The sequence below is a fragment of the Hibiscus syriacus genome, unplaced genomic scaffold, assembly GCF_006381635.1.
Source record: "Hibiscus syriacus cultivar Baekdansim isolate YM2019G1 unplaced genomic scaffold, ASM638163v2 tig00112253_pilon, whole genome shotgun sequence".
NCBI classification, from domain to species: Eukaryota; Viridiplantae; Streptophyta; class Magnoliopsida; order Malvales; family Malvaceae; genus Hibiscus; species Hibiscus syriacus.
This window is the reverse complement of record NW_024063283.1, coordinates 992,582-1,064,670: the sequence shown is the minus strand read 5'-3', so window position 1 is coordinate 1,064,670 and position 72,089 is coordinate 992,582. Positions and strand designations below refer to the sequence as shown.

The 72,089-nt window shown below is 34.3% G+C and overlaps 4 protein-coding genes and 1 pseudogene across 10 annotated transcripts; 3 read left to right on the top strand and 2 right to left on the bottom strand.

Moving 5' to 3' along the window:
- The first annotated feature begins 24,009 nt into the window (after positions 1-24,009).
- On the top strand, positions 24,010-28,087 carry LOC120176733 (derlin-1-like). The gene is made up of 7 exons (XM_039183091.1): positions 24,010-24,174; positions 25,540-25,675; positions 26,073-26,146; positions 26,284-26,374; positions 26,837-26,965; positions 27,081-27,241; positions 27,676-28,087. Exons 1-7 carry the CDS (start codon positions 24,158-24,160, stop codon positions 27,797-27,799), a joined length of 732 nt encoding a protein of 243 aa, XP_039039022.1. The 5' UTR covers positions 24,010-24,157; the 3' UTR covers positions 27,800-28,087.
- Positions 28,088-28,785: 698 nt separating this feature from the next.
- Positions 28,786-32,264, top strand: LOC120176732 (annotated as a pseudogene).
- A 2,984-nt stretch (positions 32,265-35,248) lies between these two features.
- LOC120176717 (profilin-1-like) lies at positions 35,249-36,858 on the top strand. The gene is made up of 3 exons (XM_039183083.1): positions 35,249-35,420; positions 36,064-36,201; positions 36,575-36,858. The coding sequence occupies exons 1-3, from the start codon at positions 35,298-35,300 to the stop codon at positions 36,707-36,709; spliced, it is 396 nt and encodes a 131-aa protein (XP_039039014.1). The 5' UTR covers positions 35,249-35,297; the 3' UTR covers positions 36,710-36,858.
- An 812-nt stretch (positions 36,859-37,670) lies between these two features.
- Positions 37,671-48,979, bottom strand: LOC120176766 (arginine--tRNA ligase, chloroplastic/mitochondrial-like). Of its 7 annotated transcripts, none has more exons than XM_039183110.1 (19): positions 48,847-48,851; positions 48,513-48,570; positions 48,280-48,354; positions 48,050-48,189; positions 47,812-47,887; positions 47,607-47,708; positions 47,239-47,454; positions 46,857-46,937; positions 46,369-46,452; positions 46,151-46,255; positions 45,628-45,806; positions 39,545-39,629; positions 39,106-39,292; positions 38,878-38,947; positions 38,703-38,772; positions 38,396-38,485; positions 38,216-38,284; positions 38,041-38,145; positions 37,671-37,871 (listed from the first exon to the last, which is right to left on the bottom strand). In XM_039183110.1, the coding sequence occupies exons 2-19, from the start codon at positions 48,567-48,569 to the stop codon at positions 37,761-37,763; spliced, it is 1,902 nt and encodes a 633-aa protein (XP_039039041.1). In that variant the 5' UTR covers position 48,570; positions 48,847-48,851; the 3' UTR covers positions 37,671-37,760. The 7 variants fall into 7 exon arrangements, with proteins under 7 accessions (XP_039039041.1, XP_039039042.1, XP_039039037.1 ...); XM_039183111.1 differs by having other exon boundaries at positions 48,050-48,184; positions 48,281-48,354; XM_039183106.1 differs by lacking the exon at positions 48,513-48,570 and having other exon boundaries at positions 48,280-48,350; positions 48,847-48,979.
- A 7,218-nt stretch (positions 48,980-56,197) lies between these two features.
- On the bottom strand, positions 56,198-57,233 carry LOC120176743. The gene is made up of 4 exons (XM_039183095.1): positions 57,030-57,233; positions 56,801-56,959; positions 56,684-56,726; positions 56,198-56,640 (listed from the first exon to the last, which is right to left on the bottom strand). The coding sequence occupies exons 1-4, from the start codon at positions 57,231-57,233 to the stop codon at positions 56,198-56,200; spliced, it is 849 nt and encodes a 282-aa protein (XP_039039026.1).
- Positions 57,234-72,089: the final 14,856 nt, after the last annotated feature.

The following is a 72,089-nucleotide window of genomic DNA, read 5'->3' as shown; positions in this document are numbered from 1 at the left end:
ATGTTTGATTACATTTTGGAAGTGCTGCCAATCGCTGAAAAAACAACTGAAGTAAAACAAAATTTCTTATTAAGAAGAAAAAGAAAAGAATTTACCTTACTGAAATAAATTGAGTAGAGTTTATCACTTTATTAAGACTGATACACCTCAAATACAATATGATGGACTTAAAATGTCACATTGTGTACTTGAAGTAATCGTTGATATTTTTCCTTTCATTTTAAATCATAATATTGATATATGATATATCAAAATACTACATTCATAATAATTATAAAATATTTTTGTAAAACCAACTATTTTTTCTAAACCTTAAAAATCCAATTTCTCTAATTGGTATGCCGCTCATCTCTTTTCTTTTTTATCTTTGTTGATCGGTGGCGGCACCACCCTTAATGTTGGTGGCAGGCTGCCGATATTTTTTATTGTCTTTTTCTTTCTTATATCTTTATTTTCTTTTTTTCAATAGATTTGTATGTGTTGCACGCTTTTATTTGCTTTTATGACACGTTTTCTTATGCTTTTTGGCATGTTTTTCGGTTCTTTGGCCTTTTTTTCATTTATCTTTTTTCTAAGGGTTGATTTAAGATCGTCACGACAAATCAAGATGACACTTATCTGATATCTTGTTGATCTTCCCTACTTTGGACCATCGAATTGGTTTTGGATACCTGATTTGAATTCGTGGATAGTTTTTCATATCACTCTAGTCTGATTTACAGTTTGTCGGCGGTCTTTCAATAGTTTGATCCCCTTTTGTGGTCTGTTTGTCGATGCGATCAGTCTGTTTGTATCTATCTTTGTTTTAGTTTCTTGGTTAGATTTAATCTTTCCTTGTAGGGTCCTCATGTAATTTTAAGTTGCTAATTTTATTTCAATGATTATAAAAATGTTATAATTATGTACTTAATTTACGATTGTGATTGTAAATCTTTATTATAATTTGAGATATTTCATATTTTTGAATAAAATTAATTCTATAAAAAAATAATTTTGTAAAAAATGAAGTTTCTTGATTGTTTGATGTTAATAAAAATAATATACTAATAGAGTTTACAAATTAAATACGTAATTAAGGTCTTTGAATACACATACTCTATAAAGTAATTATTATTATACTTTAACGAAAGACGCTGGAAATCTCGTTGTGATCATGCTACAATCTACTAATTTGCAACGTTGAACTTTATAAAATTCAGTGATACACTTTTTGCTTATTATACTACTTGCAATTTGTAAATGTAAACATATTAGGTAATATAAGCATAAATGAAAAGGTCTAAGCATGCAATGTCATCAATCCGTATCGTGCTAACCATTATGAATCTATGTGTCGAAACGATTTTTTTCTCAAAAGTTAGATTTTAAAATCACACCAATTTTTAATTATCTTTTTATGATTAGTTTTTAATATAAAAAATATGTGATTTAAAAAACCTCTCGTTTCGAAAATTTTGGTATTCCTTTTAAAATAAAAAATATATGGTTCGAGGAGTCGCCATCAATCTTTGATTAGGGTGTGATTGGGCACACATCTTTGATTAGGGTGTGATTGGACACCCATCTTTGATTAGGGTGTGATTGGACACCCATCTTTGATTAGGGTGTGATTGGACACCCAAAAACATTTTGTCATTTTAAGTAAAAATTCATTTGCAAACAAACATACAAAATACGTTAACATGAAAGGAAAAAATGGGAAACATTATGATGGCACACATGACAAAATTAAATCCTTTAATAAAGGGTTGCTGCAAGCATGCATATTAAAAAAACGAATATGTATATATATTATAAACATGGAAAGAAAAACATTGAGCAACATTACGGGGTTAACACATATATACATATATTTAATTCCTTAGTAAGGCTATGCAAAGCATTCATACCATATTTCGTTTGCAAAAGGATATGTATATTTTTCATACAGAAAAACACGGAAACCTGACATATATTCATGCCTATATATAACACGCGTTCATGAAAGAATATATATTGCCACCTAATATATAAAAAAACTAAATCCTCACAACCTATGCACCATGCGAACCAAGAGTAAAATTCACATTCCATGAAAACATATGGCACACGTTTGGGTCTAAACATACCTCAATAAATTTGAGTATCAAATATTACAAGCGCTTCTTCAAACCTTGAATAAGTCTTGAACTTCGACGATGATGAGCTGCGATTCCGGTGATGATTAATGACGAAGAACAGAAAAGAAAATTTCAGCGGTAATGAATCAATCGAAATTTCATTCTCTTTTTCTCCCTTTTACCTTTCCTTCGCCTCCTGTTTTTTTTTTATTTCCAGGAATGACTATTTATCCTCTTCAAAGAGGATCTTCTTTCCCTTATTAAGAGATTTGAAAATCTCTCCTCATAAAAGAGAGATTATTTTCCTTCTTAGATTGATTTGGATCTACTGTACTTTAGGAAATAATAATATTCTTTTCAAAAGATTATTATTCTTGCCATAAAGATCATATTCTCTTCATCGATCGGTATATGAAAACATAATCAGCATGTGACTGGTCGCGGGGCTTGTAAAAGGGTTGAAGGATGTAATGGGCTCGAATGAAATTCTGGACAAAATGAGTGCCTACTGCTGCCCCTCTTTGCTCATTGTCGTGCAACGAGAAAATAGCAAAGATAAAGAGATGGTCAAATTTGTCCGGCCATGAAAAATTCAAAAGATTAATCCGCTCCATTATAACTTCAGAATAAGTGAGACTTGAAAAATATTCGAAGGATGGGTCTGTTTCCTCTTCTTTCAGGGAGTATAGGACTCGAACAATCTTCAAAAAATGCATCTGTTCCCTTTTCTTTAAGGGAGTATAGGGGACTCGAACAATCTTCAGTAAATGTGTCCGCTCCTTCGTCTTTCAAAGAGTATAGGACTTGAACGATCTTCATAAAACGGGTCCGCTCCTTATTTTTCAAGGAGTATATGACTCGAACAATTTTCGGTAAATGTGTCCTCTCCCTCTTCTTTCAGGGAGTATAGGACTCGAACAATCTTTGACAAACGTGTCCGCTCCTTCTTCTTTCAAGGAGTATAGGACTCGAGCAATCTTCGGCAAACGGGTCTGCTCCTTCTTTTTCAAGGAGTATAGGGCTCGAACAATCTTCGAAAAATGGGTCCTCTCCTTCTTCTTTCAAAGAGTATAGGACTCGAACAATCTTTGAAAAATGGGTATGTTCCCTCTTCTTTGAGGGAGTATAGAACTTGAAAAATCTTCAGAAAACGGACCCGCTCCCTCTTCTTTCAGGGAGTATAGGACTTGAATAATCTTCAAAAACCATGTTTTCTCCACTATTCATTTAGAGAAGATCAGACTCGAGATTGATTTGCTTCAGTACTCTTCTGTGAAGGCTTACGATTGACTTGCTTCGAAGGTTGAACCTGAAAATCAAACATTAACAATCATTATTGTATGTTTAAAAATTTAAAACAATATTATACTCGAAAGTTTAGAATTAGAGAGAATTTCTGAAAATCTATCTCTATTGTGGGAACTTGTCTCGCAGACACTAGATATATGAATCCGCTTTGGCTCAATTTTCATCTAAATATTCCTCTTTTCAAGATTTTGAAAATGGTTATCCCCATCTTAATGTTCGACTATCTTTAATTTTCAGCTATCTTTGGGAAACCTGTATATATTTAAGCCATCGTGCATTTATGAATGTCATGGTCCTATTGATGCCTAAAATGTATGTAATTATGCAATCTTAGTGCATTTCCTTTTCGAAAGAACAACATCTTCTCTTGATCTCATTGGAACTTAGTTTCATCTTTGGCATAGAACATTTGACCAGTTCACCCCAGTTAACAATCTCGATCCCATATCTTTCGGTTGAACCGGATCTTGCTTCATTTATTTCTTGAAACCCGCCAGTACCCATGACCATCTTATTGATTAGTAACAATCTTTTGATTCATCTCTTAATGGCTGAGACTTTCTATGTATTCCAAGCTTTTAACTTCCCATAACCATACAGACTTACATGTTAAAACCATTGTCAGCTTCAGAATACCCTGCATTTTCCAAAACCTTTTGCATAATAATACACAATGATCTCATGTACTTCAATTTAAGCTATATGTTTTTACTTCTCAAAGCAAGATGCTTGCAAAAAAATGAAATTAACAAAAAAACTCCTTTTAATTTATATAAATGCAGATAATTTTTAGGTAAATACATGGCAAACTTTTAACTGGAAAAAGTAAAATAACAAGAGAGTATGCATCTTCAGATATCAATAATGTACATGCTTTTGAACTGGCACATCGTTAGAATGACTCAAGTGTAGCTTCTGTCAAAAGGATCTCTAAAATGTGACGATGCATAAGGGTGTGAAGCTCTTTCTAAATTACCAAATCTCCAAATGTTGGATGGCATAAACCAGTATTGAATCTCATGTGCATTCAATTTCTCTCCAGGTTGTTTCAATCGAGACTCATTAATCTTTAGTCCCAACCATGATCACTAACTAACATTGTTACTACCCATATCAATAGCTCTTTTTACTTCCAAAATTAATTTATTAACCTCCACCATGCACGAATTCTAAATTTAAACAAAACTCAAGTTGTCATTTATGGGTTTTCAACTTGAGACCTCCTTTAGTTTCAAGACGCCCTTTTCAGATTTTCATCTTGAATCCCCCTTTTATTCTTTTATTCTTTTTCTTTTTTCTCTTTTTTCATTTCTCCTTCAAGCAAAATATCTCTTAACCTAGTCGAAATTCACTGGATAGGGTAATTTCGATCCATCCATCTCAGTTAGGACTAGAGCTCCCCTAGAAAAGGCTTTCTTGACAACATAAGGTTCTTCCCAGTTGGGCTTCCATTTTCCTCGAAAATATTTTTAAATGGGTAAGATTCTTCTAAGCACCAGATCTCTCGAAGTCAAACTTTCTTATCATGTGCTCGTATCATACATTTCTGGTACATCTGACCATGACTAATAACTTTCAATCTCTTTTCTTCAATTAAATTCAATTGGTCATATCTGGCTTGTACACATTCTACCTCATTTAGCTTTACCTCTGAAAAAATCCGAAGTAAGGGTTTCCACCTCAATAGGTAAAACAACTTCCATCACATATACTAAAGAAAACAGAGTTGCCCCAGTCGACGTTCGTACTGAAGTTCGATATGCAAGTAGAGCAAATGATAACTTCTCATGCCAGTCCTTGTAAGTCTCAGTCATTTTCTCTATGAGCCTTTTGATCTTCTTATTAGCCTCCTCCACTGCCCCATCCATATTTGGGCGATAAGTGGTGGAATTATGATGTTTTATTTTGAATTACTCACAGACTGAGTCCATCATCTTATTGTTTCAATTCAACGCATTGTTGGAGATAATCCTCTCTAGTAAATCATATATAAAAATGATATTATTCTTTAAGAATTTACATACTGTTGATTGGGTAACATTAGCATAGGAATCTGCTTTCACCCATTTGGTGAAGTAATCTATAACTACCAGAATGAAGCGATGGCAATTTGAACCTTTGGCCGAAATTTGTCCAATAACATCCATGCCCCACATTGAGAATGGCCATGGAGCTGTCATCACATGCAGTGGATGAGGAGGGGTATGTATTCTATCTTCATAAATCTGACATTTATGACATTTTTGGGCATAATTGATACAGTCAGTTTCCATAGTTGACCAATAATACCCAAATCTCATAATTTTCCTAGCCATTACATGCCTATTGGCATGGGTACCACATATTCCTTCATACACTTATTCAAGAATTATTTTGGCTTCTTTAGTGTCCACACACCTTAATAGGACATGATCCTGGCTTTTCTTGTATATGGTATCACCATCGAGCACATACCCTGTTGTCATTCTTCTAATGGTTCTCTTGTCGTTCTCGGTTGCCTGCTCGGGATAACTCTGGTATTTGATGTATTGCATGATATCATAATACCAAGGTTTTATATCTTCTTCTTCAATGTTAAAGTAGTGGGTTGGGTACTCATAAACCTTCATTTCAATGGGCACCATATTCGAGTGTTCGTTCATCTTAAATGTTGCTGCCAAAGTGGCCAAGGCATCTTCCATTTGATTATCTTCTCTGTGGAGGTAATTGAAAGTTACTTCTTCAAATTCTTCAATAAGTTCCATAACCATCTTATGGTATTCTACAAGCTTATGATATTTTGTTTTCCATTCTCCTCTGAGTTGGTAAATTACCAGAGCTGAATCCTCTTATACCTTGAGCATTTTCACTTTACGTTCAACGGTAGCTCTAAGACCCAGAGCACAAGCTTCATATTCAGCTATATTGTTTGACAATCAAAATTGAGTCGACTAGTAAAAGGATAAAGCTTTCCATCTGGTGAGACCAAAATTACCCCAATTTCATGTCCCATGGCATTTGAATCACCATCAAAGTTCAACTTCCAATATTTACTAGTGGATGTAACTTCTTCTTCCGCTGAAATAGAAATTAAATCCTCATCTGAGAAATCAAAGCTCAATGGCTCATATTCTTCAGAAGCCCTACTTGCGATGAATTCTGCTATAATGCTCCCTTTAATTGTTTTCTGACTTACATATTGAATATCAAATTCTGACAACAAAATCTGCCAACGAGCTAATCTTCCAAACAATGCGGGTACACCCATTAGATACTTCAAAGGATCAAGCCTGGATATAAGCCAAGTAGTATGATACAACATATAATGCCTAAGCCTTCTAGTAGTCCATATTAAAGAACAACACAATTTTTTAATTCGTGAGTATCTGGTCTCACATTTAGTGAACTTCTTACTGAGATAATAAATAGCCCTCTCCTTCTTCTCAGTTTGGTCATGTTACCCCAGTACACACCCCATTAAATTTTCACAAACTGACAAATAAAGAATTAAGGGTTTGCTTGGGAGGAGTGGCACTAGGATTGGAGTATTCAACAAATATCGCTTAACTTATTCAAAAGCTCCTTGACAATCTTTTCTCCATTCTCTTGAATTATTCTTTCGAATAAGGCAAAATATGAGATCACATTTTGTAGTCAACTGCGATATAAATCGAGCTATATAATTAAATCTCCCCAAATATCCTCGAAAATCTTTTTGCATTCGTGGGGATGGAAAATATTGAATGACTTTTACTTTATCGGGATCTATTTCAATTCATTTTCAACTTACTACAAATCCCAAAAGCTTCCCAGATGATACCCCAAAAGTACACTTATTTGGGTTGAGTTTTAGCTGGCATTTTCTTAGTCTTTGAAAAAGCTTTCTTAAATTCTCAATGTGTTATTTCTCTGTCTTGGCTTTGACAATCATATCATCGATATAAACTTCTATTTCTTTATGCATCATGCCATGAAACAATGTTATCATAGCCCTTTGATACGCCACCCCTACATTCTTCAATCCAAACGACATTACTTTATAACAAAATGTTCCCCACATTGTGACAAACGCCATTTTTTCCATATCTTCAGGGTTTTGATTGTAGCCAGAGAAGCCATCCATAAATGAGAACAAAGAATTTTCAGCAGTATTATCCAGTAAAGTGCTTACATGTGGGAAAGAAAAATTATCCTTTGGACTGGCTCTATTGAGATATCTGTAGTCGACACACATTCAAACTTTCCCATCATTATTTGGTACTGGGACAAATAAAACCCTAGAGCAAACAAGTCAAGCTTCTTTCTTTTGTCTGGATGACGATCATTTACTTCCATCAGAGCAATCTAAGAGATGCACTCATTGTCTCCTTTCTTCTTGATGTTTCTAACAACTCATTATTCGTTCATTCTAGTCATCAGGAGTAATTTCTTCTTGAACGAATGAGTGATTGGTAATTTGGTGTATATTCTGTCCATTTGAGACCTCGGACAACGGATCAAAGCTCGATACTCCTCTATGGTGGGTTTCAGGTCCACTCTTCCAAAAGTAAAGTAGTTGTAAGCAGGATTCCAGAATTGCTTTAAGGCTCTAAACAGGTTTCAGTCAATTGGAACATCCAGGAGATAAAAGATATCACCATACAACTGATAAAATAACTGTTTATTGACTGCTTCCAATCTTCCCCAAACTTCTTTTAGCTCGCTCAGATCATTCTGACGTACATTGATGTGAGTGTAACCAAACAACTCTGAAACGTATCCTAGCATTAAACTATATCCATTAGTCAGCTAGGACTGCTCAGACCATCTCAGAACATCAGCGTTGTCTTCAACCTCTTTCTGAACCTTTCGTTCCATATTACTAGACTTTTATATGGACATCGATCCCAAATCAACACCATGAAATGGATAGTGCAATGTAAAAAAAAAAAAGAAATAGAGAAAATACAAAAGATAATTAGTCAGTAAACATAAAGAAATTAATCAAGGATAATAATTTGTTAATAAATCCTACCCTCACATGCTGGCTACCCAATCATGTTTTATCATATCCTACCCAAACATGATATCTACCCCCATGCTTTGTTTGAACATAAAAACCTAACCTCATGTTATCTAGTTCGCATACTTATTCGAGAAAATTAAACCTAACCGCATGATCTCTAGTTTGCATACATTTATTTGAAAAGTGAAATTAAATGACTAAAAAAGTTTTTCCTTGTGTACCCCCTCACGGGTTCATAGGTTCTCGAATTGTCCTTGCTGGTGCCCCATTGGGCTACCGAACCCTCAATCCTGACCCATCATAGGCTTTTAGAGATCGAGTTCAATTCGAGGAAACACACCTTTTTATGTCCATGCGGAGGTGAATACCATCACGAGGACCATAAGGCGTGAGCTCCAGGAGTGATCCACTATCCCATGCGGAGGTGAAAATCACACGAGGGAGTAGTTTCCGACTCCTACTTAAATAGGAAAGAGCGGGGTTTTAACTCAGGTTATGATAATGCAATTGTGCAGTGTGTGAGGAAAAGCGAAAAACACACAATCAAAAACATTGAAATCAATTCTCAATTCCTTTTAAACAGATCAGTAAACTATTTAGTGGTTAATCAAATTACAAATCAAAATGCAAACCGAACTTATTTAAAACCAAACAAGGGATCAAAAACCAAATTAGAACGAATTTATAACTTTTGCTTGCAAAGACAATTAACTAACCGACTATCGGCCTGACTCTATAAAAAAAGTCCCCAGCAGAGTCACCAAGCTGTCGAAACGATTTTTTTCTCAAAACTGAGATTTTAAAAACCATACCAGATTTTAATTATCTTTTTATGATTATTTTTTAATTAAAAATATGTGATTTAAAAAACTTTTCGTTTCGAAAAATTTGGGATTCCTTTTAAAATAAAAAATATATGATTCGAGGAGTCGCCACCAATCTTTGATTAGGGTGTGATTGTGCACCAAAAAATATTTTGTCATTTTAAGTAAAAATTAATTTTAATTAAAACAAAAAAAAATTGAGGCTTGTTTTACCAAAATTCGAGTTCGGGAGTCGGTTACACATGGGGAAGGATTAGCACCCCACAGCGCCCTAAATCGGTACCTAGTCGATTAATTAATGTCTTTGCAATGAAATTTACAAATTCAAATTTAATTTGACTTTTGATCCCATTACACAACAAATATGTAAATTTTATAATGAATTAGAATATTCAAAAGCACCAAAATAGATTTAATCAAAATTACCAAGCCTTTTTAGAAAGATAAAGAATATTCGATTATTTAAAATATCGAGACCAGATCTTATATAAGTTCTAACAATCTTTTCTCGAAAAATTTAAATAACCGAATATTTCTTTTTCTTTCGTTCCCAAATTTTAAGGTGACGAATCATTTTTTAAGTTTCACTGTTGGGATACACTCTTAATTTAAAATCGTCAAAAGCGGCTCTCTAATGAGTTAAGACAAGCCACCCAAAACAATTTTAAATTAAAAGGGTATTACCCTTAATCCAATTATGTAAATATAGATCGACTTATGCACATGAGGATACCATACATAGCGAATAAATATATGACTAAACTTATATGCAAACAAACATACAAAAGAAATGAATCTGTATGTATACTAAGTTATAACCAATTATTAAAACAAAAAAAAACTTTATTAATAAATACATATATATTACGTTAACATGAAAGGAAAAAATGGGAAACATTATGATGGCACACATGACAAAATTAAATCCTTTAATAAAGGGTTGCTGCAAGCATGCATATTAAAAAAACGAATATGTATATATATTATAAACATGGAAAGAAAAACATTGAGCAACATTACGGGGTTAACACATATATACATATATTTAATTCCTTAGTAAGGCTATGCAAAGCATTCATACCATATTTCGTTTGCAAAAGGATATGTATATTTTTCATACAGAAAAACACGGAAACCTGACATATATTCATGCCTATATATAACACGCGTTCATGAAAGAATATATATTGCCACCTAATATATAAAAAAACTAAATCCTCACAACCTATGCACCATGCGAACCAAGAGTAAAATTCACATTCCATGAAAACATATGGCACACGTTTGGGTCTAAACATACCTCAATAAATTTGAGTATCAAATATTACAAGCGCTTCTTCAAACCTTGAATAAGTCTTGAACTTCGACGATGATGAGCTGCGATTCCGGTGATGATTAATGACGAAGAACAGAAAAGAAAATTTCAGCGGTAATGAATCAATCGAAATTTCATTCTCTTTTTCTCCCTTTTACCTTTCCTTCGCCTCCTGTTTTTTTTTTATTTCCAGGAATGACTATTTATCCTCTTAAAAGAGGATCTTCTTTCCCTTATTAAGAGATTTGAAAATCTCTCCTCATAAAAGAGAGATTATTTTCCTTCTTAGATTGATTTGGATCTACTGTACTTTAGGAAATAATATTATTCTTTTCAAAAGATTATTATTCTTGCCATAAAGATCATATTCTCTTCATCGATCGGTATATGGAAACATAATCAGCATGTGACTGGTCCCGGGGCTTGTAAAAGGGTTGAAGGATGTAATGGGCTCGAATGAAATTCTAGACAAAATGAGCTTCTACACTATGTTCTGCATGATAGAGCTCTCACTCATGTATCAGTTTCACTTAGCCTCGGTTATCATTCAATTCACATAAATTAACACATAAATAAAGCATAATAATAAATTAGTCTGTAACGTTTTACTAGATAATTACTTTGGCTCCTATTATTTTTTGAAACACTATGGCTCCCAATATTTTATTTTGGAGGGAAAACCCTATGATTAGATGAAATTTGTTAATTGAGTGATGATCAACGTTTGTTATTGACTAGACATGCCCACATGGATTGGAATGATGATGTGGCATCACACATGAACATGCCACATCAAAATCTAGTCCACGTGGACCTACATAGTTTGTAGAGAGCGTTGACTGTTAGTAAACTAACGATTTCCATCTAACTAGGGAATTTTACCCCCTCAAAATGAAATATTAGGGGCTAAAATGTTTGGAAAAAAATAGGGGGCCAAAGCGACCATTCTGTCAAACGTTAGAAGCTAATTTTTCATAATGCCTATAAGCAAGCAATATTGACATCTTTCGGAACTGTCCTTAAGTATGAATCGAATATCAACTTTGTGAAAGTTTTATCTCTAAAGTTACCATCAACTTTTTAGATTAAGTTGGATACAAAAAAATTAGTCTTTTTGAAACGGGTCTACATCTTACAAAAGATTTACTTTGAATGGTTCGAAAGTTGATTACGTGTGAGAGGGATTAACTGTAACACCCTAATCCAGTAAAATGTAACATGAGACCACCAAAGTGGCTAACCCAAAATATTTCTTTAAAAATTGACTATAAAACATTTGATAAAAATCCATCCAATGTAAAATAAAATAAAACATAGTAAATAAGTTTACAAATACGGGGAGCTCCCATAATATCCAAATAAAATAATATAATATTAGGCCAGAAATGCCTTGTTTTAGGCACGAAAAATGCTAATAAGTTATGATTTTTTATTGAAATTTCTCAAGTCCTTGGATAAGTTCTAATTCTATTAAAACTAATCCACACATGGTGAATTCCAAATCATTGTAGCAATTAATACATAAATCTTAAATAATTTTCAACCAACAATATATTTCAAATTATTTTTTACCCTACATTATTGTGCTAATTTTACACTCCTTACCCTCCTAAATATAAGTAATCCACTCACTAAAATTAGCCTCCCATTAATTGCATTATTAACATTCGGGTTTTTTTGAAATATATAATATATAGTTTTTGGAAACTTACTTTTAAAAAACGTATAATATATAGTTTTTAAAACTATTTTTGAAAACATATAGCATATAGTTTTTAAGATAATTTTGAAAAAAATAATATATAGTTTTTAAAAAATAGTTTTGAAAACATATAATATATAGTTTTTAAACGGTTTTGAAAACATATAGTATATAGTTTTTTAAAATAATTTTGAAAACATATAATATAATTTTTAAAATAATTTTGAAAACATATAATACCGTTTTTAAAATAATTTTGAAAACATATAATATAGTTTTTAAAATAATTTTGAAAATGTATATAGTTTTTAAAATAATTTTGAAAACGTAAATAGTTTTTAAAATAGTTTTGAAAACGTAAATAGTTTTTAAAATAGTTTTGAAAACGTATAGTATATAGTTTTTAAACCGGTTTTGAAAGCATATATAATATAGTTTTTAAAAATAGTTTTTGAAAACGGTTTCTGAAAATATTAATATATTATATAGTTTTTGGGAAATATAATATTTTTCTTTTTTATTTCATTTTGTTAATTATATTATTTTATATATTAGGTTATATTATTATTATTTATTTATTTATCAAATTTTAATAGGTCCAATCCAACCAAAAGTGCAGACCAACCGAGCCAGCAGGCCTGGCGCAGCAAACCAGCCCGATTAAAGGGCCTGACCCAGCCCAAAAAAACAAACTATTGTTTCGTATTAAGGAAGGGTGTCACATGGGAGCGCACATGGAGGCCACGCGCCACCACAGTTCGAAAAATTGCCCGTGATTTTCGTAAGGTCGGTGTAATAACCTACACGAACGGCACTCGACCGAACGTTTAACGAAAGAATCGGACAGAGATCTCGCCCATTTCAGAGCTACAACGGTCGGGTTCCAGGCTATAAAAAACCTCCGACCAAGCCATCAAAGAAAATATCAAACCAAAAAATAGCAACATAGAAACAGACAACAAGATACCAAAAAAACCATCGAGCACAACATCTAGCAAAAAATACCAAGACAACCAATAAAAAAAAAGAGCAATATACAACAAATATACGAAAATCCAAGCAAAAAAGAGCGAAAAAAATTCGAAAGCAAAAGCTTACAGTTTTGTTTCGTCGAAGGTCATCGGAGAGTGTAGAAGCATCGTTGGAAGAACAATCGCCGAGAAAGTGAAGAAACCTCATCAGAAAAAGGTAAAACAAAAAACCCGAAACTTTGTGTTTAGATCTACGTCACAGGAGTTGTTTTTAGGGTGTTTGGGCCTCAGATTTTGCTTCACGGGGTTGAGAGGAAGCTTATTGGTAAGTTTGAATTTTTCGGCCACCGGTGGCGATGGCCAGAGCGGTCACCGACTAGTGGTCGGTTTTCTGTCAACTATAGGAGAGAGGGGAGAGAGTTTATAAGAGATGGAGATTGTTATTTTTGAGAAATGAGGTTGAAATGATTTTTTTTGGTTTTATGGACTATTTATATGGAGGGCCTTTTTGTAATTAGCAAATACTTAAATAATTTTCATAATCCCTCTAACTTTGATTTGTAATTCATTTTGGTCACCTGTTATAAATTGGCCCATGAATTTTGAATTATTTCGATTTTATCCATGATTATACTTCTTATATTTTGCAATTTAGTCCCCTAACCTTTTGTTTTTCTCTTGCAACTCATTTCTAGAATTAATTTGATACATGTATTTTAATTCGTTTCAATTTGATTGTTGAAAACATTTTGATGTTTCGATATAACAAATAAAGTTTTATTGGATTTTAAAATTTTATAATCATTTTTTAAAAGTATATTCGATTAAATTATTCGAATAGCAAAATATTACTCCAAGTTTTTCAAATGTTAATTTCAATCCTTACTTAAGTGTAAAATTGTGTTTTAATCTTAAAATATTTTTTAAACAATTTTACAAAGTAATTCGAGCCTTAATCAAGTCAAAAATAAATTTTAAATAGGGAGGTACCGATACCCCTAATAGGGTATACCGATACCCCTATGCCAATTTTGGTTCTAAGAAAAACAGATTGCCCAATGGGTATCGATACCCCTAATAGGGTACCGATACCCCTATGCAAATCTTGGCTCCGAGAAAAACAGAATGTCCTATGGGTACGGATACCCCTAGTCATTTAACGGTCGAAATATTTGAATTTTACACTGCAGGTACCGATACCCATTGAAGAGGTACTGATACCCCACGCTCCCAGCAGCCTTTTTCAAGAGGGTTATCACACTACAACGGCTCTAACATCACCCAAATGATTCACAACGGCTAAAATTAATCCAATATGTATTTAAACAAGTTCTAAAGCCATTGATCAGAGAGAATTCATTGAGAAACAAGAGAGAAAGCATTAAACATCAAGTTTGTTCATTTCAAGCCAATTTTCCTTCAATATTCATTTTGCTTTCAAGAACATATATTGTGCTCATTTGTAATAATCTTTGAGTGTTCTTTTCTTATTCTAGAATTGTGCAAACATATTGCCTTGTGAGGTTTTTCTGAAAGTTTGTAAAATTTGTATTGTTCTCTTTGGGAGAGAGTGTTCTCAAGAATTTGAGATATAATTCTTGAGGGATTTGTAAGGTTACTCTTTGTCCTCAAAACAAAGACAAATTAGTGAATTTGTGGAAAATCCTTAGTGTGGATAGCTAAGGTAGTGGACGTAGACTTTTGTTGAGAAAGTCGAACCACTCTAAATCATTGTGCAAGTATTTTTCTATTTTCTGCAATAACTTCCACAAAAATTTTTATTGTCAATTCACCCCCTATTGGCTATTTCGTCGATCAATTAACTTAATAATTGGTATCAAAAGTCTTACTCATTTGAAGGTTTAATCACCTCTTGAGTCGATTCGGAAAGAGTTATATCAATATTCAAGTCATCAATGGCCTCCACTTCAAAGTACGACTTTGGTCTTGATTCAATGCCCATCAATAAGCCTTCTTTCTTCAATGGAGCTAATTATGCTTATTGGAAGAATAGAATGAGGTACTTCATTCAAGCAAGTGACATGGGAGCATGGAATATCATAGAAGACGGATACATCATACCTTCCACTCATTCAAGATTGTGGAGTGAAGGAGAGACAAGAATGTTCCAGCTCAACTCAAAGGCTATCCATATTATTTTTTGTGCTCTTGGACCAGATGAATATGGGGGAGTTTCATCTTGTATAATCGCCAATGAGATATGGGATAAACTACAAGTCACTCATGAAGGTACAGATGAGGTAAAAGAATCTAAAATTAGTCTTCTAACTCATAACTATAAAAATTTCAGAATGAAACAAGGTGAAGATATCAAAGCTATGACGAATATATTTTCAACGATTGTCAATGGTCTCAAGGCATATGAAGAGATCATTCCAAACGAGAAGCTTGTAAAGAAGTCAGTTTACTTTCGTCCGAAAGCTTGGAAATCAAAGAAGACGGCGATCATCGAGGCTAAGAACTTAAAATCTTTAACTCTTGAAGAGTTAATTAGTTCTCTCCTCATGCATGAAATGATGCTTCAAGATGAGGTAGACCTCAAAATGACAGATGGGACAAAGAAGGAAACAGAGAAGAAGAAAAAAGTTGGAGTTGATCTCAAATCCATAAAAGATGAGAGTGATTTTGATGAAGATAACGATGTCATGGCATTATTTCCCAAACGGTTCAGAAAATTGATAAAGCCCAACCAAGGAAGAAAATTCAAACGAAATGAAGGCTTCAAAACTGAATCGAATGAGAAAGACCCAGTCATTTGCTACTAATGCAAAAAGCCTGGGCATGTCAAATATGATTGCCCATAATTGAAGAAAAAGGGTCAATCAAAGAAAAAGCACAAGGCTCACGTGGCTACATGGAGCGATGATGAGTAATCCGATGTAGAGGAACAAGAAGTAGAAAAATTATGCTTAATGGCTATCGGGGAAGCTCTCAGGTAACCTCTAACACATCTAACTTTGAGGATTATTCTTTTGATGAGTTAGTAGATGAATATACTGGGTTGGCTTCAGATTATGAGAAATTATTTTTAAAATACAAAAATGATATTTCGAAATTGAAAAGCGAAAATAATCTAATATTCAAGACCAACGTTGATCTTGAAAGTAAAATTAAGGATTTGCAAATCAAACTAGATGAGTTTGAAAAGAAAAATACCGACTTGCATAATTTACTTTCAAGAGTAAATGATCATCATCAAAAGAAAATTGATGATCTTAAAGCTTCTTTTGATAAAGTTGGAACAAAACGTTTTGAAAATGGAGAAAGTTCAAAATCCAACTTTGTTAGAAAAAGTTTAAAAACTACAATCATAAAGGTCCCCAAAGAACCTATAATGGTAAAATCATTAGGAGAATATGGGTTCCTGAAGAACTCATTACTACTAAAGATAAGGATATCCTACACAAATGGATACCTAAGGGGACTAGGATTTTAGAGACTAATGAATATGGACCCAAAAGAGTTTGGGTACCAAAATTAAAAAATCAATCTATATTTGTACAAAAATGAGCATTGCTACAAGGTACGGGAAACAAATTCAAATTCATGGTACCTTGATAGTGGATGCTCAAGACATATGACCGGAGACAAGAGTCGGTTCATCAAGCTCAACGACAAAAATGGAGGAGATGTGACTTTTGGTGATAATTCAAAAGGTCACATTGAAGGTATAGGTACAATAAGTAATACCTCTTCCATACAAATTAAAAATGATTTATACGTGAATGGGTTAAAGCATAATCTATTGAGTATTAGTCAATTATGTGATAAGGGATACAATGTCATATTTGAAACTACTGGTTGTAAAGTAACTGACATTGCATCTAATCGGATTATGCTTGTTGGTCATATAATAGAAAAAATTTACATGGTGCATTTAGATTCTATAAATATGACTAATTTATGCCTAGTTGCTAAGGATGAGCATGATAGTTGGTTATGGCATAGGAGACTAGGACATACTAGCATGAGTGTTTTACCGAGGAAGGATTCTTGTGTTGATGATGACGTAGGTATTGTAAAATCAAATGACGTTAGACATGACGTTGGAGAACCATCATCAAAGGAAGAAACAAAAAATGAAGAAACTCACGATGTTCTCGAGAATCCAACCATTGAAGAAAGGGAAGTCTATTACCCAAGAGAATACAACTATGTCAAGGATGGTGAGATTATAGGTGATCCATCAAAAAGGGTAACAACTCGATCTTATCTTAGAAATATATGTAATTATATTGCATTTATTTCATGCATAGAGCCTAAGAATATCAAATAAGCATTAGAAGATGAAAATTGGATTATGGCTATGTAAGAAGAATTAAATCAATTTGAGAGAAGTAAAGTATGGATATTAGTTGAAAGGCCTAGTAATAAATCTACTGTAGGTAATAGATGGGTATTTAGGAATAAGCTTGATAGAAGTCATAATATAGTGAGGAACAAGGCTAGACTTGTTGCTCAAGACTATACTCAAGAAGAAGACATAGATTATGATGAAACATACACTCCCGTAGCTAGGATGGAAGCAATAAGAATGTTATTAGCATTTACATGTTGCAATGAATTTAAATTATATCAAATGGATGTTAAAAGTGCATTTTTAAATGATTTTATAAAAGAAGTAGTGTATGTGGAACAACCTCCAGGTTTTGAAGATTCAAAATTTCCAGATCATGTTTTTAAATTGACAAAAGCGCTTTATGGTTTAAAACAAGCTCCTAGAGCTTGGTATGAAAGATTGTCAAACTTTTTAATTGAAAAAGGTTTTTCAAAAGAGAATGTTAACACTACATTGTTTTTAAAGCATAAAGGTAAAGATTTATTAGTAGTTCAAATTTATGTTGATGATATAATATTTGGTTCTACTAATGATGTTCTTTGCCAAGAATTTTCTAACCTAATGCAAAGTGAATTCGAGATGAGCATGATGGGGGAGCTCTCATTTTTCTTGGGACTCCAAATCAAGCAAAGAAAAGATGGCATCTTCATCAATCAAACAAAATACATCAAGGATATGCTCAAGAAATTTGGATTGGAAAATGGGAAACCTTATGCCACTCCAATGAGCTCATCTACAAAGCTTGACAAAGATGAATGAGGTAAATGTGTGGATGTTAAATTATATAGGACAATGATTGGCTCTTTGCTTTATCTAACTACAAGTATACCGGACATTATGTTTAGTGTTTGCTTATGTGCTAGATTTCAACCATGCCCTAAGGAATCACATCTACTAGCCGTTAAGAGAATCTTTAGATACCTTAAGGACACTCCTAGTTTAGGACTTTGGTATCTTAGAGACTCTAGCTTTAGCTTGATACCTTCTCTGATGCCGATTATGGAGGATGCAAAATAGATAGGAAAAGCACCTCTGATACTTTCTAATTCCTATGAAATATGTTGATTTCATGGTTTTCAAAGAAACAAAATTATGTTGCATTATCTACCACTGAAGCGGAATACATTTCAGTCGGTAGCTGTTGTGTACAAGTTTTGTGGATGAAACAACAAGTTTTAGATTATGGAATTGAAGTTAGTACTATACCTATCAAGTGTGACAATACTAGTGCTATTTGTCTCACTAAAATCCCATCCAACACTCTAGAACTAAGCATATTGAAATTAGACATCATTTCATTAGAGATCATGTCACAAAAAGAGATATAGTTCTAGAATATGTTGATACTTTGCATCAATTAGCGGATATTTTTACAAAACCTTTAGATAAAGAAAGATTTTGGACACTTAGGAGAGAATTAGGTTTGACCAACCTACCTTGACTTAGTGTTTAAAATAATTTTATCACTTTTAATTAGTTATGAGAAATGCTTATAAAAATAATATTTTTGATTACATTCTTTTCTAATAGTTAGGGGGAGTTTATGATCCTTAGTGAAAATTAATAATATGGTCAAATAAAATTTAAGGATAGATATGATTGATTGAACATAGTTAATTTTCATAATATGAGTTTCCAATACCACTAGAGCTCATTAATTTAGCTTTCTAAGTGTTTAAATGCAGATTTTTTACATTTTTGTGCACCAGGTATCGATACCCTTTAACGTGTATCGATACCCCATTTGAATGTGTATCGATACCCCCATAAAGGTACCAATACCCCCTGTCAGGACTGGGTTCTTAAATTCCTAAATTATCATTTTTTTTTAAAACCCTCTCATCTTCAACTCTCTCGTTGTTCCTTCTCTAAAAACTCCAAATCTCCATTCTTATTCATTTTCAACGATTCAAATCGGAATTAGTCTAGTTTTCAACATATATTCCTTCTACAATCATCAAACTGGTGCAAACAACGTCAAAATCCACTCAATCGTCATATTTCAAGGTATCTATCCTATTCTGATTTCTTGAACCATGTCTCATAAACACCCTAGGTTATCATCTAGTGGTTCAAACTGACCTCAAAATCCACCTCCAAATCCACCTCCTTTTCAACCACCAAAATCCTAATCCCGATGATCCCGAAATGACAATTCGGAACTCGTGCTTTAACGAACCTGGCCGTAGGGATAATCTTTACCATAGGTTTGTCTATCTCTTCGAGTCTTATAAAATTCGGGAAGAACGTATTCCTTCTCTTCGAGCTATGGTAGAGATGAACTTTAGATATCTTCCTACCCTACAAGCTTGGAAATTTGATACACTTTTTCAACTCGAACCAGTAGTTTACCAACAACTTGTTCGAATTTTTTATTCAAATGTTGTTTGTATCAAAAATTAAGCTAAAACTGAAACAATAGGAATTCGATCCTATCTTCTAGGTCAATTCATTTATATTGACTCGGACTACATCGCTAATGCATTTGGTTTAGATAATATCGTCTTAGATAATGAAAAGCAAACAGTAGGTTCTCGTTACAAAGCTAAGACGAGTGCGAGTGTGTTAGATCACCACGATCGTTTTCTCCATCTAATCATCTCTTGGTCGTTTAGACCATCTGGAGGCAAATACTCCACTCTTAGAGCTTTAGACATTTGGTGGATACATTGTATCCAGCAAAATAAGAAAATAAACCTACCACAAATTATCTTTTCCGAACTCATTGAAACCGTAAACCTTGTCCCTAATAAAAAGCTTTGTGAAACTCTAGTTTACGGTTGTCTTCTGAGTAACTTGTTTATCAAAGCCCAGCTTAAGGTTCGACTTGATGTAGCCATCCCTTTTAAAAACGAAATCAACTTGACATCTTTAAAGAAATCGAGATGGAAGAAGAAAAAGGACCAATGGGTTCGATCCACTGAGAAAACACCGGGAGCTAGCTCTTCACAAGCTCCTCTGGCACCGGCAGCGGCCGATGATCCAGAACTTCAAAATCTATTTCAAGATATCGACGATCACGTACCTGAGAATGAGCCGACTTAGCAAGAAAGTCAGATGCCTCCATATTTCTGATCGTTTATGGGGAATCTTGATATGAGGTTTGCTTCTATCGAGTCGCACCTAACTGCTAACAAAGAAGCGATGAATCATCGTTTCGATGCTATGGACGAGAGGGTCGACGCACTTACACGTGATGTATCCAATATATGGGCACATTTATAACTCCTAATCCACCGATAGACGATTAGACCTTTCTTGCTTTAGTGTTCTTGGATTGAACTTAGGACTTATTGTTAAACATTTTGATGTTTTTGGATTGATTTTGAATGTTTTATGGATGTTTGGATGTTTGAACTTGAATACTTATATTTATATTTGGTTTGGTTGAATTTTTAATTTGAACTTAATGATTATTAGTTTTTGCAACATTTACATATCAGTTGAAATATGACCAATTTACCATTACACATTATTTATGAATATTGATTTATGGAACTAATTGCTAACATTTCTCTTGATTGTGATCTTAGTAGCTTAAACTATATCTAAATCTCAATTGGCTAATTTTTTTAAACCTTGTTTACAAACATTTTAGAGTCTTTTTGATTTAACAAAAAGGGGAAGAAGTGTTATAGTAAGAGGGATTAATTAAAAAAAATTAATTTCAAAAATGATTTTTGAAAGAAAATCTTAAAATTACTAAAATATTTTGTTATATCAAAAAGGGGGAGATTGTTGAAAACATTTTGATGTTTTGATATAACAAATAAAGTTTTATTGGATTTTAAGATTTTACAATCATTTTTTAAAAGTATATTCGATTAAATTATTCGAATATCAAAATATTACTCCAAGTTTTCAAATGTCAATTTCAATCCTTACTTAAGTGTAAAATTGTGTTTTAATCTTAAAATATTTTTGAAACAATTTTACGAAGTAATTCGAGCCTTAATCAAGTCAAAAATAAATTTTAAATAGGGAGGTACCGATACCCCTAATATGGTGTACCGATACCCCTATGCCAATTTTGGTTCTGAGAAAAACAGATTGTCCAATGGGTACCGATACCCCTAATAGGTACTGATACCTTTATGCAAATCTTGGCTCTGAGAAAAACATAATGCCCTATGGATACCGATACCCCCTTAGAGGTACCGATACCCCTAGTCATTTAAAGGTCGAAATATTTGAATTTTACACTGCATGTACCAATATCCATTGAAGAGGTATCGATACCCCCACGCTCCTAGCAGCCTTTTTCAAGAGGGTTTTCACACTACAACGGCTCTAACATAACCCAAATGATTCACAACAGCTAAAATCAATTAAATGTGTATTTAAACAAGTTCTGAAGCCATTGATCAGAGAGAATTCATTGAGAAACAAGAGAGAAAGCATTAAACATCAAGTTTATGCATTTCAAGTCAATTTTCCTTCAATATTCATTTTACTTTCAAGAACACATATTGTGCTCATTTGTAATCATCTTTGAGTGTTCTTTTCTTGTTCTAGAATTGTGCAAACATATTGCCTTGTGAGGTTTTTCTGTAAGTTTGCAAAATTTGTATTATTCTCTTTGGGAGAGAGTGTTCTAAAGAATTTGTGGTATGATTCTTGAGGGATTTGTAAGGTTACTCTTTGTCTTCAAAAGAAAGACAAATTGATGAATTTGTGGAAACTCCTTAGTGTGGATAATTAAGGTAGTGGACGTAGACTTTGGTTGAGAAAGTCGAACCACTCTAAATCGCTGTGCAAGTATTTTCTATTTTCTACAATAACTTCCACCAAAATTTTTATTGTCAATTCACCCCCTTCTTGGCTATTTCGTCGATCGATTAACTCAACATTGATCCAATAAATTTTTTATTTATTTTTATTTCTTTTAAAATTTAACACTTCTTTTTTTCCTCTTTTAACTTTTTTATATTTTATTTTCATTTAAAATTTAATAGTTTCTTCATTTTATTTTATTGTATTTATTTTTTATTTTAATAATTTTTTGTTAATTTCTTAATTTACCTTTTTTCCTTTGATTTATTTAATATTTATTTTATAATATAATGTTTTTGACTTTTTAGGGGTAATTTTAATCGATCAAAGATAAGTAATTTGGGTCGACTTTTAATTTTTAATTTAACTTTTAATTTTCGCATTAAGACAACTGGAAAATTAAATTGGTACCGAAAGGGCAGTACAAATGTGCTAATACTTCCTTGACTGTAACCGACTCCCGAACCCGACATATTTATGGTAAAACGCATATAAGGTAAGATGATAATTTGAGGTGTCCGGTTAACCTAAAAAAAATTTCTAAAAAATAAATGATCAATGGCAACTATAACATGCTTTATTTAAGTCGAAGCCCAATTTTAAACCCACATGAAGGACGGTTACGACAGGTTAAACGTATGTTTGTTCAAATTTATAGGTTCATTAACGCCGGTTCATGATGGATGGTTTTTAGTATGATGTTGAGAATGAACTTTCTGATTTTGCTTCATACTCGTAATTTAAATTATGATATATTCGTCATGAACTAAAAATTATAATCTTATATTAAAATATAAGAATTATATGTTACACTCTCTGTCCCATAAAAAGTGTATCTTATTGACTTTTAAAAAGTCAAAATTTTTAAACTTTGACCTTATTATTTTAAATATTTTAAATTTTATAAAATATATATTTAAAAACCACTTGACTGGCAGTTTTTAAAATATATTTTTACTTATTTTTATCAATAATAAATTTTAAATAATAATTAGTCAAAATTTAAAAAAATTGACAAAAAAATCAATAATAGACATTTTTATGGGATAGAGAGAATATAATTTCAAATAACATGAACTAAATATCCTTTTGATATTTATCCTTTATAATACCACAAACAACAAATCAAATATCATATATGTTCATATATGAAGACTTGGTTTTTCATTGTTATTGGATTGAAATATATTGTTCATAGACGAACTTTTGAAAATAGGATAAACTACATGTTTAGTATTTTTAATTATTATTTTTGTTTCGTTTTGATCAATTAACTATTATTTTTTAATATTATATCTAACCTTATATTTTAGTTCCATTTTGGTCACCCATTGTTAAAAAGTTAATTGAATTGTTGATATGATATTTTAAAAAAATTCAATGATGATGTGATATTACCTTATGATGACTTGTCAAAATCACCCTTAATTATTTAACAATAAGTGAACAAAATAAAACTAAAATGTAATATTAAATATTATTTTAAAATAAAAATAATTGGATGATAAAGACATAACGAAAGTGACCATGAAAATAATAGTCTAATACACCTTTGCTGCCACCGGGAAACTCCTAATTATGGAAACCCAAGTTTGCAAATCAATGGCTTAGGGCCCAAGTTTCATATCATCTCCGGCCCAAATCATAGTACACGGGCAGCCGATTAAACGCAATCAGTTGAACACTAAAGGTCAAAATTGGAAGTATCCTCGAGCCTTTTCTAGATCTTCGCCTGCTTTTCGAAGCATACAATTTAACTGAAAAAAGAGATCTTTGAGGTGTGGATTATTCTCATTTGACGAGGTCTTATTTAGGATTGCAATGTCTTCACCGGCTGAGTAAGTCGCAATTATCTTTCCTTTGATATATTTTTGTTCCCTTTTCTGAATTGATTGTCTTAAATTGTTTCTGCGGCCCTTCGTACTGAATTTTGTTAATTGTTATCTTCGTTCTGTGGTTTCATTTTTCTGGATTATTTTTTTTAGTTATGTGGTTGAATTCATATGTTTTGGTTAGAATTTCGAAACCTAGGATTTAGAGTCGTAAGAGTAATGTAAATTTTAAGGTTGCGTTTAAAAACAATAGTGTATATGTGTATCAAAATACATGTAAATGGAACGCCAATGATAATTTTTTTCCTTCAAATTCATGAATTTTGGACGACTATTTTGAGGTGAAATTGAAATACGTATAGATATTTGTCAACCTGAACTTCTGGTTCTCAGACTTTTCAAAAATAAAACTACATTGAATTTTAACCAATTCATGCATCATGTGTGCGTTTTTTCATCACTCATCACAATTTATATTTCGAGTGAAATCTAAATTTTCTACTATGTTCTCGAACATAGCATTAGCTTTTATATACTCCACGATTTTAAAGAGTATGGGATGCCATGAATGTTCCTCTTCTGTCCAAAAATTGTGTACCAGATTTTACTTCAGAAGAATATTGAAAAATTTCATCTCGTTATTGTGTTCATTGCCAGTTTTACCAAATATTGATTCAAACATGCTATGTCTGATATTGTTGAAATGAAGCTGCCGTAGTGGTGAAGCCCCAAGAAGTCATCTAACCATGGTTCACTACCTGTAATTCTCCTAAGCGTTACCATTAGGCATTAGTATGAAAATTTATTTATAAATAAATTGAAATTTGTGATTTTGAAATTGTATAATCTCATGATAAAATATTACTATTTTGTTATGTTAAAGATTTAAAGTATTCTTCCATTAAAAATGTTTTCTAAACAGATGACCAAGGTCTTGTCTTCTTAATTTTCATGCCTTTTTAACTTGACAGTAACAGCTGCATAAGTTAATGAGCAGTAGTAAATTTTAATCTATGTTACTCCGATGTTTTATTTTTCTTGATTTGGTTATGTTAGATGCATATCTGGATATGATTATGGAAATATGACCCTCCAGAGATTCTTGAAATACATGGAAAAAATTGAAAAAATGAGTATACGTGTCTTGAGCACATACATGTATTCTGAAACTTAAATATGAGTTTGAGTAATGTAGCTTTTGATTGTAGCAATTTTAGTTTAGTCTACATGTTTTCTCTTTTTTGTGGGAATACTGTCTCTAATTAGTTATGACAGTATGTTTATGTCCAACATACTGTTTTATTGTTAGTCATATTCTTTTTTATTATTTCTTTATTTATATTTTTGACTATTTTATTCATTTGGTTTCAGATTTTATAACTCTCTTCCACCAATAAGCAAGGCTTATGGGACTGCATGCTTAATGTTCACTACAGCCTTCCAATTAGGACTGTTAAATGTTTTTTACATTGCGCTGCTATATGAATATGTATTCAAGTACTTTCAGGTATGAATTATATAAGGGCTTGATTGTAAAGAAGAGATGCACAGTGTCTAAATCTCAATAAGTTTCACAAGGGAAAAGAGTGTTCCATTACTAATTTTCTCTAATCGAATATGATTTTGCTCAACTTAGATTATGGAATGGCGTTCCTATGTGTATTGCATATGTTTTGCGACGTATGGATGATTGTATTATTGAAAAAAGGGACAGTGAAGGGTTGTTTTGTTGTGCTGAGAGATTTGTTTATAAATTAAAATGGATCAAGTTTATTGCAGGCTTCTATGTATGAAATTGGATGTGTGTAATAACTGATAATTTAGAATCTCACATTATTCATAAATATTTAATCATGTTATAGTTAATCTGGAGAACTCTCTTATAACTTCACATATGACTGTAGGTGTGGAGGCTGATTACAAACTTCTTTTTCCTTGGAAAATTTTCTATCAATTTTGGGATACGCCTTTTAATGATGTAAGTATCACTTTTTGGAAGGTTACAATCATTTCCATATTCTCTTCTAGTGTAAGAAGGTTATGGCCTTTTGCAATACTGACTCTTTGAGGTTTAAGTTCCGATTGTTTTGTGACTATCTTTATGATTGTACAGAGCAGATATGGAGTCCAACTAGAGAATGGGCCATTTGAGAGACGGACAGCTGATTTCTTGTGGATGATGATATTCGGTGTGTTGTCATTGTTGGTGAGTGAGACCATAGTCCTCTCTTATTTAGCTTTGTAATTTGGTTGTTCAAATTGAGATGAGGGCAAATCATTGTATGTTAGTGAAGGCATGCTTTAAATATGTTCTCTAGTCTTGTATCTTTGCTACGAATCACCGGCACCGCTAAAAGCATGTTATATAGATATTGGCTTACTGGTTTAGGTCTTTAGCTAATGTTCACCTCTGTATTATGTTGTTCCAATTCTTCATTTTTCGTAAAGTATACATGTCAGACGTATATTCGGATGTGTATGGGGATGTAATCCTTCAAAAGCTCCTAATACATGAAAATTTTGAAAATAAAAGAGAATATACTTGTGTCAAGCTCTTAATATATCTTTCCCTTGTAAGAAATATGCTCATTGCGAATGTGCAACCTATCATCAGTTCTTTTCTAGTGTATAATTTTTTCCGTTCCATTATTTCCTGTTGTGGTTTTAGGTTTTGTCCGCAATCCCTATATTCAGAACCCCTTTCCTAGGGGTATCTCTTGTTTTCATGCTCCTTTATGTCTGGAGTAGAGAGTTCCCAAATGCTCAAATCAACATATACGGTCTTGTGACTCTTAAGGTAAGCTTAATTGCAAGTTTAGGCACGAACTAATTGGGATTCTATAATGTTCATATAGACTTTCTGGGGCTGAGATTTTATGTTTCAATGCATACTTTTCTGTATATTGCTTTAGGCATTCTATCTACCTTGGGCAATGCTTGCTTTGGATGTTATTTTTGGTTCACCTCTTACCCCAGATCTGCTCGGAATCATTGCTGGACATCTATATTACTTCTTGACTGTGTTGCATCCTCTTGCAACCGGAAAGGTCTTACTGAAGACACCTATGTGGGTGTATCCTTACATTGTTTAATTACTTGACCCGAATTGCCACATGATTTATCAACTCTTTGCATGCAACTATATATATATACATATCATAGGAACAAGCAAATTGCATCCTTAGTCTTTGATCTTATCATTCATCTTCATTCATGATCATAATTTTGAATTTGTTCTAAATCCATCGATCCATCACTGTTTTGTTAGAATTTGGATTGAAATAAACTAAATGCCTTGTGACAACTCGGTGGACATACACATGGCAAATTCTGTCAAAATTTTAACAGAATGTTGATGGGGCAATGGATTCGAAACAGAACTCAAAAGATCATGGGTAAAAACCAAAGTTTTCAAACAGGTCTGAGAATAACAATGACATTTACAACATAAGAACATCAATTTGCTTGTGTTGGTGGTATTTTCCTTGACAGATACTGTTTATGTAGGCGTAAACTGGTTGGAAGATGGAGAATAGGAGTTCCAACACAGCCAAGCAGTCGACCCAGTGCACAGCCCGATAGCTCAACAGGTGTGGCTTTCAGAGGAAGATCATATCGACTTAGTGGATGATTGCTGATATTCGAAGTTGGCCTTAAGATTCATGTATTTTTTCTTGGGGAAATTAAAGGGATCCTAAACAAAGCCAAATGGTCCAGATGGGCACTTTAGAGTTCCTTTTGCCAGGATTCAAATTCCGTGTTCTAAATTAGTATTTGAATTTTGTTTCTATCTCTGATTTTATTGTTGATGCGTGCCTTCTTCTCTGCCAAAATATTAAAAGTAATACTCTTTTGAGTTTTAGAATTGTTTATTCAAACTGTCCTATTAGAAATAATAATACACATATTTCCTTTTATACCCTTTATCATATTTTGACTGACTTGTAGAGCCTTTTTGGTGGCATTTCACTGTTATTCTGTTTCAAACAGAGTTTAAGTTCCATTTTACTCTAATGTTTTTCTGGTGGTTGTTATTGGGAAAGACTCAACTGTAGCATGTTATCCTCAAGATCCATCATAAAAGACGGATTGTTTATAACTAATGGTTCAAAGTAAGAAAAAGAGAACGACAATTTCCCAGGAGGAGGAAGAACGGTAATTGATATTTTGATATAAAAAATGATGAAAAAGATGGCTTCAAATTTGGTGTTAAAATTTTGGCAAAATAGTGAAACAGAAATTTACATATTTGGAACCATTTGTTTAGCTGGACTAAAAGCTTATGATCAAATGCCTGATATATATATATATATATCTTTTAAATAAAATAAATTGAATATTTGAACATAAACACAAAACTAATGTTAAATTTCAGCATTCCACATATCAATTATTATTAATGAAAGAAAATACTTGTGTAGCATGAAATGTTGTTATCAGAACGTGGGGAAGAAGATACGTGAAAGAGAGAATGAGGGGATTGTTAAAATAATGGTTGATCGATCCAAAACAGACGGCTGAGAAACCCTTAATTCAGCTTCCTTTTCAGCCTTATAATTCCTGGCTTTCTTACTTTTCTCTCTCGGTTTTATCCAACTTGAATGCCCTAACATCTCATTCAAACCAAACCCAAACCCCAACTTATAATCTAACCAAAGCAACAGAAAATGTCGTGGCAAACTTACGTAGATGAGCACTTGATGTGTGACATCGAAGGCACAGGCAATCATCTAACAGCCGCCGCCATCGTCGGCCATGATGGCAGAGTCTGGGCTCAGAGCTCCGCCTTCCCAAAGGTCATACCTCTTACTATTTCTTAACTCTTGTTTTGAATTGGGATTGGTATCAGAGTTTTGGCTGTCATTTGGTTGTGCGAAAGGTGTTTGATTTAATTCCCTTGTCTTATTTTTCTATTTTGCAGGTAAGTGCCACCGAGATCAGTGACATCATGAAAGATTTCGACGAACCAGGCCACCTTGCTCCCAAAGGCTTACACCTTATGTTAGGAAATAATACCCAAAATTGATAACGGAGTTCAACCAATTTTACTTACGTCTCCAAACTGCTGCAGATCTTTTACAAAGAGATAAAATTTACAGGTGTTTACAAAATACTCACTACTCACTAGAAAACTCTCCAGTATTGGGAGAAAGAAATTATTTGGGATTTTGGGATGATTTTGAAGCTAAATGAGCTAAGGTATTTATAGTTGAAGCTTAAGGACTAATTATATAATTACCCTAAAATACAATGGCTGAATTTTGTAATTATCCCTTGCCAATTTCAACTAAAACATCCACCCTATTTTGAATTCAAAGCAGCCCCTTAATTTAAAAATCAACCAACCCCTTAGTTTGAAAATCAACCGGCCTTATAGAATTTCAACAATCTCCCACTTGAAGATTGGTTTTAATATGTCTTCACACTTTGATCAATGCAGCAGTATTTCTGGTCTTGTTACTCTAGCATGCCAACTGAAGCTGAACACAACTTCAGTTTATCCGTAGTCACCGCCCTGTAAACCCACTTGTTATTGGGCAGTTTCTCCGTGGTTGTCTTGTCTCTCAACGTCTTAGCTCCCTTTGACTCTTGTCCACTAGTCTTTGAAGGATTGTTCCTCACTTGAACATCCTCGGCAAGCCCTTGCTTCGACCCTTCTCTTAAGATGGTCTCTAAAGTCATGTTCTCTACACGAACATGCTCGACAAATTCCTTGGACATGGACAACTCCTCCTGCACTTGGCTTTTACTTGTCTTGGCAGAAATGAGCCTTATTGAGCCAACTCTCAATGCCCCCTTGATCATGGGTTCATCTTCTTCTCTGGAGAACTCGATCCTGGGCTCATCCATCACCTTGGATGACTCGGCTCCCCTCGGGTAATTTTGCAACACTTCTGGCATCTTAAGTCTGTGCCCCCTCGTTTTCTCGACTTTTACCCTCGGTTTAACATCTTTGACACTCAAACTTATGCCAAGACTGCACACATTTTCACCAGATCCACCATTTGGTTCATTTTTGAGTGGACTTTCTTTGTCACTCGAGGAACAACCTTTCTCATCCTCTGACTGACCTTCATCGCAGAATCTCTTGCCGCTACCCTCGGATTTCGACTTTGCTTTGGAAGTCTTGTTCTTCTTGACTCCAAATTCTTTGATGGACTCTACGGTTGTCAAGGCTTCAAACAGCCCCTTGACTTCCCTTCGCTCCAACACTTTCTTTGCCCATGGCTTCAATCCGAACATGAAGTTGAAGAATCCATATTCTTCAGTCAAACTTGAGACTTTGAGCATGAGTTTTCTGAATCGACTCACATACTCCTTAAGTGTCCCTTTATGCCTAAGACGCCTCAACTTGGACCATGCCTCCATCCTTGCATACTGTGAGCGGACTTGCTCACATTGCACCCTCGGCTTGACGGCTTTATCTCTTGCTATCGCACCGAGTCCCTTCTTGTGTTTGACTGCTTTGACACCCGCAATCTCGTCACGTTTTATTCCGAGTTCAGCTGTTTCAATATCAACAGCCTTGCCTCATCTCGATTCTTGTTTGGCCGCATTGATCCCATTAATCGGGCCAAGTCTTTTTCCTGGCTTGGTAGCTTTAACACTTGCGACCGCGCCAATTCCCGCTACTTCTCCTTATTCCATCCTCTTAATGATGGTTGTAAGGCGACGCTTCTCATGACATCCTCTAATCAAATGAGGACCATCACAGAAGTAGCATTTCAATTTTTCCTTGCTCTCCTTCTTCTTTAAACCTGACATAGCCTTGCCATTCTTTCCCGATGGCTTTTCTTGGCTACGAACAGTCGATGACTCACCTTGGCCATTCGAAGAGCTTTCTCTACCATTTCCCTGCTACACATTTTCCCTGTCTCCACCACTGTTGCCATTATCTCTGGGCATGGGCCTGGATGACACATCGCTACTTGGCTTGTCACCTGCAAGCTCAGTCAGCTTTCTGGCTACAACTATGGCCTCCGAAAGTCTCTAGGCATTTCCTTGCTCTTCCCCGAGCATCGCCCCTAGTCTAAGTCCTTCCAAGAAGGTTTTGAGCGCATCCCATTCACTCATTGTTCCCTTGCATCTGAGCAGCTCCCTCTTGAGCTCATCAACTTCGTTTCTCAATCCCATTCGAATCTGGCTTCTTTGGATAGTTTCTGACAATTCTTGCAAACCACCGTGTATTAGAACACCTCCGTCGATAAATTCGTATCGCCAACAAAATTTAATTATTCACGAAATTTACTATTCATGTGAATAGTAACCTCGCAAAAAATTGACAAAATTCACGACCAAAAGCTCTTATTACCAGTTGTTGGGAAATAAACCGAGTACGGATAATTTTTCTATAACCAGATTAGTGAGAATGCGAAATAAAAGCGGAAAAATAATCTCGAAATTGATAACGGAGTTCAGCCAATTTTGCTTACATTCCGGATTGCTACAGATCTTTTACTAAGAGATAAAATTTACAAGTGTTTACAAAACACTCACTACTCACTATAAAACTCTCTAGTATTGGGAGAAATAAATGATTTGGGATTTTGGGATGATTTTGAAGCTAAATGAGCTAAGGTATTTATAGTTGAAGCTTAGGGACTAATTCTATAATTACCCTAAAATACAATGGCTGAATTTTGTAATTATCCCTTGCCAATTTCAACTAAAACAGCCACCCTATTTTGAATTCAAAGCAGCCCCTTAATTTGAATTCAAAGCAGCCCCTTAGTTTGAAAATCAACCGGCCTTCTAGAATTTCAACACCTTGCTGGTACAAAGTATATGGTCATCCAGGGGTGAGCCTGGTGCCGTCATTCGAGGAAAAAAGGTTTTCTTTTTGATTAACCCGTTCCATTTTCATCGTTTTTCAAATTTTCATGTAGTCTAAATATAGTGTGCGATAAAATCTTGAAACGGGGCTGTGCGGCAAGGAGCAGGAGGAGTAACTATAAAGAAAACAGGACAAGCTCTTGTGTTCGGAATCTATGAAGAACTCGTCACTCCGGGACAATGCAACCTGGTTGATGAGAGGTTGGGTGATTATCTTGCTGAGCAAGGTCTCTGAAAAATCCTACCTTCAACATCAATCAATTCCCATCAATGTTTGTTCGTTCTGCTATTCAAAACTATTGCAATTTCCTCCTCCTGTAATTCCTCCATGCATTTTTTCTTTTAATTGCCTTTTTTCCTTCGATGTTTTGAGTTTCGATTACCACGAGGCTTAAAGCATTTTAATTTTTCCATCTTTTATGAATAACAGAAAATTTAGAAATTCGTCTTATGTATCGTGTTTGAATAATTTATCATACTTTTTTCTTTTAAAACATTTATGTATCTGTTTCATATTTCTTTTCTTTTCTTTTATTTATCGTATAACCCAAGTTTAAATGAATTGGATCCCATTGGTGCACTGTGGAGGTTTCGAATAATTTGATGAGATTTGACATTGTCAAGAATAAAATAATCACATAATAATTATGTTCCCTCGAATGTTTGTAATAAGTCATGGATGAATCTAGTTTGGGTACAGTTGAATTTAACTTGATTTAAAAATTTAAAGTTAAATTCGATTTGATTCGAAAGTTCGTGAGCTTAAAATTGTCAAGCTCTGACTCGAACTCATAATCAAATATTGAATTTTGACTCAAATTTAAACTTAAATTTTGAAACTTGAATCAAGCTCAAAAAAAATTAAACTCTAAATATTCTTGGACATTAAAGTTTGATGTTAAAAACTTAATTGCTCAATGACATAAATTGGAAACACTCAAGCTGGATGTTAATTGAAGAACAAGATAATTACAACGATAGAGAAGAATCCGAAAAGAAGACTAGAAAGAGAGAATTAGAGAGAGAGAGAGAGAGAAGATAACAGACTGTAACAATACTTTTTATTCCTTTGCTTCTATCCTCTATTGCCTATATATAACCAGTTGTAGTAACCAACTAAACCAAAGTCTTGGGATGCCTTCTCTCACGTGTACTCTTCTCGTGCTGACCCGACCATGGTTCATATGTGTTGTGTTGGCGTAAATTGTAGTTGGGTCATAACAATATCCCCTCTTGGAGAAGAACCTTGTCCTCAAGATTCCGAGAAGGAAATTCTTGCACAAGTACAATTTCCTTTTTCCATGTCGTTTGACTTGTATTGAACTCGTTCCATTGCACCAACTTATACCTTTTGTGTCCCAAGATATCTTTTAGTTTTTGAATAAGCTCAATTAGAGAACCATCCTCAATCAATTTGTTAGTATTTCGAAGTCCACGGGCTGAGGTATCCACTCCAACTCTATGAGCGATGAACATGTCTTCAACATATGTGCTCTCCCTCTATAATTTTGCATCAAAGTTTAAGCCTTCTGATTTTAATCCTCTTTTTATCACACTTAACCATAGTCGCCTCTCCAATAACTGTCAGGAATATATCTATATCCCAATCGTTCTGAGGATCCTTAGAGTTTACGTCAATATTGCTTAGTCATCCATTCATTCTTACTGTCTCAACATAATAAGGCAGCGGTGGCCTGAGAGTGTGGCAAGGTTGCATTCGATGTTAAGTTTGAATTCTCCAACCGGTATATATATTCTCAAGAAGTTCATTGTTGTTGCAGCACCCCAATCATATTGAAAAATTAGACCTCTAACAACAAATGTTAGAAAAAAAATATTGACAAAAAACTAAACACTTACACGCATATTAAAAATATAATTATAAGAATAGCCCCTAATAATAAATATTAAAAAAACTATAAAAATTAAACCTTTAATAACAGTATTAAAATAATTGAACCCTAAAACTCATATAAAACTATTTTTTTACAAATATAATACATTATAAAAGTTCTGGCTTCTGAGCATGTGTCCCTCCTGCTTAGGCTCAGAGACAACCCGTCTACGAATAATAATATCATTTTAAACTTGATACTATCGCTAAGAATATATATATATATCATACGATATAAAAAGAAGAGGATCTCTCTATAGACTCCCTTGTTATCATCTTAATCAGCTCAACTTTTATCTCACCTACCAACCACGTCTGTGGTTTTTTTTACCTAAATCAGAAGGGTGAATTACTCAAAAGTACTATAATATTTTTTTTTCACATTAGCAATTAGTGTTGTGAACATAAAAACCTGTCAATAAAAAGAATTCAATCAAACTAAACTTCCAAAAATATAATAATCACTCCTACCTCTCAACTTTTTAAAATCGAAGTTCGATTTTGCCGAAGAACACATACAACTCAACGTAGTACCATGCTTTATATATCCAGCTAGTCAGCAGGTATGCCAAAGCATAAGAAATGTGATCCGTAACTAAAAACTAGTCAGAATTTAATTCCTCGTAATCATGATAATTGATGTCTAACCTATAATCACAGAAAAAAAATTAGTTCATAGTGTAAACTAAACTCACATAATTATGTTATCTATCTAATTCTATAAATTCGTTTTAAATTATCATTCAATAATATATTATATTATAGATTTAATTTTAAGTATATATTATATAAAACATATTTTGATATTAAGTGGTTCCGATTCTGATTCCGACTTAGACAGACAATTTGAAAATAAAAACCCGAAACATATGGGTTTGGAAAAAATGTGGATTTTGGCCCAAAGAAAATCAAACGTAGAGCGGAAAAGGCACGATTCCAAAATTAACCCCTAACATCTATTAAAATAGTGATTTTTGACATTTATTTTTTTAATATTTTAGCCACTAATATTTAATTTTAAAGTAAAAAAGTTCATAACATTTAATAGAATAATTACTTCGATCATTATTCTTTTTTCGCAGCATTTTATCCCTCAATATTTTATTTTTAGATAAAAAGACTCTATTTTAAAGTGTTAATCGTACGTTAATTAATAATTTCCATCTATATAAGACACTTTTTAGCTCAAAATGAACATTAAGGTCAAGATACTAAAAAAAAAGGGTTTAAAATGACTATTTTGATAAATGTTGGGGACTAATTTTAGCATTATGCCAATATAAAAAGTATGACGCAGGCCTCGCAGTTTCAACTTCAACGCTATATCTGTGTGCCTCAATTCAACCCCGTCTCTGCGGTCAGACAATATTTTACTTTTTGAAACAGAATTAAGAAGAAGAAGATGTCGTGGCAAGCTTACGTTGATGATCACTTGATGTGCGAAATCGAGGGAAACCATCTCTCTTCCGCCGCCATCATCGGCCATGACGGTAGCGTTTGGGCCCAGAGCACCAATTTCCCTCAGGTCTTTTATTTTCCTTCAACTCCTCCTCCCGTTTCTCGACTTTTATTTTTCCTTAACTTTTACTCCTCCGTCTCTTAGATTTCCGAGTAAAAAAGATTGATGCTGCTTTGACTTTGAGATCTGAATCTTACCATTGATTTCTCTTTTGCGCGGTTTATCCGCTGATCTGATTTTCTCCTAAAGTATTGATTCACTCTTGATGAACTTATGTTTTTTGCTTTTTAGTCCGTTCTTCAAAGTTGGGATTTTTGCTATGATTTATTGGTTTATTTGAATGAATTATTGACAGATTTTCATTTCATGCTTGGAAAATCTGTACTATTTCTGGGTTTCTTTCTGTTTGATTATATTTCTTATTTTTAACAAGCATTAAGGGTCATTTAGAAAAATGAAATGAAGTTTGGCTAATGGATCTGCAGAGGACCACAACTTCATGGATGATTGTAATAAACGTAATTGAAGAGTGCAGTGTTTTGACTACTGTTATTACGTTTATTTCAATTTAAAGTTAGTTTTCTGGCCTTCAAACAAACAAAACAAATAAAGTTAGTTTTCTGGGTTTAACCAGTAGAGTCTTTTGCCTTTTGCTCTTTTATTTCTGATCAAGGAAGTGATCCATGCTTCTCGGTTGTGTTTAATACAGTTCAAGCCCGAAGAAATTAACGCCGTCATGAATGACTTTGCTGAACCTGGATCACTCGCCCCGACCGGATTGTACCTTGGTGGCACAAAATACATGGTGATCCAAGGTGAACCTGGAGCTGTTATTCGAGGGAAGAAGGTGATGCTCTCTAGCTGTTATTGGTTTCACTTGTTTATAAACACTGAAAAACCTCATTTGCATATGCATTGTCTTACATTATGCGTAATGGATATCAGTTTTATGGTATTTTGTTTAGAGTGTAATTTGTTGTCAAACCTATGCAGCACTTAAGCACATTACGAGGTGATATTATTGTGGATTAGCTACGCAAATTAGGGACATTGATGTTGTGGTTTCATGCCTATTCAGTATGCATTTGTTTTAGATGTTACGTTTTATGTATACAATTGTGATTTGAAGCCTCCCCGCACTGATATTCAGACACCTGTCACGGAAATTTTGTTTGCTCTGCTTTGGTTGTATTCCAAAGTTATTGTCATTTTAATTTCAGGGACCGGGAGGTGTTACTGTTAAAAAGACCTGCATGGCCTTGATCATCGGAATCTATGATGAGCCAATGACTCCCGGCCAGTGCAACATGATCGTTGAGAGGCTCGGTGATTATCTCGTTGATCAGGGTTATTGATTCTCTTTGGTGTGGTCTTGTTTGTTGTGGTTCTTCTTGGCTTTTACATACCCAAAAATGCACTAGTATTTACAATCGTGGGGAACAGTTTCCGGAATTGAAAGGCTTGTATTTTGTTATAGTTATGTTTATGGTATGGTGCTTTATTTTATGGTTACTGTCAAGATTGTTTTGTGGATGAATATTCGCAGTGGGATCACTTTTTAATACGAAGCTTAGCAATGGACAGCATTTACATTATCATTTCATCACTACCAATAACCCTAGAAAAACATCATCACTACCGAGTCCATCAACACACATTGCTACCTGCTGACAATGATGCATTAGCCAACTTTCATCTTAAATTGTATAATTTATTAATAATAGAAGTTTAATGGCATAATTTAATAAAATTAAAATATTATAATTTGCATAAAAATTAATTACAAATTTTACGACCTAAAATGTGAATCATCTCATATATAAACAATTATATGTCATGTTCCATTAAACATGATTAATATTTGTTACAAAATTGTAAACACCCCTAAAATTGTACCAACAATTTTTGACATAGCTAACACAAGCAAGAATAGACCGAGGGGTGAGCGCAAACAACCGCTCTTAAAAATTTAAAATTATCATATATTTTAAAACTTTTTTATATATATTATATTAAAAATCTATTTTCATTCTCCTGGAGTTTTTAAGTTCAAGTTCACACACAACACTAGAATTATACAAGTTCAAGTTCGACCTCTAACACGAAATCTTGCATCCGTCCATGCACATTAGACCGTTGTAGAGGGGAAATCAGATTCCAAAAATTTTTAAATGCTTAAATTGCAAAACAGCTTATCCAAATGAAACATAATGAGACAATTGTCAAAGAACACATGATACGTGAATTTATAACCCTTTCTCAACAAGACCAAGAAATTTTTAAATGCTTAAATTGCAAAGCAGCTTATCCAAATGAAACATAATGTGATCTGTATACAATTGTCAAAGATCACATGATATGTGAATTTATAAACCTTTCTCAACAAGGTTTCAAGAGTATCAAATATCAAATCTTGTAAATAGGTGTGATTCCGAGGAGATTGAAGCATTTCCGCATAACCACGGCGGTTGCTTCACACAACAGCAGGCGACTCGTTTCCATATCCGACCCGATAACCTGGCCAATTTATCAATATACCACAAATTAAAGCAGAATGCATCATGTTCATGATATCTTAGCACAGCCACAACGGTTTCACAAAAAAAAAAAACCTGCTTCTGCCAATGACATCTTCAACAAAGTACTTTTACTAAGAAGCTACTATATAGTTAATCAAGGATCATACCTTGCATTCGGGGTTACTATAAAACTTTGAAAAGATTTCAGATAAATTATAGAGATAGTCGCACAAAACATTCGGCAACAAATTGGTGCAGGCTTCTTCAACAACCTGAGAGAAAGAATCTGTTAAACCGAGCCCAGGTTAAGAAGCAAGGAGCTAACTGGATCTTAGTTCTTACCTCAGCAAACTGCAGCAGATGAAGCCCCAAATCACGTTCATCCTTATGACCCAATACTAATGTTCCCTTCTGTTAAAACCAAAGGAATACATGGTAACATAGATCGAGTGTTCAAAGAAACTCAACTAAAGAAATAAGTTCTGTTTTCATGTCGATATTGCACAGTAAGACGAAACTTACACTCTTCAGTTCCTCTATATCTTTACCAGACCTCCGGATTATTGAACAGATTCGAGCATGAGCATACAGCAAATAAACAGCAGTGTTGCCCTGACGTTAAAAGAAAGGTAGCATCAGATGCTAATAATGATCATAGAAAAAGTAAAAAGAAAAAAAAAAAGTAAAAATGGTCGGATCAAACGGACCAGAAGAAACTGAGGAATAAAATATAAGAAACCTTCATAAAAAAATGTTCAGCAAAAACAGAAATGTTCACATGTTAGCTTAAAAAATCTGCAGTCTAAAACAAAGCAAACGGTTTACACACCTTGTCACTAAGCATCTGGTCAAAATTAAATGTGTAATTGGTCAGTCGGTTGTTCTTCAAGTCAGCATACCTGTAATCAGAATTCACGAATTTGAAAGCAATAACAAAGAAGTACAAGAAGATAATAGCAATAATAGTCGGATTAGACAAAGAACATATGTAATAATTGGCTTACTTTACAGCACCATAACCAACTGCTTCGGCAGTACTCTCAATCTCCTCCTCAGTCCATTCTTCACCCTTACCTGATCAGCACACAAAGTAGCAATTTCATATATATGAAGTTTGAAGGTTGAAATGCTACAATTTAATAACTTGCATTAATGCATACACAATAGATAGTTCTGCAATCGTAAGAGCAGAGAAACATTTGTGACAACATATAGAAGATTCAATTTTTTACCACGCTCAATAAGTGCTGCTGTACTTCGACTCTTGGCTTCATCAAGTAGATCAACTAATCGAACTACTTCAGTGTTACGGGTTCGAAAACGCTTTCCATCTTCTCCAAGAACAAGGCCAAAACCAACATGGCTAGCTTTGGGATATGAAGTATCACCATGAGGAAGCCACCCTGCACGTTTGGCAGCCTGACAAGTCAACCAAAATAATGTCAGAACTAAAACATTTTTTTTTGGACAGAAACTAGAGGTTAAAAGCGGAAAAACAATTTTATGGTTCTCAATTAATAATGGGGTTTTAAAAATAATAAATGGGTTTTTGAAAAAGAAATTATCAATCTATTTGTAGTAAATAGAATAAAAAAAAGTTTCAGTTCATTAATAATGGGATTTTAAAGATAACCCATCAAAAGAATTCCAAAAACTGCTTTGAGAACATACTTTGAAAAACATATCAAAATGCTGCTGCTGGCCTACATCAGTAACGTATATAATCCATTCAGCTTTCTCTTCATTGAGGCGATACCTACAGGTAGCAAGTACAAAGATTGGAGAAAAAGCTGATTAATTCTTATTCCTAGGTTTATGTATCCCAACATCAACAAAGTAACAGTAAACCTAACGTAACACGTCATAATCAGTAACACATTAAACTGCTCAGAGCAAATTGGTCTAACATAAATAAAGTACACCACGAGATCAACATGTATATGGAAATAATAAGGCAATAATTATCTAAAGTTTACACACTCTGAAAGTCTTCAAACTCACTTTGTAATTGTAACCATTCTAATTTCAGTCAGATATGGCAGCACATCAGTCTGACAGATTTCACATATTCCGCAAGAAATGAAAAACAATAGAGGAAGATATGAAAAACAATAGAGGAATGGTCACTACATACCAAAATGAGTGAGAGAGAGAAAAACGTAGAGAGAGAAAAGTTGAAAGGAAAGTCAGTTTCCGATGAGATTTGGACGGTGTTCGTGGACAACCTTAGTAGGAGGGTGTCTCGATGTGCTTTAAGGGAAATGTTTTTAGTTCATGGTCTTGTTGAGAGAGTTTTCATTCCCAAAGAAGCAAGAAATCCAAAATACAAATTCTCCACCTTTGCTTTCGTTCAGTTTAAGAGTGAGGCAGGTTTGAAGAGGGCAGTAGATAAATTAAATGGTGCATTGATAGATGGGAGGAAGATTACAGTTGGTGCTGCAAGATATAAGGAAGTTCGTTCAAGGATGGTGGGGAAGAATAGTTCTTCAAAGAAGGTTTTCAGTCAGAATATCGCAGAAACTTCAAACTCAAAAGAGGTAGAAGACTTTAACAGAAGCATAAGGATGATAGAACTTATAAAGATGCTCTGATGTCGAACAGAAGTGCACTGGGGAACAAGGAGTTTTCATCTGATGTTCTTCACAGGGGGAAAATTAAGAAAAATATTTTAGAAATGTATATTCCCTCTGAAAACTCCAGCTAGGTTAAAAGGTCATTAACGGGGATCATTAAACATTCATTTCAGATTGAGTTAGTTCAGAAGGCTTTAGTTAATGAAGGTTATGATGTCCAAATTACCAGATGGGGCTATGTATGGAATTCTTGTGCAGTAGTTTTTAAATCATCCGAAGAGATGTTGGATGTATGGATGAAGAGGAAAGAAGAATTAGAATTCTGGTTTGATTGGTTGGCACCATTATTGAATGAAGAGGGAGTCCCAATGGCCTTCTGTCTGGTGGAATTATTTGGGGTCCCTCTATTATGTTGGAATGATCCATTCTTCGAACAGATAGCAGGGAGATGGGGAACGGTGGTTGACATACATGATGCCACTAGAAACAAAGAAGATCTCACAACGGCGAGAATTTTAATGAGGGTGGTAAGTCCTATTGATGTTCCGGAGGTGATCACTCTTGGATCATATGGAAGATCCTTTAAAGTGTGTATTAAGGTTGGATCGGCGTGTGAGTCTACAAGTTCTTTTTCCAGTGAACCTCCGGTGGATGGTTCTGGTGGGGGACATTTTGGAGAGTTGATGTCTGAAGAGGAAGAAGACAGAGTGCTGTCAGAAAGTGGGAAATGTTTAGTATGTTCAGCAGAAGAAAATCGACTAAGAGTTGACAAGTGGATTGACCAGGGAGCTACTCTTGGGTTTGGTGGAGTTGGTGGGGAACAACACTTTCCAAGGCTTTCAATAGATAGGAAATGCATTAAATGTGGGCTGTCAGAAAGTCAGAATGTTGGGAGTATAAAAGTGGGGGAGTTTGCCGGTTTGGGAATTAGAAATTCAAATATTTCGGCTGATGGGTCGCAGGCCTAATCTGAAGATTATGGGCAGTCTGGGTTAAGGTTTAAAGGTAATTCCTTCTGGCCCAGCATTTAAAATTAACAAGTTTGGGAAAATGATTCGGAATCCGGATTCGATTGAGACTGGTAGAAAAAAAGAAAGAAAATATGGGAAAGAGTTCAAATGCAAAGCTGCCTGATAGTTCTGAAATAGAGGTCCAGGATGTTGTTTTAAGACAGCTAGAGTCCATCACTACTAATTCAGGAAATAATTCAAGGGGCAGACAGCTTTATCGATCTAAAAGATCGTTTTCATCTAAGAGTGATCCGGTAGAAACCAAAAGCATGAGCAGTTATAAAAGGGTTTATAAGAGGTCTAGGGACAGGAAATATTGGTTTGGGAATGTACTGAAGTTTATGCCTGAAAGAGAGGAAGCCAAAGTCAGTCAGGAAGGAAAAGATCTGGCCCTAAGTGCTAGTCAACAGATTTGTTTAACAGCAGATATGAATGTTTATGGGTGTGAGGAACCTACAAATGATAGATGTCCAGAGGATAGGAGTGTGGATAGGGAGTTTGAAGGTTGGTTTTCAGGAGAATGTTCAAGTTTCAAATATGGTTTTTTATCAGAAGAGCCAAAAGAATTCTGTTAAGGGAAGCCCTAGAACAAGTGAGTATTGCAACAACTTCCTCTTCAGCCTTCTCAGATTTCTTGGAGGAAGCTTTAGCTACTTGGAAAGTAAGTAAGATTATGGGGGTGTCTTTTAAGCAAGGGAAAGCAATCTTTCTGGAAAAAATCATTAATTTAGAGAAAGGTTCGAATGTGGTTAATCAAGGAGAATTTGAAAGGGGTGATTAGTTTGTTTATTTTATAATGATGAAGATAAAGTTAATCATTTGTTCATGGAATGTTAGGGGTTTGGGAAAAAAAGAAAAACAGAGGGCTGTTCAGAATTTAGTTTCTAAGATCTATCCTTCTTTTCTTTGGCTGCAAGAAACTAAAACAGAGAAGATTCAGAGATCTTTTCTTAGAAGAAGTGGGCTAAATAATCTTAAAGGTGTTATTGAATCTCCATTGGTAGGATCATTAGGGGGTTTATTGTGTTGTTTGGATGATAATATTTTTGAGCTGGAAAATAAGTACATTAGCAGGAGATTTATAGCTATTTCAGGTAAATTTCGAGCTAATAATATCATGTGGATTTATCAATGTTTATGGTCCTTCATTGGAGGAGGAGAAAGTTAGTTTTTTTGAAAATCTAAGCATGTACTTAAGTGGACAGAATCTTCCTGTTTGTGTGGGAGGGGATTTTAATGCTTACTTATATGAAGAAGTGAAGGTTGGCAGAGGTCAGAACAGAAATTCAATGGGAATCTTTAGTCAGTTTATTCTTCAATCCGGTCTAATTGATCTACCTTTGAACGGAGGTAGGTTCACTTGGTGTAACAACCAAGATAATCCCACTTTCATAAGATTGGATCGGTTTTTGGTTGATGGTCAATTTCTGGCAGCTTTTCCGAATATTGTTCAGTCACTTCTTCCAAGGTCTGTGTCAGATCACAACGCTATAACAATTGAGAATGGAGGAGTTAATTGGGATAAAAAACCTTTTAGACCCTTTAATTATTTGATGGAGGAGGATGGTTTTGAGGAATTGGTTAAGTCTTCTATTCAAGACTGTAAGAAAAACCAAAGGAAAGCTGGAATTGTCAGTCTATTGAAGAGAACAAATTTGCAATCAAAAATTGGGCTGGGAAGAGAGATCAATATCCAGGAGTATTGATTACCGAATTAGGAAGGAAGATTCAAAAGTTAGAGTTTGATGTTCAGCAGCAGCAAGGTGTAATTGACAGTGAAATAGCAGCAGAATTGAACACTCAGAATAAAATTGTGGAGACTTTACAAGATAGAGGAGCAGATTTGGTTCCAGTACTCCAGATCGAAGTGGGTAGAAGATGGGGATCGTAATACTAGATTTTTCCATACTTGTGCCACAGTAAGGAGAAAGAGGAATGCCTTGAATGCTCTAAATATCCGGGGAAAGATAATTCAAGACCCGTTGTTATTAAGGCTACTGTCAAGGATCATTTCTTTAAAACTTTAATGATCGGTCTACCTTGGAAGTTGATGACATAAGGTTGAATTTTTCCAGAATTTCTTTGGAGAAGAGTGTTTTTAGAAAAAGAATTTTCTGAGGAAATATGGGAAACTTTGAAGTCTTGTGATAGTAATAAAGTTTCGGGCCCAGATGGTTTAAATTTGGGCTTTTTCAAAAGGTTTTGGTATGCCCTTAAGGAAGAATTATGAATTTCTTTCACAATTTCTACTTAGGGAAAGAATGGAAATATGGTATTAATCATACTTTTATTACTCTCATTCCAAAGAGCTCAAATATTGGTGGCCTAGATGACTATAGACCTATAAGCTTAGTAGGTGGGTTATATAAGACCCTTTCTAAGTGTCTTTCGAGGAGGTTAAGGAGCTATATTTCAGACATCATTAGTCCAACTCAATTTGCTTTCATCCCCGGTCGTCAAATTTTGGATTGTTCCCTAATTGCTAATGAGGGGATAGATTTTTGGAGGAAAAATGGACTAAAGGGCTATGTTTTCAAGGTTGATTTCAAGAAGGCATAGGATACAATTGAATGGCCTATTTTGTTCAAAGTAATGGAGAAAATGGGTTTCGACTCCAGATGGAATGGTAAAATTATTCGATTTTGGCAAGATGTTTGGGCTATGGATCATCCTCTTTTGGTCATTTTCCCTAGACTGTTTTCTATTTCCTTAAACAAGACTGGTAAATTATTTGAGTTTGGCGAATATAGCTCAATGGGCTGGTTTTGGGATGTTCAATTGAGAAGGGATTTGAATTATTGGGAATTTGAGCAGTGGTCTAATTTGATGGATGTCATTTCGAATTTTTCCCTATCTATTGAATCTTCTGATGGGCTGGTTTGGAAAGGCACTGGGGATGGGGTGTATTCTGTTAAATCTTATGCTAATCTCTGTTATTCGGGTCCTTCGAGTTCGGAGGAGGTCTATTTCTGGAAGAATATAATTTGGAGGGGTCTGCTGCCTCCAAGAGTGAAGTCATTGTGTGGCAAGTTGTTCTTCAGAAGCTGGCAGTGAAGACATAATTGGTTAAAAGAGGAGTTCAGGGTATTGAAGAAATGTTATGTCCTCTTTGCAAGTTGGTGGAAGAGTCTTCCTCTCATTTATTTTTTACTTGTTCGATGGTTTGGTCTTTATGGAATAAATTTATGAAGTTTTGGAAGATTAATTCTATTTTTCATACTGATGCCAAAAGCTTTCTATGGCCTGGGATGATTTGAAGACTAACTCAGTTATATGGTCATTTATTCCAGGGGTTATCCTTTGGACCACTTGGAAAATCAGGAATTCTATTGTGTTTGAATGGGGGGAGTTAGATCAAGCTGAATTCTTCTTCTTAGCAATGTTTAGGCTTGCTTCATGGTTTTTAGCAAAGTATAAAGAGGTTTCTATCTCTAAGGATTCACTCATATCTGATCCTTCCTTAGGGGATTTTGTTTCTTTCTACTCTAACCCGATTATATCTAATTCCCTTGGTCTCCTCCTCCCAAGGGCTTTATCAAATTAAAAGTTGATGCTGCTACTACCAGTGATTGGAAGAGAAGTAGGTTATGAGGTGTTTTAGAAGATGTTTCTAGTTCGATCTTAGGCTCTTTTAAGGAGTCGACTGGTCCGGGCCTCCTACCTTGATGGAATTAAAAGCTATTCAAAAGGGTTTATCGTTCTTTGTCTCTTTTCGTGAGCTGATTAAAGATCGTTTGATTATTGAGAGTGACATCAAGGTGGCAGTAGACTGGATTAAGGAAGTTGAAATATGTCTAGATGTTTATGCTTATATTGTTAAAGATATTGTTGAAAGGCTTAGAGTTTTTGAAGGTGTTATTAGATGGGTTAATAGAACAACTAATCTAGAGGTAGATGCCCCAGCTAAGGCTGGAATAGGGTGATTTATGTGTTGTTCTTTAGGGATGTCTTTTTGGTACTCTATTTCCTTAAGGGAGCTTTAGGGTGTTGTAATTCCTATGTACTTATTTTGATTTTAATGAAATTCTAAGGTACTCTTTTCCTCCTTCCGCTGATTAAGGAGCCTTCTACGAGCTCCATTAATCATGAAGGGGGTTTTTAATGAGGCCTCCTATTCTTATCCAAAAAAAAACAATAGAGGATGACATCATATTCGTGGAAGAAAACTTACCAAAGGGCAGCTAGATCAGTTGATGCATAGTTGAAACCACCGTCACTCTTCACCACAATAAGAGGTATATTAATGCCGTCAATAAAGATCACACGAGCCCCCTGACTTTCCTCAACTAATCCTTGTTTAGTCAAGGTTTCTATGACCCCGGGAATGTATGGGTTATAAAAACTCTCCCCCTGGAAATAAGGAAATAACCATAAGCACGTAAATTTAGAGCATCACTTGCAAATAAAACTTGCTAGTTTTCACAATGTAATGAAGTTATCGAAAACTGGCATTCAGCAAAAAGATACAATTCCTTCACTACAAATATCATCAAAATTGTGTAACTGTGTATAATTACTTTTGTGCAAGATTTCGGGTGATTATATGTGTTAAAGTCGAGCACGTAAATTTACAGTTTGTACTTTGTAGTAGGTTGAAGATGATTATATAGCATGAAAAATATAAAGATAAATTGAAAGTAAAAATCATAAATAAAGAGATCTCCAATGATATCGAATTGAGGCATGTTACTCACCTTTTCCTCTAGATGGACTCCAAGCCGTTGATAGACCTTATGAAATTCATTCCGGCTGATTTCACATATTTGTGCCCATGCCCTACGATACTTGTCTTCACCACCCTAAAATGAGTAGAACAACAGCAAATGGCAGAAAGAGAAATCAGGTATTAACAAACTCAAATGCAATCAGAGAGGAAAAAGAGGGGAATATTCTTAACAAGGTAAAATTTTACCTGAAGGCGCACCACTGCCTGTTGTGCTCTCTCCTTAAATGCAGGATCAGCATCAAATCTCTGCTTTGAAGCTTTATAAAATGCCTAAGAAAATCACTCAAGTGAGGATAACAACAATCACTTGATTTTTTGTGGGAGAAATACAAAGATAAATAATAGAATTACCACTAAGCTCTGGTATAGGTTATTCCATCTACAAGGGATATAGTTTATAAAAGTTTGAAACAATTAAATGAGCACAGTTACAATAGTTATTCAAGAGATATTTGATTAATTAGATAACAGTTTCAGAATAAAACATCATTAAAAGCTAACGAACATAATATTCGTTGTTGATACATCATCCTATAAAAAAGCACCGCCTCTAATTTTTTACTTTTAAAAAGTGAATCAGCAATTATTTTCTGGGTTCATGCTACTGCCTAGTGGTGCTTATAAAAGTTCATCTTAAGATTCAAATTCAAAGTAATTAGACGGTATTCACACACCTGTAGATCTCCAATGGCTGTTTCAGTAGCATCTTCAAAGTTCGGAAACTTTTCGAAAAGAAACTCAATCAGCATGCCGAACTGCAAGTCAAATAGAAAAGTCAATAAAAAATAAAAAAGAATGCTACCAAAGGGGACAAAAGATATATTGGTTTCAGCTTTAACTCGGGCAGAGTCCAAGTGGAAGTGCAAGACAGATTTAGAGCCTACGTATATGAAAAGACAAGAGACCACAATAAGTTGAAGTACTACAAGCCATTTTTGATCGTTGACATCACCAAAGATATAAACAAAAATTTCACAATAAGATGAATGCTTAATCCCTTATTGAGCACTAACAGGAACACATGCCTTCTATGCACAATTCAGAAACAACACCAACCTGTGTCCCCCAGTCACCAACATGGTTCCGTCGAAGAACTTTAACTTTTGAAAATTCAAGCATGCGAGCAAGTGTGTCACCAATAATTGTAGACCTCAAGTGACCAACATGCATTTCTTTTGCTATATTAGGAGATGAAAAGTCAACAACTGCTGTTTTAACTGGCGAATGTGGTGCCCATTTATCAATACCTTCAACTAGCATCTTTTGAATGCTCTGTCAAGCAAGAAAATGGCCAAGCTATCTTATAAGACCAATGCAATAGCTACAACACATAAAGCCAAACCAAGCTGAACAAAAGATCGTTTTAACTATTCTCAGAAGTAATTCAATGACATAAAATTAATGGGGTGGAACATATGAGCCACCTTAGCCATCCAATTCTTCGACAATACTACGTTTACAAATCCAGGCCCAGCTACGGAGCATGATTCTATCATTTCAGAGGTTGGGAGATTATTCTTGATTGCCTAACAAAAGAAACAAGGAAATGAAAAGAATAAACTAACGATTATCTATTGATTCAAAGCATGATACAGGAAACAAGCTTCTCAACTACCAAATCATCCCCACCTCTCCAACTGATGGAGGTCCACGAAATTGAGCACCCTTCCCTTTTATTTTAGACCACAGGCCCATGGCATTGTTACTGCACCAAAGATATTTCAAATTTTGCATCAAAAACTAGTCAATACAAAAGGTTGAATCGGGCCTTACTTTTACTAATAATCAATCTATCATTGCATAATAACATGAAAACACCATCTACGGCAAATGGTATGTTCATTCAATAAAGGAACAAATACCATACCACTGGTAATCACCAAATTTGCCGTTGCATGCAGCTACCAATGGCTCTACATCCGGCTCATTAGGAACAGTTACTTTAAGTGAAACGTCAAATAGTTTTGCTAACTGTCCCTTCACACTGCCCATACATTCATCATGTTCCTGGTCACAGCTCAAAGTAAAATAATTAGTAAACTAACGAAATACAACTGAAAGATAATTAGGCATGAATTTTCAGCTGAATAAACTTACGGTTGCCATGGTGGTTAAGGACTGGGCCTTGGTTTCCCAAACAAGTCTTCTAGATGTCAATCTCAGTAAATCTGTCTAAATTTTGTATATCAAAACAAAATTCTCACGAATGATCAACAAAATTTTGAATTTAAGGAACCGCTAAGAAAGCAAACCAAACAACTAAATAATAGTATGAAAATTGTTTGTTAAAACATATGAAAAAATGCAATCAAGTAAAGTCTCTATATTACATGGAAGATAACACTGGTACAAATTAACGCCTTCCTTAATGCATTTTGATAAGACATTCTGAACAAAGAAAAACCATCGGAAAATAATCACATTTAAGCTTTATTTTTTCCATAAAAAATAACAACAAAAAATATCAAACTTCGCAGCTATCATCCATTAAATGATTGACTTCCTAAACTTGAACGAAGAAAATCTATACAACGTGAAACTGAAACTTCCATCTTAAAACATACATAAGAAAATCCAACAGAAATAGTACAGAGAATAAAGATTGAAAGAAGTATATTTGCTGAAACAAGCAGAGCAGCAGATGTGGACAGTAAAAGGACTGACCGGAGGCGGAGGCGGAGGCGGAGGCGGAAGGAGAGAAGTGAAAACGAGAGAAGCGACTGAAGTAAATAAATGAAGGAGATATAGGCGGCACTAAAAAGGTTGAGGAGAACGGCAGCATAGCTATCCCTTCCTTTAATTATTTATTTTCAATATATAATTTTTTAACTTACAACAAACCCTTTGCTTCTCTCTCTCTCCCGGGCCTCCATAGTCCTATCTTAATGTTTCTGTTTGTTTTTCAGGGTAAACTATGTATTTGGTCACCTAATTATATCATATTTTTACTTTGGTCATTAAATTATTTATTTGATATTTGCATCACTAATATTATGTTTTCCTTCTATTTTAATCACATACGGATGAGGTTTAAATTTGATGAGTTATTTCGAATTAGGACTAAACTGATAGAATGTACTACCTTCATTCCATAAAAATTGTTCATTATTGACTTTTTTAAAAGATAAATTTTTTAAAATTTGATCATGATTATTTTAAATATTTTAAACAATTAAGTTTTATAAAATATAAATTTCAAAACTACTATGGAAGGTTTTCAAAATATGTTTTTTTATATTTTAATCAATAATAAATTTTTAGAAAATAATGAGTCAAAGTTACAAAAATTTGACCCAAAATATTAATAATAGACCAATTTAATGGGATAGGGGAATATAAGTTTTGGAGACTAAAACTATTATTATACTAGTTTACATCGTCATCTCCATTAAAACTTAACGAGAATAGATGAAAAAAATAAAATGAAAACATAATATTAATTATGCAAAGGTTTAATATAAAAATTAGTGCTCAAACTATAACTTTTTTCCAGTTAGTCTAAACTATTTTTCAATCAATTCAAATATTTCAACGTTATACTTTTAAGTATATGTCATTAAATGACACATGTCATATTTATAAAATTAAAAAAAATTAAAACAGAAAAATATTATTAAAAAAAACTAATTCATCTTATCCCTTTCCCCTTCCCTGCCGTGTTCTTCTTCTTCTTTCTTCCTACAATTTTCTTAAACGGTCTATTGCCATAGTCTACCAAACGACCGACTTTCATAACCGACCAAAGATATTAATGTGATAAATTGTCAAAACTTCAAATACAAAAACAATTAAAAAAAAGATAATTTATGTAATTACTCTTCTGCTATTTATACAATATGCTAAGAAAATAATGAAGCCATTGTTAAAGAAAGAGAACTTATGGTTTCAGTTTTGCTAATGGAAAACCATATTTAGGAACTATCTATTTCCTTAAACCAACGTTATCTTCCATTGATGAATAAATTTTGAAGATTTCTCCACTATTTTACATTGATGAATAAATTTTAGAGCTTTTCCCACTATCTTCCATTGATGAACAAATCCCAAAACTTATGATTTGGCACAAAAAAATAAAATAATAAGAGGGTATTCCATTGTGGCTTCTCTGTTGCGTTCTCTATATAAAAAATATTAGATTAGATTATACAATCTAATCAATCCAATCTTACCTTGTATAAATATTGTTTTATGTAAAGCTTTTACTTTTCTCGTCTTTGTACAATTAGAATTCCTTCTAATCCTACATATACTCATATCTTTTAAAATTACAATTATAAAATATAAAAATCCTTTACATAGTATCAGGGCCTAGTAGAATTTTTCTACTCGATTTCGTCACAACTTTTATCAACAGTTAATGACTAACCCACTAGTTGTAACACTATTGTTACTCGTTCATCATCTGAATCTGCTCCTTAGATGTTTGATAGTGGTGTTTCACATCATACCATTATGACTAGTACAACGTTTCATGATTTTTTCGCTTATGATGGTCTTGATACAGTTTAACTAGGTAATAAAATTCTCTACATACATCTCACATTGGTCTACGCATAGTTTCCATGCTATTAAGCCTCTTTCACTCATAGATGTCTTATGAGTTCCTCAGTTACATATAAATTTAGTGTCGATTTTTCAATTATGAGACTAATCATGTATATGTTGAATTCTTTAACTCTCATTTTATTGTTAAAGATCAACCCATGAGAACTCCTCTTCTTTGGGATAATAATATTGGTGGTTTCTACTATGTTATGCGATCTTTTCTTTCCCAAATTAATTTCATCAATCGCTTGATCGTGCATCAGCTGCATCACAAGTTTAGCTATTCATCCTATAAAGTCTTAGCCTATACATTACGCGCATGTAATATACCTTATGACTCAACTAGTCTAAAAGAGTAGTTTTATTATTCTTTATGTCGTATCAATAAAAGTCATAAGTTATCATTTGGTTAAAATGATATGACAAGATCTCGTCCTATTGAATTAATTTATTATGATGTTTGGAGCACTAAACATATGGTATATGATGGATACTCATATTATGCGTTGATCACTTCATCAAGTATAATTCGTTATATCCGATGAAGAAAAAAATCTAATGTTGCAACAATTTTTCCTCGGTTTGAAAGGTTTGTTGAAATACTTTTCAACCGATCCATTGTGTTATCATTCTTTGATAATGGAAGTGAGTTTGTTAAGTTATCATTCTTTGATAATGGAAGTGAGTTTGTTAAGTTATTGTCTATTCTGAATTTTAAAGGCATTTCACACTTCACTTCGTCGTCCCATACTCTTGAACACAACAGGACTACTGAACGAAGACATGGTCACATAGTAGAGATTGATCTTTCTCTACTTCACTTTATATCTCATCCAACGAAGCATTGGACTCATACTTTTCAGGCGGTTGTTTATCTTAACAATCAGATGTCAACATCGATACTTGATAATATGTCATCATACTCCTTACTTTATCAACAATCACCAAACTATGATAAGCTTCAACCATTTGAACGCTTATGTTTTCCTTAGCTATGAGCATACATCAATAATAAATTTAATACTGAATATGTTTTCGAAATGACCATCCAGCTCAGTTGGTAGAGTACAATGTTCTTAACCTTGAGGTTGTGGGATCGAGTCCCATGGAGGGCATTTCATAATTCGGAGGTTTCCTACGGAAGCTGCTCTTAACCTAGTGTTGAGGGCAGCTACTATCTTACCTTTCCCTTACCCCATTACATATGAGAACAAGGTAATGAAATATGTTTTCCTTGGATATGACACACAGTCTGTTTATAAATACTTGGATCCAAACATGAACAAAATTTATGTCTTTCGTCATGTTCGATACATTCCTCACATTTTCCTATTTGCTACATGGAGTGCTATCACTATATCATAGCATTCCTCTGCGACATTATTTCCTACTATATCAGTATCCTCTTCTCCAACTCTATTGGTTGATATGCCACGACAAAATAATAAATCAACTACAGTACTGACTCAATAACCTGATGGCCTACCTAATGCACCAACATCCTTAGTTGATATGTCAGAACATAATGATGTACCTGCTGCAACAACATATCTTTTGTCACAGTAAAATACTCGATAACCATACACTTGTTGGCTAAATCCAAGGTATTTGGGTCATTCATTTGTTAATACCACTATATGACACCCTTTGTCTTTCATATTGATTCTGAAAACTATTGTTTAAGCTCTTAAAGATCTATTATGGAGGCAAGTTATGGAAGATGAGTTTACTACCTTGATGTGCAATCACATGTGTGATCTCGTTCCATGATCTAAGCAATTTATCATAGAATACAAATGGGTGTTCCTCGTGAAGAGACGTCTAGATAGCTCTATTGATCGATACAAAGACATATTAGTTGCTAAGGAGTATTCTCAAGAAGCTGGTCGAGACTATTTTGGGACTTTTAGTCCTGTGATGAAACCTGTTACGGTATGCATTATCTTTACTCTTCCACTTCATCATGTGTGCCCTATCAAATAGATTGATACCAATAATGTCTTCTTAAATGGTACTTTGCATGAGAAAATTTATCTAGAACAAACTTCGAGATATGTTGACCCTACAAAATCTTCTCATGTTTGTCGGTCATGCAAGGCCTTTTATGGACTAAAAAAGGCATCAAGGGCATGGTACATTAAGTTTTTTCAATTTCTTCTTTAGTTTATCTTTCAGAAATCAAAGGCTGGTGCACCAGACTTCATTTATAATATAAAAGGAGCCATTTTGTACCTTCTAATATATGTTGGTGATATTATGATTACTGGTAATATTATTGACTTCGTTTATTTCATTAGTTTATTTATCTACGAAGTTTGCTTTGAAGGATATGAGGCTCCTCAACCATTTTTTTGACATTGAGGTCAATTCTGCTCTGACTGGTTTGTTTCTATCTCAGGCGCAATACATTTCAGATATCTTAGCACAATTTCATATGAAAAATGCCAAGGCAATTTCAACACATATGTCTTCTTCTAACAAACTACCTCTACCTGAGTCATCTCTGTCTCTAGATATCTCGAGTTATCGATGATTACTTGGTCTTCTTCAGTATCTCACAATTACTCGTCTGAATATTGCTTTTGTTATTAATCGTTTGTCACAATACATACATGACTCTATACTTGCACATTGGAAAACAACTAAACATATCATGCATTATCTAGAAGGTATTTTATGTCATGACATTTTTTTCCGCTTGACATCTTTGTTGCCTTTACCAATGCGAACTGGGTGGATCCTCTACTGATAATAAATCCACAACTCGATATGCTATTTATCTTGGTTCTATCTCATTTCATGGAAGTCAGCTCCTCAAAAAATGGTCTCTCATTCTTCCACATAAGTTGAATATCGTGTTCTGACAAAAGCAAATGCATAAGTACTTTAGGTTCAACATCTACTTTAAGAAATTGGAGTGACATAAAACAAACCACCATCTCTCTTGTGTGACAATCCTAGTGTCACGTATGTTTATAAAAAGCTAGTTTTTACTCTCGTATAAAACATTTTGTATTGGATTATTTATTTGTTCGTGAATTAGTTGTTGCAGGTTCACTATTGGTTCAACACATTCCATCCAAAGCTCAAATTGCAGACACTCTCACCAAACCGCATGGACATAATATCTTCCTTCATTTTTGGTCCAAGATTGGTGTCTCCAATGGATCCTCTATCTTGCAGGACCGTATTAAATATAAAGATTAGATTATATAATAAATATATTCTAATCTAATCTCATTCAATCCAAGCAATCCGATTTTATTTTATATAAATATTGTCTTGTGTTAAGCTTTTGACTTCCCTTATCTTTGTATAATTAAGATCCCTTGTAATCTTATATATACTCATCTCTTATAATGTTATAATTATAATATATACAAATCCTTTACACCCCCGGTGATAGTTGACAACTCAAGGAAGTTGAAGATAAACTTGTTGCAGAACACAAGAAAATTAGAGAAGTACAAGAATAAGGATCAGTCTAACAGTTTGGTCGGTTGTGGAAGTCGATTGTTTGACTCCCATTAGCCTTTGATTGTTTGGGAAATTTACATGAAAGAGAGGGGGAGGGGATGACGAGAATTTTTTTAAATAGAAATAATAATTTTAAAATTCTATAAATATGATACGTGTCATTTAACGGCAGTAACGGTTTAGGCACCAAAAAATGAAATGTTAGAAACGTTAGACACCTAAATACAAAAAATGATATAGTTTAGACACTTATTTTTATATTAAACCTCATGAAAATGTTAAAAAATAGTTTAGTGGCCAAACTAGAAATATAATACTCTAGATGATCAAATAAAGTAATTTCCCTTTTCAAAATATTATTAAATGTTCTTTTAGTTGGCGTAACAAAAATATTTTTTTACAAAACCTTTTCCAATAGAAATTCTAATAAGTTTTAAATAAATACTTGATATTTGAATCATGTATTTTTTTAAGTTCGTACTTAAAACATATTTGTTTTCAAGTTGATAATTTTTAGATGTTTGAAGTAAGAAGGATTGAGTTAATTTTTTCTATAAAAGAAGCTGTTTCTATTAAAGATAAAAAAACCAAAACTACGATAAAAGTTTATAGTTGTAATATAAATTAAATATAAAATTATAATATTTTCATATAATTATTAACACAAAAAATTAGTTACTTGATATCATACAATGATCAAATAAAAAAGGGTAAACTATGTGAATAGTCCCCTTTATTTTTGGTATAACCGACTTTGGTCACCAATTTAAAAATTAAGGGTACATAGTCCCTAACCGTATCGATCCGTTTGATTTTATCTCCTAAAGTTATCTATTTGTTCGATTTTACTCCCTCAACTATTAACTCCAATTTGATATTAGTCCCTCAACTATATCACATATTCATTAAGGGTTAATTGCGGAGGGACTTAAACCGGATGGACCAATAATGTTAGGGACCATTTACCCTTAATTTTTAAATTATGACCAAAGTCAGACAAACCCTAAACAAAAGAGACTATTCGCATAGTTTACAAAAAAAAAAAAAATTAAAAACTCATTAAAAAATCAAACAAAGTATAAATGTTAACAAATCTGACTACATCGGTAAGTCAACCACAATAAAGAATCAAACTATTAAAAATCATCTACAACCGCAAATCAGATGCGATGCCATAGCAACCATGAAAAAATAAACAAAAAAAATCAGTCAAACAATCGATAAAAATAAAAAGCATGTCAATAAACAAAGGAAATTGTGTTGTATGGGCAGAACCAAGAGTGCCATATAGGCAAAGTTATTAAAAACTAAAAATAATAAAGGAAAAATATAGATATAATACAAAAAATAAAAGAAAACAAGAAAAACCTACAGTTAGCGACCAACACTAAGATTATTGGCCGTCTGCCAACCAAAAATGAAAAAAAGAAGATAGCGACGCTAGGGGAAATAAACCTAGAAAAAAAAGAGTAACGCTAGGGTTAAGGATGTTAATATTTTTTTAAATAGCCTGAGGTAATTACAATGTAATATATATTCAAAATCTTTAACAAGTACACATACACTATACGACGCAGTTGTTCGAACCCAAAACTTATGGAAAAAACAACATTTCTCTTAATATCACTTGATATATGCATAATTGTGTTAATCGTAAAAATAACGTGTTTAACTATTACATCGATTAAGAGAAATTTACTTCTAAAAAAGTATTCTATCTCCAACATAAACAAATATGTTAGTCATTCTTAAAGGTGAATTTCAGTAAGTTTGATAACGAATTCCAACATAAACAATTAGGAATGACATGTTGGCGTTGTCCTGAAACTAGAATCATAAATCACCTATCATCAGATCGATTTTAGGACCAATATACAATAATCAACATCAGATCTTAAATTCTTAATAAAAATTATAATTACACAACCATAATTCATAAATATTACAACAATAATACATGGACTTAGCTTCTATATTATATCACAATGGATCCTTAACATGAATCAAAGTTTCCCAATGACTCAGCCCTGAGCTTGTGAGAACCATCTCTGCATCCCAACCCAATTTCATCGAGAGAAAGGCGATTTTTGGGCCCTGGCTCTGGCCTTTGCTTTGGAGCACTATGTGACCTCAATTTAGCCTTGAATGACTGTGTGTTGGCCATGTAATTTGGGAAATTCCCGTACTGTCTAAACCAGTTATCAATGCACACGCTCTTGGGAGGTGCAACCGAGGCATTAGACCCACTAGAACTCATGACCCGAGGTGTATTTTGCGCTGTAAAAAACCTGCATTCATAACCACTTAAACCCCAATCGCTGTCTTCAAAGTGCCCGCCTTCCTGTATCGAAACTCGGGGCACCGGAATTCGACATAGAAATGGAGACGACGACGTCCGATGAAGCGGCTGGTCATCTTGGAAGTCCGATCTGAGATCTTGATTTAGGCCTACCGTTGTCAACTTCCACAATTTTGGAACTTTCATCGATGCCATTTGAAATGTCAAAAGAATACAATCTCTCCTACAACACGAGTTTTGAACAGATCAATTAGCTTAAATTGGAGTAGAATTTTTTTTATCTAAATGAATTTTCACCATTGATCTTCGTGCTCCAATGTCGAATCTGTTGGCTTCATGGTTAACAAGTCCACGAGCTTTCCGAGGCATAATCGTAGCATGTTTCCGCGCAAAATATCCCCTAATTAACGCTTGCATCTTCACTAATCCTTTCAAAGCTCGAAGTGCTCTTCTAGCCTGTTTTAAACACCAAATCCCTACATTAGAGACATAATGGTACTGCATAAGCTGTTGAAAATGTACTTACCTGATAACCTCGAAAGACAGTTTGAATTTTAACGGCGGCCTGTCGTCTCTCATGTTTGCCGAACATGATTCCTCTGCCGCTTGAGTCCCTCCTTGAATGGCCAATACCACACCGTTTTCTGCCTTTCCGGTCACCGGAATTCGAGCAGTCTTTTCTGTTCTTTATACCAATTATGCTCTTCAGCCACCTTGTAGCTTTTCCCATTTCTTTGTGAATACTAATAATACTAATAAAGTATGAGCACTAAGCTATAAATAATCTAATAAAATGCGGTGATGGTGAGTACTTCCTGGGCCAAAGGAATCGCATAAATTGTTGAAAATGGCACATTTTATTACAATATAAAGTGAAAATTTTGTATTCAAAAAGCAGAAGGGATTAGATGGGGTGTCAATTGGAACTACTCAAAGTAGTTTTAAAGCAAAACCTATTCAGTAATTTTTTTTCCAAATAATTCCATGCCATTGCTGAGTATGTGCTTAGAATTATTCAGTTTGGTTTAATGTATAATATTCTCTGCCTCCACGCTATCCTTTTCCTAATCCCGGAAGGCAAAGGTTTACTGACAGGGATAAAAAAGACTTATCAATTAGGAAGCGAGTCGAATCTCGTAGAACAAGTGCTAATTTTCCTTTAGGATAAATTGCACATCTAGCACTTAAACTATTATTTTTGTTTCATTTTGGTATCTAAACTTTAATTTGTTTAAAATCATACCTAACATTTAGTTTAAGTTTCATTTTTGTACATATCTTTAAAAACTTAATGGTAGTGTTGACGAGTTACCATAAAGTAATGTCACATCATTATTAGAAAAATAAAAAAATGTTAAGTCAATAGTTCTGTTAAGTTTTTAACGACATAGTACTAAAATAAAACCTAAACTAAATGTTTAAAATGGCTTTGAAAGAAAAAAATAAAGTTAAGTAAAGAAAAGTAATATTAGTTTAGATACTAAGCATATAGTTTAGATACTAAACATATAGTTTAGCCTTTCTTTTATTGGAGCTCATAGAAATAAAACTGGAAAATTTGCTTAATTTAGTTTGAGCTCTTTTGAGAGGATTTAATTTAACTAATGAAATAAAATTACGAATGAATAATCGATTAATTCAAATAATTTAATATAAAAAAATTAAAAATGGATTAAATTAATTTTTTAAATGTAAATTCTGTGAAATTAGAACCGTCAAGTGACTTCAATGGTAAAAAGGGATATTATTCTTCCTAAATGTTATATGGTATTAAATTCGAGTAATAAATTGAGTTATTTTAGGTTTGATGTTGTAACACCCTAATCTAGTCCAACCCAAAGATCAAATGATTAATGTGTCACGCGGGACCACCGAAGTGACTAACCCAAAAATTTTATTTAAAAACAAGTGAAAATCATCATATAAAACCATCCAACGAAGTTACAAAATAAAAGCATAATATTAAAGTCCACAAATAAGGGGAGCTCCTAAAATATATCACAATGATATCATAAGGTTTAAAACAAAATAGAGTTACGATTGAATACAAAGAGTCTACAAATAGTACATGTCCTCTAAGTATGACTCAAGACACGCTGAAGCCTCGGCTAATCTAGAATATCTGATGACGATAACGCTCTACGAACGATCTCTTAAGAACCTACGTACGAAAACACATTCCAAACGTTGACCTTACAAGCTCAGTACCACACTAATAAATGTATTGTACTACATGTATTCACTACATGTATTCACTACATGAGCATGCTAGTGGCATACGTATAAGCACATAAGGATGCTGACATCCAAAGCTGAGGTAGGCATCATGGTGTGGCTTAGGGTTCTACATCTTGAAGCGCACACCCCTCTAGCCTACCTAAGATACCATTCGGTATCTGGAGTGAGATTTGGAACTACATTGAAAATGTGCACTTGGTCAACTTACTTTGTAGAGTCTTGGAGCATATTCTCCTAGTTGGAAACTAAAGTGCCTTTGCACTAAATGAGATATATTTGGATACTACTAATAAACAAGACAATCGTCAACTACTAAAGTAACTCGAGTGTCATGGCTATTTCTCGAGCATCATACAAAGGCTAGTTTTTTGTTATCCTAGATGATATTGTTTCTAGATGTAACTGTGTCTATTACTGTTCTTACTTGTAGTTTTATCTCGATAACGTTATGGTGTTATTGGGCCCCTCGAGTCTAACCCCTTAATCATTGGGTTTCTTACCTAAAACTATACGTTGGTATTGATATTGTATCTTTCAGTATCAAGTACTGATCCTTGAGTATCAATACTCACTCTTGGTATCGATACAAAATGTCTATTGAAAAATGGGGGAACTAGGTAGTATTGATAATCTAGCTAGAATATCGATACTATCCTGAATATCGATACCAAAATTTGCTTTGATATTTTGAAAATTAACTCAATATCGATACTTCTACTGAGAGTATCAATACTCTAACCCTCAGTATCGATACTCCCATGAGTATGGATACCAAAATTGGCTACTAAAATTTACTAAGTGATCTCGGTATTGATACCCCTCCTATAAGTATCTATACCCAACCAATAATATCGATGCTCGTTGAATGAGTATCGATACTCTTAGCCCAAAATCCTCTTATTTTAGGCTATCTAATGAACAATATCGGTAATGTTCTTCCAATACCGGTACTCAAACCCATAAATGCCTTTTTGGGTACGAAAATGACTTTTTATTTCAACTAAAAAACCTACTCAAGTTTTTCCAAGTGTTATTCAAGTCTTATAGATGTTAACAGGGGTCATAATAGGTCCATAAACATGCTTAAAAACACCAAATACTAAAATTTACCATGAACATGCTTTCATTCTTCATAACTCATGCAAGCTAACAACATACATCTAATGATGTACAAGTGGTAGAGATGAGTTATGAGTGTGTTACCTTGAAATCTTAAGCTATTGGAACACTTCTATAATCAACCAAGGGTTATATTTTTTCTTTCCTTTGCTTTTAGAGCTCTCTCAAACTTCTCTCAGTAAACAAAATCATATGCATGAGTTACTAACTAATTTAGGAAGGCGAGGGAGAGTTAAGAAGACTTATTAAGGTTGAAATCCATAAAAAATGGACTGGATATTTGAGGTTTTCTTAAACCCCCACTAAAACCATTCTCATGGCTGTAATGATAAAATTAGGAGGTTGAGGGCTCAATTTGTAGTTTTTGAGATGGCGGTGATGGTTCTTACCTTGGTTTGTACGGAATAGGTGAGTAGAATAATAAAGTTTCTACCTTTGCTCTAGTAACAAGAAGAAAGAATGAGTGCAAAAAAGATGAGGAATATGATAAAGTTTGTGGGAGAAAAAAGAGGGCTAGCTGTGTGACCACACTAACATTTAAAAGATTCAACCTTTTCGACATAAAATGGGTAAATTACTTCCTTAATCCTCCTAACTTTGGTCACAACTTAAAAATACCCTTTTTATCATCTATTGGGCCCAAACAGCCCAAACCAACTCCCACTTACGTCAAGTCTCTCTACAAGGCTAGAGAAGTTATCCAAAACACTTCCACTTTAACCTGGAACTACTAACCCGAGATTTGGGGCGTTAAAAATGTTATTTTTTATTTTCAAGTATAATATTTATATAAGGGAAAAATATTTTAAGTGTTTTTGAATTTTACTCTTCATTCATTTATACCATTAAATTTTTAATTTTGTTCACTATAGTACTGGATTTTAGTTTTACATTCAATATCAGTTCATTGTTAAGTCGCTAATGAGAATATGACATGGCTAATGGTTGTTGATGTGACATGTCACACCAAAATAATATCTTTTGGTGGGGCTATTCTGATGTCTTTTATGATATCATTTTGGACACTAAACTTTAAGGGTCATTTGTATAACACCCTAAACCAGTACGACACACAATCAACCAATTATAATGCTACACAGAACCACCAGAGTGGCTAACCAAAAAATTTCTTTAATTTCTTAATTGAAAAGGCTTTCTTAAAAGTGCTCATAAAGAAATAAAGTGTCCACATTTATATAAAATAGTTTACATCAGGAGCTTCCAAAAATAATAAATCAAAATATACAAACTAGTGTTTTAAACAAAGTTACGACTCAACAAGTACAAGGGTTCACAAATATACAAGCCCTCTAAAGAAGAACTCGAGACGTACTTTGATGCACTCAATATGGATCTCAACTGCTTCTAATTAGTAAGTTTAAAGTGCCTTGTGCACTACCTAAAGTTCTCCAGAGTGATTCAATTATTCGATACTAGTATCACATCTAAAGTAACACGGGTGTCCTGATTATTTCCCAAGTATTCAAACAAGGCTAGTTTTGTATCTCTTTAATTGATATCATTTTTAATGTGATTAAGAAATATTATTGTTACCAATTGAAGTTTTATTTGAGAGTAATTAGAGCCTTTGGGAAACCTCATTTGCCTCTTAGAATCTCTTAGTAAATAAAACCCAAATCAATGACTTGGTATCGATACTGGCCCTACAATATCGGTACCCCACTCAAGGTATCGATACCCCACTCAAGGTATCGATACCCCAATGTTAACCTTTCTTGAAAGAAAAGGGAAAATATCAATACTCATATAAGGAGTATCAATACTTAGTCATTGGTATTGATACTCCCTATAGTACCAATACCAAAATTGCATTCTGGAAAATTGGTTTCGATATAAAGCACCCTGGTCTCGATACCAAAACCCCAGTATCGATACTCATTGAAGGGGTATCGATATTTCCCGTATAAACTCTATATATTTTATGCATGATATAAAAACATTATCAGTACTATACTTACCCTTGAAAATGCCCTATTTGGGCACTCAAACTCACCCACATTTTTATTTTGAGGTTCCCAATTGTTATTAGTGTCTTATGTGATCATAAAGGATCATAAATAAGGCTTTAAAACATGTTAAAAACCTAAAAAATAGAATCTACCATGAAAATGCTCAACACGCTTTAAACTCGACTAATATGCAATCTTGCATTTCTAATGACCCATGAAAGGTATGAATGAGTCGTGAATGTGTTACCTTGAATTCTTGGCTGCTAGCAAAGCTCTCAAATCATTCAAGAGGCAATTTCTCTTTTCCCCTTGCTCTTGAGCTTTCTCCTACTTATTTCACTAATCAAAGGTAAGAAAAAGGAATTACTAAATTAACAAGGTGGTTGGATTAAAGATAATGACACTTTCTAGAACTTGAATCTATAAAAAATAACATAGAATCCATAGATTCTCTTAAACCTCCCAAAATCACATTTTTGGAAACTAAGTGTAAAACTTGAGAAATGGGGCTTAAATGGAATCTCTGATTGAGGATTACAAATCTTACCTTTTTGGAATAGGTCTTTGTGGCTCACTTATAGGTCTCGGGTTGACCCAAACTACCAACCCAAACATTGGGGCGTTATAACTCTTCCCTTATAATAAAAAAAATTATCTTCGAAATTTTTACCTAGATAGAAAAGATGTGGATACTAACGTTGCATGTTTTCCTCAGTTTCCCAAGTAGGTTCCTTAACTCCATGATTTTTCCAAAGCACCTTTACTAATGGAATTTTCTTGTTCCTTAGCTCTTTCACCTCTTTGGCCAAAATTCAGATTGGTTCCTCTTCATAGGTCATGTCAGGGCTTAACTCAACTTGCTCTAAGGATAGGACATGTGATGAGTCAGAACGATACCTTCGAAGCATGGACACATGGAACACATTATGAATGTTGTAACACCCTACACCAGTACGACACACATTCGACCAATGAGAGTGCCAAAAGGAACCACTAAAGTGGCTAACCAACAAATTTCCTTTCTCATACTCACTTGAAATTAAAGCTTCACGTGTAAATACGTGCAATAAAATAGATAATAAAATCCATGTAAAATAGTTTACAGTCAAGAGCTCCGACAATTACAAAATAAATCAAAATATACATACCATGTATTTTAAAAAATTTACAACTTAAATTTACAAAATATAAACTTTGAATATGCATGCCCTTTAGAAATTTGGGACATACTCTACTCTGTTGTTTGGTCTGGATTTCTTCTAGTCAAAAGGCTTCTCTACTGATCTTCAACTAATCTTTTTAAGGAAACATATTCCAAACACTGAGCTAATTAGCCCAATGCCACACTAACAACTAATACATACTAACAGGGGTACATTTAGAACATGCTTTAATAATTGAATATGAGATAAAATGAATCAATCTAAACAATCAATCAAATCATTAGTGAGTATCCTTGCGATACTCACTCTATACGCTATGGTAGACATCATGGTGCAGCTGAGGGATTTTTGAATATCGGAGCTCACGCACCTATCTAGTCTACCGAGGATATGTCCCCCGGAATCTCTGCATCGGACACCACACCCCCGGCTAGCCCACCCTTTGCAAGTGTCATTCCTTGCACACTATCTAGTCCTTTTAAGGGCCTTGCACCCTACCTAAGGATATACGAACTAATTCTACACTTCGACACCCTGAACTAAAGGAACTCAGATGTCCGAATCATTTCCCGAGCATAAAGCAAGGCTAGTTTTGTTTGTCCCTATTTTATCTTGTTTCTTAGTTCAAATTAATCTTTATTATTGTTCCACTTGTAGTCTTATTTGATGATATAATGAAGTGTGGAGTACCTCAACTATAATTCCCTTAAAAACTGACATTTTTTCCCAAAACAGACTGAAAGTATCGATACTAGCCCTTCAGTATCGATACTCCTACAAAGGTTTCGATACTTTATGTATGTACCTATACTTTTAAGCGTTCCGTTTTCGATATTTCCTGGGAGTTTTGAAACTATGACCTAAAGTTTTGATACTCTTGAAATAGTATCGACACTCGTACCTAGAAAACACGCTTTTACCCAGAAATGAAGAACAAGTATCGATACTAACCTTATAGTATCAATACTGAACCTGCATGATATACAATTCACGTAGGAAAATGCTATATTTCACTACCAAAGACCTTAGCGAGATTCCCAAACATTCTTTAAAGTCTTATGTGATTAAAAATGATCATAAATAAGGCTTTAGGCATGCTCAAACTTTCAAAACATAGAATCTACCATGGATATGCTAGATATGCTTACTCCTTACCTTCATACTATTCAATACATTAAAATGACCAACTAAGAGTATGGAGAAGTTGTAGGTGTGGATACCTTTTATCCTTGGCTAAATGCTAATCCCTCATAATTAGAACTTTCGTCTTCAAATTTTTACCTAGATAAAACAAATGCGGATACTGGAGATGCATATTTTTCTCAGCTTCCTATGTAGTTTCCTCGACTCTATGGTTCCTCCAAAGCACCTTTACTAAGGGAATTTCCATGTTACTTATCTCTTTCACCTCCCTAGCTAGGATTCTAATCGGCTCCTCTTCGTAATTCATGTCGGGACTCAACTAAACTTGCTCCAAGGGTAAGAGATATGGCAGGTCTGAACAATACCTTCGTAACATGGATACATGGAATACATTATGGATGCGTTCCAGCTCTGGCGGAAGGGCTAAAACTAGGATACTGGTCAAACTCTCTCAATCACCTCGTAAAGACCAATAAAATGCAGAGTCAATTTTCCTTTTCGCCCAAACCAAAGTACTTTCTTCCAAGGAGACACCTTAAGGAATACTTTGTGACCTACGACAAACTTGATTTCCTTGATTCAGATGTGCATATGACTTTTGTCTATATATGCCTCCTTTAGTCTACTCTGAATTATCCTAAATTTTTCTTTAGTTTCTCAGATTAGATCTGGTCCCACTATTTTTCCTTCACTAAGTTCAGTCCAACAGAGGGGAGTTCTACACTTTCACCCATATAGAGCTTTATATGAAGCCATCTGAATACTCGACTGGTAGCTATTATTATATGCGAACTCCATCAAAGGCAGGTGATCCTCCCACCATGTATCTAAGCATGTCCTCAAGGACTTGAATAACTCGTTCTGACTAACCATCTGTCTGAGGGTAAAATGCAGTGCTGAAATGGAGCTTGGTGCCTAACGATTCATGTAAAGCTTTTCAAAACCGAGAGGTGCATCTAGGGTTTTCGCCCAAAATAAATGAAGTCAAAACTATATGTAATCTTATTATCTCCCAGATGTAGAGTTGCGCCAATATTTCCATAGTGAAATCCATTCCAATCGGCAAGAAATTGGTAGACTTGGTCAACTGATCTACTATTACCCATATCAAGTCGTGTTTACATCTCGTCACCGATAAACCGATCACAAATCCATAGTCACTTTGTACCACTTCCATTTTGGTATCTGGATCGACTACAATAAACCAGAGGGAACCTGATGCTCTGTCTAACTTGCTGACACATCAGACACTTTGCTAGAAACTCAAAAACATATCTCTTCATCCCTGACCAATAATACAATGGTTGAAGTTCCTTATACATCTTATTACTTCCTGGATGAATTGAAAGTGGATTGCAATGGGCTCCATTAAGGATCTTTTCACTTAAATGATCAACCTTTGAGACACAAAGACGTCCTCTAAAATACAATACATCTCCTCTACGCAACTCGAACCCTGAGATCTCACCTCGATGAACTTGCTCCATACAAAATTTTATACTATTATCTGAACCTTGTAGTCTCTTGATCTTGCTTACTATCTCATGTTCCACTTTGAGATTGGCCAATATCCACCATCACTAGAAATGCTCAGACGCACTAAAAGTGCTATAAACTCTGATATTGACTTCCGGATTAGCGCATCTGCTACCACATTGGCTTTTCCCAGGTGATAATCGATGATGCAATCATAGTTCTTTAATAACTCAACCCATCTTTGTTGCTTGAAATTTAATTCTTTCTGAGTGAGCAGATACTTCAAGTTTTTGTGATCGGTGAAAATATGACATTTCTCCCCATATAGGTAGTGTCTCCAAATCTTGAGCGTGAATACTACTACTGCATGTTCTAGATCATGAGTAGGATAATTTCGTTTGTGAGGCTTAAGCAGACAGAAGCATAGGCAACCACTTTTCCCTCTTACATTAACACACATCCGAAGTCGTTTAGTGAAGTGTCGTTATAAATTGTGAATTCTTTTTCTGATTATGGTTGAGTTAGAAATGGGTCTTGGATCAAAAGAGTTTTCAACTGCTCGAAACTACTATGTTATTTTTCTCCTCACACGAACGATACTCCATTATGAAGTAATTTAGTCATCGGGGCCATTATCATTGGAAAACCTTTCACAAACCTACGATAATAGCCTGCAAGTTCCAAGAAACTTCACACTTTAATTACACTCTTAGGCGGCACCCACTCGAGTATCGTGTAAATTTTCTGAGGATTGACTTGAATACCGTCTGCTGCTACTACAAGCCCAAAAAATGAAACCTCGATAACCAAAACTCATATTTCCTAAATTTAAAGAAAATTTGACAATCGTCTAAAAAACTATATGAAGATGCTAATCGTGCTCGTCCTCTGACCTCGAGTATACCAGGATGTCATTAATGAAGACCACCACGAACTGATCCAAGTACGGGTGGAAGACTCGGTTCATGAGATCCATGAACGCCGTCGGGGCATTTGTGAGTCCAAATGACATCACAAGGAACTCATAATGATTGTATCTTGACCTAAATGTCATCTTTGGGATATCAACTTCTTTAATCTTTAGTTGATAATACTCAAATCTCAAATCTATTTTGGAGAAAATGCAAACTCTTTTAAGCTGGTCGAGAAGGCCGATGATTCTGGGAAAAAGATATAAGCTCTTAATGGTCAGTTTATGCAATTGTTGATAGTCGATGCATAGCCTTATCGACCCATCCTTTTTTAACAAAATGGACTAGCGCTCCCCAAGGAGAAATACTTGGCCGAATAAACCTTTTCTCAAGTAACTCTTGAAGTTGCGAGTTTAATTCCTTTAACTCTGTCAGTGTCATGCGGTAAGAAGAAATGGACACCGGAGCAGAATTGGACATTACTTTGATTCTATACTCTAACTCTCTTTCTGGTGGCAAACACAGTAATTCTATGGAAAAACATATGGAAAGTCTCTGACAGTTCAAATATCCTCAATTCTTGGAATTCCAACTCTAGTGTCAATTATATGAGCTAAGAAAGCCTCACAACCCTGATCCAACATCCTTTACGCCTTAAGAGCTGACACAACCCTTGCACCATTATAATTCTCATCAAACATTATGATTCGGGTCCCATCTTCTTTTCTGAGTTTAAGTCGTCGAAGCTTACACCTAGGGATGGTCATTGGTCGGGTTTAGGTTGGGTTTCAGCCAACCTGACCCGAAACACAACCTAAACCCGACCAAAAAATTTTACATCCTTCACCAGACCCGACCTAACCCGACCCAAAAATATATACCCTCCACCTGACCCGATTCCGATCCGACTCAACCCAAAATAATAAAAATATTATTTTTATTCAATAAAAATAATGATTTAATTGAAAAAAATATATAGGGTATTATTATAATTATTCCTAAATATATAAGGTAAACTTATATTTTTCGGGTAGAGTCGAGTCGAGTATTTTTATCCTGAACCCAAATACGACCTGACCTGAACATCACCTTTAAAAAACATGACCTGAACCTGAATTTAAAGAACCCAACCCGATCGGTTGGGTTAGGTCGGAACTCGTCTGGTTCGGGTCCCATGCCCATCCCTACTTACACCTTAAGCTCATGTCATGCTCTAATACCCAGAATCAGATCAAATTATCCGAATGATAGCTCTAAAAGATCAGCTAAAAATATCTCGCCCTGAATCTCAACCGGGCATCTACGATAAACCTTGTCTACTAGGACATCTAATCCTAAAGGGCTGGATACTCAAACTTCTATTTTGAGGTTCTCATTTGGGATATGTCTTTCTTGAACTAAATCATAGCAGATATAGGAGTGGTAGATCCAGGGTATATCAAAGTAGTAACTAGAAGGGAAAACACCGTAAAGGTACCTGAAATCATGTTAGCTAAATCATAGTCTTCCCGGGATCGGACTGTATACTAGCGAGCAACAACTCTAGGCTCGACACTAGCTCCTGATCTGGGTGCTCCACTACCAGTATATCTGGATGCAAAATTTCCTCTTCTTTGGGTACTCTACCTCTTTGAACCGTCGATACTGATATTTGAGTGGTGTTTGGTGTCACCTCTTATGCCTTCTGGTAATCCCTCAAGAAATGATCTAGGGATCCACAATGATAACAGTCTCTGGATCTCTGCCGGCACTCTCTTTGATGTCTCTTGCCGTATGTAAGACAAGTGGGATGAGACTACTACCTCAAAGGACCTCTGGAACTCGCTACTGAAGTAGTAGCCAACGGCCTCCTAAGTTGACTTAATCAGCCTCCCCTCTGCTCGAACTTTGAGCAGACTTGCTAGATTGGACTGCTAGGGCTCTCCAGGAACCTTTACAATTTCTTGCTCTCTTCGATTATTGGGTCGATCCTGATGTGTAACATCTCAAAGTACGAGTTAGTGACCAAATTGTAAAAAATTAGAATTTAGTGACTAAAGTAGATTAGTTAAAAAGTTAAGGGCTTATGTGGAAAATTTTGTGTAGGACTAAATAACAAAAAAGGATGATTAAAAGGGAAAAATAGTCATTTGATCTAGAAATGAATTAAAAATGGGATATGGTAAGGATATATACACGTGGGGATAAGCTTAAGGAAATATTTCTCCAGAAAACTCTTCCTTATTCTTTTTTCTCTTTACCGTGAACCCCAAAGGCAAAGGTGAGTTTTCTTACTAGCTGATTATTCGTTGAATTCAAGTTTGGTTTATGATCCTTAGATGCTACTTAAGCTTAAAGAAAGCTTAAATTATCTTAAAAACAAAAGATGAAGGAGTTAGGGAGGATTAAATATTAGGGGTTTCTAGATGAATTTCTGGAAAATAGTTAATAAAGGAACTTTGAGATGTAATTTGACTTGTCATCAATAAGAATAAGAGATTTATTAAGATAGAAATGATTAATAACAAAGTCGAAAGTTTAGTAAGATTCTTAATTCTAAGAATCATGATGAGATATTGAAGATAATAATGGTTTATATGGATATAAATTTATTTGAGTAAGGTTAGTTGAGTCTAATGGCATGATAGGTGCTTAAAATGGAAGGTTTAGATTAGTATTGATGAATTTTTTGGTTTAAAAAGTGAATTATGGGCTATGGGTATCGGCACTGCTTCAATCAGTATTGATACCATAAGCTTTAAATTGACAAATTATGTATGAGGTATTGATACCTAGAGGGTAGTATCGATACCTGGGGTATCGATACCATAAGGAGAATATTAATACCATTTTGAATCAAGAACTTCGAATGTAATTTTGGGTATCGATACCCAGGCTTGGTATCGATAACACAGTTAGGGAAGTATCGATACCCTATTGGGGTATGGATACTACTTCAAATAGGAAATACAATTATGCCTTTCTTTTAGTCTAAGAAATTAGGGATCGAATCATGATATTTGCAATGCTGATATGGATATTATATGCATGATTGTGTAGATATCGAGCACAAGCAAGTTCTGAAACGACCACAAAGTTAGGATCGATCTAAAGAGACAAAATCATAGAAGTGGATTTGGAAATGAAGTGAGGCTAAGGTAAGTGCTTAATATAGGTATAGTTCAATGGAATTAAGACTTGTGATAAGTCTATTTCCTATGTTTGTTTTATATTCCCATAGTTATGAACATGCATACATGATGATTATTATAAATACATGCATAAGTTATATGTTTATATGATTTGATAAATGATATATGATTCATATGAATAGATTCAAATACACATGTTATGATATGTGATAAAAGAAAAGACATATGTGATTACAGGAGAAAAGATATGAATACATGAATATATGAAGAATAACAATAATACCCACATTATGTGATATGAGAGCTTGGGTATAGTTGGCATGCCAAGAGTCGAGGGTTACATAGGTCCTTCGGGACATATACATAGGTCATTCGAGACAAATTTTACATGCTCCTAGTGGGACCTCATACGAGCTGTGGTGACAACATATATGCACAACCTCAATGTACTCGCATACCTTAAGCTCTCAGTAATGTACATGGGCCTATAAAAGGTATCAAAAGTGTTTACATTATTATATGTTACCATGTTATTATTGTTTACACTGAATCACTCGTGACATGATTGAATAATTAGATTGCATGTTCATATTTATAGGAAATGCATTATTATTATATTTTTATGTCTTACTAAGTCTATGACTTAGCGTGTAACCGTTTTACACATAGGTACTGGAAAACAGGAGGATCATATATAAGTTCAGCAGAATAACATATCTCCACTAAAAGATCAGATCAAAAATAAATTACACAATATGTCTTATTATGTAATAAATAGGTTGGCATGTAAACAAAGTCATTAAGTATGTATGCTCTTATTGAGTTTGGTGATGTTTTAAATGTATTGATGTAAAAGGTTAATTTTATATTAATGAAAGTTTAAATTTTCATGATTTTTATAAATGTAAATGTTTTGAATAGTCAATGTGACACCTGAGATTTGTATCCAGGTTGATTACGGGTTGGGGTGTTAAATTTAATGGTATCAGTACTATAGTTTAGCCAATTCTAGGCATAAACCGAAGTCTAGAGTGTCTTTATAAGTGTACATACCAACATAAATGTGAAAACTTCCTATCTGATAAGAGTAAAAAGTATCATGTTTTGCTAGTAGAGTTATATGGTTATATCTTATAAGATGTTCTGACATGATAGCTCTCGAAGTGAAGCGGAAGATGATTGGCCCGTTGAGAATAGTAATTTACCTACTCTAGCCAGGCAAGGTAAAGAATAGACACCTTCTGGAGTACTTGTACAAGACCAAGATGTTTTCTTCAGGACATTGGACGCTATTCTAATGTGTTTCCAGGCTCATGTTTCCCCTACTCAGAGGATGAATGTAGCAAAGGAGTTAAAGGGATTAGGAGCTCCTGAGTTCAAAGGTGAAGTCGAGGAAGGTCATGTTGCTGCGGACCTTTGGATCAATGATGTGAAGATCATGTTAGATGGACTTCACTGTTCTGATGTGGAGAAGTTAGATGGAGTGATCTCATTGCTTCATGGGCAAGCGAGAATCTGGTAGACGAATGTTACTTTGAGAATGACAACTGACCAAGTGACATGGTCCTTGTTCTTAGAGGAGTTCAAACACAAGTATATAGGAGATCAATTCATTAAGAAGATGAAACAAGAATTCTTGAACCTGAAGCAAATGAATCGCACCGTTTATGAATACGAGTGCGAGTTTAACAAGTTAAGTCATTTTGCATCTGAGTTGATTCCAACAGAAATAGATGTATGCGAGTAAGGTTAAAGGAGATGCTGATAGTGTTGAACTTGTCCTCATTTCAAGAGGTAGTAAATCGTACTAAAGCTCTGGAGAGAGCTCAGAATGAAAGGTTTGATGATCAAAGAGTCCAACCGTCCAAAAGAATTGGAGCTTCATCAAGTTCTACACTATATAAGAGAGGTAGAGATTATGGTTTTCAGTCTCAGGCATGGTATGAGTCAATGTCATCTTCTGCTAGAGGGTCAAATCAGATGAGAGCTAGATAGACTCAATCAGTAGGGTCTAATGCTGGAAGAGTAAATCAGGGTCAAGCCAGATAATGTCAGCTCTGTTGAAGAAGCCATTATGGAATATGTTGAGTGGTTTTCGGAGCTTGTTTCTAATGTGGAAAAGCGGGATATTATACGTGAGATTGTCCAATGAGGGTCGGAGAGGCTGCATAGTCGGAGCGATCTGTTTCGATGTTTCAGAGAGGAAGAGGAAGAAGTCAGCTTGAATCCTCTACTCAACAAGAAGTGTGTTCCATTTCCTGAGTGTAATATAAATACCAATGAAGGGCGTGATGATCCAGAGATAATTACAGGTACTTTCCCATTATATGATAAATGTGTTGTGGTATGATTGATTACATACTCATATATTTTAGTAAATTGGTGAGAGAATGGGGAATTCAGTTAGAAGCCATTAATAGTGATGCGATAGTGAA

Excerpts from the sequence above, each read along its gene's own strand:
- LOC120176717 (XM_039183083.1), top strand. The coding sequence starts at position 35,298 with ATGTCGTGGCAAGCTTACGTTGATGATCACTTGATGTGCGAAATCGAG. Across the intron at positions 35,421-36,063 it reads AGAGCACCAATTTCCCTCAG|TTCAAGCCCGAAGAAATTAA; the intron begins GTCTTTTATTTT and ends TGTTTAATACAG. Across the intron at positions 36,202-36,574 it reads CTGTTATTCGAGGGAAGAAG|GGACCGGGAGGTGTTACTGT; the intron begins GTGATGCTCTCT and ends TTTTAATTTCAG.
- LOC120176743 (XM_039183095.1), bottom strand. The coding sequence starts at position 57,233 with ATGGGAAAAGCTACAAGGTGGCTGAAGAGCATAATTGGTATAAAGAAC. Across the intron at positions 56,960-57,029 it reads CTGTCTTTCGAGGTTATCAG|GCTAGAAGAGCACTTCGAGC; the intron begins GTAAGTACATTT and ends TGTTTAAAACAG. Across the intron at positions 56,641-56,683 it reads TTCAAATGGCATCGATGAAA|ATCTCAGATCGGACTTCCAA; the intron begins GTTCCAAAATTG and ends GCCTAAATCAAG.
- LOC120176766 (XM_039183106.1), bottom strand. The coding sequence starts at position 48,964 with ATGCTGCCGTTCTCCTCAACCTTTTTAGTGCCGCCTATATCTCCTTCA. Across the intron at positions 46,453-46,856 it reads CAGCCATTGGAGATCTACAG|GCATTTTATAAAGCTTCAAA; the intron begins GTGTGTGAATAC and ends TGATTTTCTTAG. Across the intron at positions 38,285-38,395 it reads ATATAGAGGAACTGAAGAGT|AAGGGAACATTAGTATTGGG; the intron begins GTAAGTTTCGTC and ends TGGTTTTAACAG.
- LOC120176733 (XM_039183091.1), top strand. Across the intron at positions 26,375-26,836 it reads TCGGTGTGTTGTCATTGTTG|GTTTTGTCCGCAATCCCTAT; the intron begins GTGAGTGAGACC and ends TTGTGGTTTTAG. Across the intron at positions 26,966-27,080 it reads ACGGTCTTGTGACTCTTAAG|GCATTCTATCTACCTTGGGC; the intron begins GTAAGCTTAATT and ends ATATTGCTTTAG.